The following is a 70,411-nucleotide window of genomic DNA, read 5'->3' on the forward strand; positions in this document are numbered from 1 at the left end:
AAATCGTGCTCTTTTACCTTTCCGATCATTTGAGTTGGAGGCCTGTCTGTTCCTTTCCTGTCCATAGTCTCAGATGATGCAGAGGCCTCTTCCTCCCCAGGAGTACTCCTTAAAGGAGACCTCTCCTCACCTTGGTGGTGGTGGAGTTGCTGGTGACAAGCTCACCACCACATATGACCTCGTGGAGCAGATGCAGTATCTCTATGTCCGGGTCGTGAAGGCTAAAGATCTGCCAGTCAAGGATGTAACTGGAAGTTGTGACCCTTATGTGGAGGTAAAGCTGGGGAACTACAAGGGCACAACCCGCTATTTTGAGAAGAAGACCAATCCTGAATGGAACCAAGTCTTTGCCTTCTCAAAGGAGCGGATCCAAGCTTCCTCTATGGAAGTCATTGTCAAAGATAAGGATTCTGTAAAGGATGATTTCATCGGTCGGGTCTTGTTTGATCTAAATGAGATTCCGAAGCGAGTTCCACCAGACAGCCCATTGGCTCCGCAATGGTATAGGTTGGAAGACCGGAAGGGGGATAAGGTGAAGGGAGAGCTGATGTTAGCAGTTTGGATGGGCACCCAAGCAGATGAAGCATTTCCGGAAGCTTGGCATTCAGATGCTGCAACCGTTCCTGGTGATGGCCTTGCGAGTATAAGGTCAAAGGTATATCTCACTCCTAAGCTTTGGTATGTTAGGGTTAATGTTATTGAAGCCCAGGACTTGCAGCCTAGTGATAAAAGTAGGTTCCCTGAAGTCTTTGTTAAAGTTATGCTTGGAAATCAAGTTCTCAGAACTAGAATATCACAGAGCAGGACCCTTAATCCTATGTGGAATGAGGATTTGATGTTTGTAGCAGCTGAACCTTTTGAGGAGCACTTGATTCTGAGTGTTGAAGATCGGGTGGCACCCAGCAAGGATGAGGTACTGGGGAGGACTATCATTCCCCTGCAGAATGTGGACAGGAGGCTGGACTACAAGCCTGTCAATAGTAGGTGGTATAATCTCGAGAAGCATGTGATTGTGGATGGAGAACAGAAGAAGAAGGAGGTGAAGTTCTCTAGTCGTATTCATCTGAGGATTTGTTTAGATGGTGGCTACCATGTTTTGGATGAGTCGACGCACTATAGCAGCGATCTTAGGCCAACGGCAAAACCGTTGTGGAAGCCAAGTATTGGAGTTTTGGAACTGGGCATCTTGAATGCTCAGGGGTTGTTGCCGATGAAGACTAAGGATGGGCGTGGGACAACTGATGCTTACTGTGTTGCTAAATATGGACAGAAATGGGTCCGTACAAGGACTATTATAGATAGCTTTACTCCAAAGTGGAATGAACAATACACATGGGAGGTATATGACCCATGTACAGTTATTACAATCGGTGTATTTGATAACTGTCACTTGCAGGGAGGGGAGAAGGCAGCTGGTACAAGGGACACCAGAATAGGGAAGGTGAGGATCCGTCTTTCTACACTTGAAACTGATCGGGTTTACACCCATTCTTACCCTCTTATAGTGTTGCTTCCTTCGGGGGTGAAGAAGATGGGAGAAGTTCAGCTTGCTGTCCGCTTCACATGCTCCTCTTTGATTAATATGTTGCACATGTATTCCCAGCCATTACTGCCAAAGATGCATTACCTCTACCCCTTGTCTGTTGTTCAGCTTGATAACCTGAGGCACCAGGCCACTCAGATAGTATCAATGAGGCTGAGCCGTGCGGAGCCACCATTGAGAAAGGAGGTTGTGGAGTATATGTTGGATGTGGATTCTCACATGTGGAGCATGCGGAAGAGCAAAGCTAACTTTTTCAGGATCATGGGTGTCTTGAGCCCTTTGATTGCAGTTGGAAAATGGTTTGATCAGATTTGCCATTGGAGGAACCCTTTGACTACAATACTTATTCACATTCTCTTCGTGATATTGGTTTTGTACCCAGAATTGATACTCCCGACAATTTTCCTGTACCTGTTTTTGATTGGTGTCTGGTACTTTCGTTGGAGGCCCAGGCATCCTCCTCACATGGACACTCGGCTCTCTCATGCAGAGTCTGCACATCCTGATGAGCTAGATGAAGAATTTGATACTTTTCCTACATCTCGCCCCCCTGATCTTGTGAGGATGAGGTATGACCGTTTAAGGAGTGTCGCGGGGAGGATACAGACTGTGGTTGGTGATCTGGCGACACAAGGGGAGAGGTTACAATCTCTGTTGAGCTGGAGAGACCCAAGAGCAACTGCCTTGTTTGTGACCTTCTGCTTGATTGCTGCCATTGTGCTCTATGTTACACCATTCCGTGTTGTGGCCCTGCTCACCGGTTTATATGTGCTGAGACATCCGAGGTTCCGCCATAAGCTTCCCTCAGTGCCACTTAACTTCTTTAGGAGGTTGCCTGCTAGAACAGATAGCATGTTATGAGAAGGCCTTTCTGTTTTTTTTTTTTTTCCTCCTGTACCAAACTGTTCCTGGTTGGATTCCAAGTTGCAGCAGAGTGGTCTGATGAAGACATTCAGTTGTTTCTTTTTCGATGGGCAGCCGTTGGTAGATGTCTGTGTTTCTGTAACCTTCACCTAGTATGTTGGTCTTGTTGAACTGTAGCTTTTCTCTTCATGTTACTCCTAGGTTTCACTTTTTGATGCATTACTTTCTTATATATTTCTCTGTTAATCCATGGTGCTCTTTTAATCTCTTAACCTATTAATTCTTATTAGTAGTTTTGTATCAGTTGCGAACACTGTTAAGTGTTATAGATACTATATGATCATGTACTGTAATTAGTTAAATTTTCTGTTATCATGTACTGCATCTGATTTGATATGGTTTTCCTTCCAACAGGGATGTGCGCGTGTGCATGTATGTATATATTTCTTTGCCCCATCTAATTCAAATTTTAATAGCTAGTGGCCAAGTATAGTGTGCAATATTCCCTAATTCTAAAATCTTTGGGGAGTGCTGATGTTTCGAATCTTCCCTTTCTGAGTTTAGCTACCTTTCTTTTGTCAGGCCATTTCGGAACTCTGCCTTTTTGACTATAACTTTTCTTGTTGCTGCTTATCCAGGATCTTGTCTTCTAGAGCACCTGGCATGTCATGAAATGAATTGCATGTAATGCAAGGTTTTTCTTTTAGTTTGTAACAAACTCTCCTGTGTTGGCTTTATGAGATGATGCAGGAAGTAGAACAGAAGCTTGCTGTCCTTTTTTTTTTCTTCCTCTCCTACTGGATTCCTCTTAATGGATATCACTGTGATATGTATACTTCACCTTGGTGCTGGTGTGTCGAAGAAATTCTGCTCTCTCTTCGAGTAAGTCTTGGATGTCACTTTCATAAACTGACTGCCGGATGGCAAGACTTTTACTGTCTCAATTCGTCACCATGTACTTAGCGGCAAATTTGGTAATTGACCAGATGAGGAGATATCTGATAATGCCTGTATTTTAAGTGAGATGACGTAGGTTGGCGATCATTGTTTCTTTTTGCCAGAAGGCCATCATTGTTTATTGCATCAGATTCAAGATGCTTTTACGCCAATTGTTCTCGGACGAAGATCTAATTCAGGCTTTTATATATGCATCTAGGTCTTGTGATTCTTGTTTAGCAACAGAAATTAGTGTTTTTCTTTTATTTTTCTTCCCAAACAGTGTGCAGGAGCAGATATATACAGAATGTGGCTACCGTTTTCATGTTAAATGAAGAGTTAGAGCTTATTTTGTTGTCAGAGCAGAGCAGCCCATTCTCCTGCTCTTAGCCTGTTTTATGTACTCACTTGACTACAAAAGTTGATCTTGTAAACCCCTCATGGTTGACATCAAGACATAAATTACAAAATGATGCCTTTGAACTCATGAATCATGCTGGTTTGGCTCTGTAAATGCTTGCTGTCATTCCCCCTTGTTCTATGGCTGTCTTTCTCCACACGAGTATGTAAAGGAGGTTAATGTTGCTGCTGTTCTTTATCCACCGTAGGTTGCTAAATCACCTTTTCTTCTAGTTTCTCCCATTCTTGCTAAGATCCTACCAGCCTGGCTGTTATTAGCTCGTGAATCCAATTCAATTGAAAGAGACATGACTGCTGGATGTTACTTCCTAACTTCTGTGAAGAAGATGCGAGGGGGACAATCCAATTCAATTTAAAGAGAGATATGAATGCGGGATGTTACTTCCTAACTTCTGCGAAGAAGATGCGATATGGCTGTGCCTGTGACATTGGTTACTTGTATGGCAATCCTAAGGAGTAATGACACATGCGGTACCCAAGAGACAAGCATGGATGCTGTACAAAAAGACAGCGTGGCACGGGACAAAGTTATGAGCAAATCTAGCCCACGAGCCATTACAGCGGACCCTGCAGGATATCATGAAAAAATTTTAAAAATTTATTTATTTGATTGTTGGTTATGACAGGACTTTCCTCCGACCGTTAAGTTAATAACCAAAATTGTATTTTTGCCTGTTTGTTACAATGTACAAGAGTAGCCTTTGTATAGACTAGGAGGCTTACGAAGTTTGGTAAGATCGACTTTAGCACAATCAATCAAAGTGAAGCTTAGTAAGACCGACTAAGTTTGACACAATCAATCAATCAATGAATTCTAATAAATCGAGAACAACAAAGCTTGATGCTATCCACCGTTGCACGACTTGATGCATGCAGAAATACTTGTAAGATGAGTTCGAGTCCGATAGCTTGATGATGGGATCATTTGGCATCGGAAAGCAACAACCTGGCGACTGTGACCCGGATAACATGAGCCATCACTGCAGCTTGTCAGAATTTTATCTTGAGAGAGCCCTGCAGGTAAATGGATGATCACGTTCGGTTTTGTTCAATAGAAAAGGGACCACAATACCACAAAACGGTAAATGGTGATACTGCTTCCCCACGTTGTTCTTGTTGCAAGAACTCACTTGCACTGGACTTCTGTTTTCCTTTTTTTTTTTTAACACAACATAAAGTATTGGCATCTCACATCTCATTTGGTCAGGGTGTACACTTTTTTTTCTTGAAACATCGACGGCAATTATCGAAAATATCACAAGAATGATATAGCATAGGCAATAATTTACTACAATTCATGGCCAAACAACTGAATGAACTATCATCAGTCGTAATATGGGTGCAATGAAGAGATGAGCTTGCTTTATTATGATATATGCAGCATATAGGATAAGCTTGCACTGGCCTATCTTTACCATACATGCAGTGAACAAATACTATAATAAAAGTTAGTTTATTTATTTATTTAATCATTTATTATGTCATACATAATGGTAGGGTTCATGTTTGCTGCTCATGATGCATATATATTTATTATATTGTGCATAATGATGGAGCTTATATTTGAAGCTCAAGATGCATGATGGCTGAGGTTGTCAGTGGGACCAGTCAAGGCTGTCAAGCCAAGGCTCGATGTCGGCCTGGTCCGGCTCTGCAACTTGTGGGAATCCAAATTGATTTGGGGAGGTGTGGGCCAACATTGAGCTTTCATGGGCTCGGGCCTGAAACTTTAGTCAGCAACGAGTTTTCTCAATGGGGCCAATCCGCCCGGGCAATAAATCCAAATATCCAATTTTCCGAGAGGTCAGTCTTATGATAAATTGAGGGCTTGGGTTGCTGTTGCTCTTTTCTTCCTTTTGTTTTTTTTTGGAACAAGGTTTTCTTCTTCTTACTGTTGCTATACATCGTAAGGGGAAGAAGAAATAAAAGAAAAGTAAGACAAGAACCTGAATTTTGTACGCACCTAGAGGTTCTGGATATAACAAATTGGCCCCTGGCAATTTGCCAAAAGACCCTAGAGAGACTTAATACAAATTATGAAAAGTGCCTGAGAGAACTTTTGTAGGCTATCCTTGTCAAGTCAGCTTCCCGGCTCCTGCGGGGGAGTGGGTGAGAGCTTAATATGATAATTTAGAAGACTAGTTTGTTTCGTTGGTTGTGTTTTTGATACACCTAATCCAATAATTTTCTCTCAATACCTGAAGAAACTTGTTTGTAGGCCACGCAACAAGGACGGGAGATTATCTTCTTTGTTTTCGCTTCCTAAACAACATTTTTAGTATAACCCCGGTGATGCTGACACATAGAATTGAATATGAGAGAGTTGAAATTGTGATGTTGTCTTGAGATTTCTTTTCTTATGTATATTGCATAAGAGTCAAATTCAGAAACACATGCATGAACGCAAAGCCTATGTCTTGATACGTTCTTCTATTTTTCTTTTGTGATGTTGAAAAATAAAAAGAGGTGAAAACTTTGACAAGAAAAAGAACCGGAAGGATAGAATACATTCTTATTCTTAATTAATATTGAAGTTATGGATTCATTTAATATGAATTTACATAACTTTACTTGTTCTAATTGTCTAATTATACTATCAAGTTCCCGCAGTATTTTCCCCCTCTGATTTCATTTTTGGCGTGTTGTGTTTTCAGTTTGTCGTATCGATCACTGCATACATACCAATTAATATCTCTTGATAGAACCTCATCTTTGTTTTCATTTGAAGTTTGTTTTTATTTACTAGAGTAGCTATCCATGTTTGAAGAAAACTAGATTTCTCCAAAATTGCAGTGCTGAAGTTCATCTATGGACATGTAAGATAATATAGTCTACCAGAGTTCCTTTTTTTTTTCTTTTTTTTGGCTGCTAAAATGGAAATATCATACATAACGTATATGGATACAACCAAAAAAGTCAAAAAACAAAATATCGCGGAGGTCATTGGGCAACTCCGCCTCTCCCACCTATAGATGGTCCCCTGAATGGTTGGCGACATAGGAAGCCACCCAATCCACAGCCCCATTTGCTTCTTTGAATACATGCTCCACCTGAATGACCATCCCATCACGCACCATAGCCCGAACATCTCTCACTAATGGGTGGTAATTGCCGACCCTGTCTGAGGTCTGTTGAAGCCATCCAATGACCATCTCAGAGTCGCCCTTCAGAAGAACAGCTCTAACCTACTAGAGTTTCTTAATTGGTTTATTAGTAAGATTAAAGTTACACCGGCAATACTAATACAACAATCATTAAAGAGGATCAGACGGACACATACGTACACTAGTATGCATGTTTTTACCTATATAAATACATGCATATGTATGGTGATTTTAATGATGACTACATGAAAATACAAAGGAGATATTAAAGAACTTTCCTAGCTATTGGTCATTAGGGTAGGTAAGGTTCAAAATGGACAATGTTGTTGATATGAACTTGTCAACTTTTCAGTGTCAACAGGCCGAGCTTCGCCTTCCTTCTCTCAAGATAAAGATTTTAGGCATCGGGCTCAACTGGAGCTTGGCTCTGTTTGCTTCCTGTTTGCTTGTAGACTTCAGAGCCATATTTCTAACTCTCAATTCAAAAGCTTAGAGCTTAAATGATAGCTTTGTGAAAGAGAGAAATGTCAATTTAAGGACTCAAAGAAGCAAGCTGAGTTTCCTTTGATTTTTATCATGACCCGTAACATGGAACAAATGAACTAGCAAATGCATGCAGCTGTTCCTCAACAATCCATCATTAGAAAGCCATCCGTTCTTCTTTTTTTTCAGTGCAAAAAAGCTATCCATTCTTCTACTCCTTTTTATTTAGGATTGCAATAGAGCAAGTCGGAAAGTTGAGATTGTTTTGTTCTTCGATCTTTGTGGATTTTTTTTTTGACTTTTCAATATAAAACCATACGACCACCTGATCATCAGATCTTCTATTATCGTGGGGAACCTTTATTTGACTTCTTCTTCCTTTGCCTTTCTTTTTGCTTTAATCCTTGCTCGTCTTAACTTAAAGCTTATTCCTGAATTGATATGGTATAAAAAACTAATATAGCCAAAACCACAAGGAGAAGAAGTGTGGAGACAAGGTGGCGGTAAGTAGCGACCCGCATCTTGTGGTGGTTGGAAGAGGAGCTGCTGGGGCCCGGTGGAGCCCACCTCCTAACGCCTATCCAGACCTTCAAATGAATGGTGGCCACGTGGCGTGGAGTCTCCGGGTCCCCTACGTCACGCATGTGTCAGTTTTCCGGCGGCGGTTAGGTATTATAGGCCGCCTTGCTTCGTAGTTTTGGGTCCAGGAAACGGCTATTGACCGAAATGTCCCACGGATTTATTTAAATCACTGGGAAGGACTGCCAATGCCATTTTCCATTCCCCCACCTGCTATCTCTTAATAATTTTAGAGATAAGCCTGCCTCTTAAACGAAAAAAATTGTTGAAATGATCAACATCATGAGAAGAAAAATTCCAGTATTTTGTTTACCTTATTGTACATTTTGACTGACTTTTGTAGAAAAATGTAACATCAAACTTTTAATCATGCAGCTTATCGAAAAAAAACTTTTAAGTCATGTAGATTTTAGAAGGAAAGCTACTTTGACTGTACTTGTTAAACATGGAATGAACTTCTAATAAAAGCTGTTCCATAACCTGTTTTAAATATATAGGAATGTCCATTTACTTTGCCGGCCCTGTTTTATGATAATCTACTTGTTAATCTATAATATCATGACATTAGTTTGTTATAATTGGTGATTTGCATGATCAAGGATTTGAAAACTGTTGGAAAATTATGTCGCAAGTAAGGACTAGATTATTATTATGATCAAATGTTAAGATGTAATGTCTATTAACGACAAAAACAAGTAAGAAGTATTTGAATTCTAGTCTCAGTATGTGTCCTTCAGAAAATTCAAAACTTTTATGTTATGTCCATGTTATTAAAGACTAACGAGTAAGACTAAAGATGAGTCATCTATATATGATCTAATTTTTATTGGGTCCAGCATTAGACACAATCATATTAGAACGGAGTAAGCTATATAGAGAGCCAAGAGCTTGTTTATATTATTATTCTTCTCATTTTATTCAAACAAGTATTCAGAGATTTCCATCTTTTAGAAGAAAATAGCGACTTTCTCCCAAGTGTGATTATGCATAAATAACATGTGTTGTGAGTCTTTCAGACATTAAGGGTATAATTTATTTTGAAATCCACCGCTCTGATACCATTGATGGAATAATTAATCTTAATAAATCATAAATCATACCTTCGCTCGCTAAATTCATCTTGAACTTTGAGATGCGTGCAATCTGATCCGCGCGATCCATCGAAAACAGCTCTGATCTGGACAAAGATTAGCGAGAGATCTTTTAAAGAGAGAGCTCTTAATACGTGTATTAGAGAAGAGGTCTTACAGGCTATTTATAGCCCTCTTCAGGGACCAAACGCTGCACGTGGTTACACCCGTGAAAAGTACCCCCCATCAAGGTAACTCTTCACTGCTGTAAAATTACCCTAATGCCCTTAAGATCATCAAAATTTACGAAATTCAAGGGACACTTGTCAAATGTGGGTTCTAATTAAATAGGATCAGGGTTTAATTAAATAGGATTAAACATGGATTACATCAGAAATGTATCAAAAAGTTTTATCAGTGCAAGGTCAATTAGGTAGGCATGAAACTTTTGCTGCAAATATCGTTTGCTAGCCCATCATGTCGGCATGCATATCTCATGATTAATATAAAGTTTGTAATGAAAAATTTAAAAGAACCAAGAAATAATGCGTCATATAAGAAATATAAGTCTTAATCTATATGAAATGCATAATCTTTTTATTGTTTAAAAAGTACAATAAAGATGTCATCAATCCATTAGTTTGGAAACCTAGAATTCTCCTAATTGAAGGGGATGCTAACCAAGGCTAGTTAGCAATGCATCACTTTCATGATAACTAAGTTTTACACTTAGAATGCTAACACGGCACCACTGTAGATAGTTGACCATGCACGATAATTCATATTTTGGTAAGGAAAAAAACAAATTTAAATTGAAAATTTGCTATCACCTTTGAATAGGTGACTCGAAGCTTGTATGTATCTTGGTGTACAATAAGTGGTAGCGTGACGATTTGCATCGTGCTATGGCTTTAAATGGCTCCCATGTGAGAAACAATCCACCCGCATGGTTGTCGATTAGCTATGTGATTTGCTACATGTGTGATTTTTACATGGCTCCCCGTGTGATGCATTGCGAAGATGCCTTAATCGTGCACCACCTAAAAATTGTCCGGCTCCATCTAATTGTCCGATGGTAGGGTTGCAATACCGCGCCGAAGGCTTTGCATGGTGGAGGGGGACACCTTCTGCTTTGTGATATTTGGGTGATGGTAAGAGATACAATAGTTTTTTAGGCTAAGCTAGTGTTCAAAGTGTTGGCTGTGTGTATTGTGAATTTGTAAAATAAATTGAATAATAAATAGATGAATAAATAAATCTGACCTCAAATGAAGATTCAACTATGTAAGATCAAGATTAGTGTTTGACACTATGTCCTTAAGACAGATTTCGCCCTCCACACAGGTGTTTTGGATCTCTTGAGCATTTGCCTCCTAGGATACAATGATCTTCACAAACAAAAAAAGCATACCAATTTGTTTGTACGGTGAACCAAAAACTGAGTTTTTGTACTCTCTTTGAATGAACTCACTAATACTCTCTAAGAACTCTAGAATAAGAGAACTAGATGAATTGAAAAAAATCGGTGTATAGAATGGTTGGAGGAAGACTCTATTTATAGAGTTCATGGTGACTTTGCAGAACAGACACCAAGTGAAGAGACATGTCTTTTCTATTCAAATGAATAAACACATCCCTATGAATAGTCATGTCTTTCATGCTAATAGTCATGTCTTTTAATGAAAAGATGCATCCATACAAAAATATAATAAAAAAATGCATCCATTCAAATAAATCGATGCATCTTTTTTGATGCAACTCTTTTGAAGAGACACACCTCTTCTAAGAAGCACCCTTTCAAGTGGGTCATTTTGCAACCTATTTTCTCATTTACCTATTGTAGTCTAAGACAGGGACCAACGAGGTCGTGGACTGGATGGCTTCTTATATGGCCCCTATAGACTAGAGAAAGAAAGTTGTTAATTTAGAGCATTTTGTGACTCGTTGTTTTTTGATTTTATTAAGAATATAAAATGTTCATTTTAGAGGGAAAAAAAAAAAAGAAAAAAACTTACGCACGGTGCCTCACGAAATGGAAACATGTGTGAGCGGTGCAGGGAGAGGGGGTATGCATACAGACACATGCACGGGGGCACGTAATCGAGGGCGTATTGGTCAAACAAACTGCATACGGCGGAACCCGCGGTCGGAAAACCGCCGTTGCCGGTCAGCTCACCTCCGTTGGCTGTTTTTTACTTTTAACCTCTCGCCGAACCGCTTTCTCATTGGTTTACGGCGACTTTTGTCCTCGTCCAAGGGATCGGTTGGGAGCCGGTAAACGTACCCCCCGCCCACACCACCTTATCTTGCAGCGGTTTCGCCGAAGTCTTTGGGTCAGAAGAGGAGGAAGAGACTTGGGAGACATCCGGAGGGAAGAAAAGAGGAGGATAAAGGTGGCTTTTTGATATATCGCTTTATTGCAGAGAGAGCTCGGATGGGAGATAACAGAAGTTTGTTTCACCATTAATGGGCTGCTCTGATCCTCTGGGAGGTGGTGAGAAAAGAACAAAAAGTTCCCTTTGGATTTCTGGAGGGTTTCACTGGGAGGAAAAGGAAGGTCCAAAGAGGGGCAGCAGCAAGAGCACCGGAGTTCCTTTGGGATGATCCGTGCCTCCTCCATGAGCTCCACCATGTATGGAAACTTCATGTAATAGCCAGGAAAATAGTACAAGTGTTAGTTGTAGAAAACAACTTTGGTCTTAGATTTGTCTATTTTATGCGATATACAAAGAGGTTATATGTTAGAAATATTCTATTGGATCGAGATAACCGTTTCTTCGGGACTGTCTCTGTGTTCTTTTTTCTTTCTTCTCTTAGAAATATTCTGATCATATAGTATGTAGGGTGGATGAGAAAGAGTTGAGAAAACCCATGTCTTAGAATTTACTTTAGTTTCGATGGATATCATGTACCCATCCATGTAGTCGTTTCTTTTTTCCCCCTCCTTTTGTTCCATGGAAGGAAGGTGGATATCATGTCTGCTTAATTTTATTTCTTTTCCTTACTTTTCTTTCCTTTCAACATCTAACTTTTAGTAAGAGAGATTGGAGACGGCCTGCAGAGATACCCATGTTTCAGAATCCTAGTTTTTGTAGAGCAAATCGGTGGATTTTATGTCGCAGTAGAGGAAGGATAGAGAAAGAGATAGCAAGGAGAGGAGAAGTCGGGTTATAATATGTTTTTCATAGGCAAAATAGGCTGATTTTAACGGTGCAAAACTGTTTTAGATATCTATTTCTTAAAATTGAAAAAAAGAAGATTTTCATTCTTGCCTGGCTATTTTTTCGATTGGACTGCAGGAGTAAGGACGTTGCACCGTATGACTTGGGAGAGTTGGATCCGGCCTTGTTTCTGTATCTAGATGCGCAAGATCACTCATCAGTTCAAGAGCAGCGACGTGAGTCTCCTTCTAGTTTTCCTAATTTTCCTTTTCTTTCTCATAATTTTGTGCCCCTGTTGGCTTTATTGATCTAATTTTTTGGACATCATATGATAAAAATCCATAGGGAAGTAGGTAAGAGAGGTGGGGAGAATAATAACGCTGCTGGGTTTCTTTCAGGGGTCATGAAGTGATCATGGCCACCAAACCTTGTACTGTATTTGACTGGATGCTCGAAGAAATACTTGGACATCTAGATTGTTGGAAAATGATTGAGAAAATTAGTTTTATATCTAATTTAACATTAATAGCATATTGCTTCTCAACTTTTTTTTGGGTGGTTAAATTATTATCTGTACCAAACTTTTTATCATCCATTTGTTATGTTCTTTCATTCTTTTTCCTTTTTTTTGGGAGAACAGATGGGGTAGAACCCCATCAACTTCTTTTGCAAATTCCTACAATCAAAAAGTTGCATATGGATTATTTTTCCCTCTATCTTCATCCTTTTTCTTCTCATTTTTTTCTCCATGGCGTTGAGATAAACATGCATGGACAGCTAAGAAGGCTGTGCTGTTCAGTCCGCATTCATCCATCCACCCCCCCGGGTGTCTCTCTTTCTTCTCGTTTCATTTTTCCTTTCTTTATATTTATGGAATGATCTGTCGATCTTTATATCTATCTTTAATGGTGATCGTGTCCAAGAAAAGAGAGGGCGATGCTTTGTTTCTTTAAGGAGTCAATTATCTGCTCAAACTCTTCATTTGGGATGTGGTGGATTGCACCTACGGGAAATCTAATGCTTGCAGGAATTCATGTATGCAGAGACTCTCAACATTTTCCCTTCTCAGCCCATGCACGTAGTACCAACCCCCAAGGTATGCTGGGCAACAAAACACGCCCTTCATCTCCAACTTCTCCTTTAATTTCTTTCCGTGTGTGCTTTTTGATAGGCTGCTGCACTCGTAATGTTTCAAAACGAGTCGCTTCGTGCTTAACAATCTTTAATACACGTATAGGGTGAAATGAGCTTACTCTCCCCGACAAGCAGTTCATCTAAGCAGTCCATAGATCTAGCGAACCCAATAAGTGATGATGTCGCAGCTCTACCTGAACCACAAACGGATGTCAAGGCCGCAGTGAAGGTAATGACCTGAATTTACGGTTAAATCTTTTTCCTTTCTCTTTCAAGTGTCTTGGATATATATAATTCTGCCATTTGATATTATTTGAGACGAATTAAACCCCTGATGGGTTTGGTAGTTTGATAAAAATATATAAGTTTGACCTCTGACGTCCTGGTTTGGGAGCAGAGGGAAGGGAATAGGAAGGGCACAGCAAGCTCAGATCAAGAAGGGCCCAGAACACCAGACGCAAAGGTAAGCTGCATTTTATCACCCAAAAGAGAGGTAGATACCTATAGCTTGAGCTCTTCCAAGCAGCGTACGTCACTGATCCATTTGCTGGCAGACATTGCGAAGGCTTGCTCAGAATAGGGAGGCAGCAAGAAAAAGCCGGCTCAGGAAGAAGGTCAGTGAGTCGGTCAACCTAAAGGAAAGTAAAAGCAAAGAACGAAGAAAAATGAACCAACTAAAATTCTAGACACGCCTCTTTCCTCTTCTTTCGCCGCTTATACCTCTTATTCCTGGTTTTAGTGTCTTATTTCACCTTTGCCTCTGTCTTTTCCTTCCACAGGCTTATATTCAACAACTAGAGACTAGTAAAATGAGGCTAAGTCAGCTAGAACAAGAGCTACAAAGGGCAAGAGCTCAGGTGCCGACCCCGATAATGTTGCACCACTACTGGACCATTTAATCTTTCCCTTTAGATTGTACTGATCATATCCAATGTTGATTAACTAGGGTTTACTTGTTGGTGGCGGAGGCGTTATCAGCGGGGATCAAGGCCTCGCCGGCGGCAATGGTGGGCTCAATACTGCAGGCATAATCTTCAGAAAAGAAAAACTTTGATGTATACATTTAGTTGTTCTTGTATGTATGCTCCATTACTAACATAAAGAACTTTGATTTTATTTTTTTTTTCAATTTTTACGCATTGTATAGCTGCCGCGATGTTCGACATGGAGTATGGGAGATGGCTTGAGGATCATCACCGGCTGATGTGCGACCTGAGGACTGCAGTGCAGGAGCACTCGCCAGACAACGAGCTGCGGATGCTTGTACAGAACTGTCTGGGACACTACGATGCCATGACGAGCCTCAAGAGCATAATCGCCCGGTGTGATGTCTTCCATCTCCTCTCCGGCATGTGGAAGACCCCCGCGGAACGCTGCTTCATGTGGATTGGTGGCTTCCGCCCCTCCGAGATCATCAAGGTACTTCGCACAACCATAAATCTTATCAAATCTTGCATGACCTTCCCCTTTCATCATCAAAAAAATAGAAAAAGAAAAGAAAAGAAAGAAAAGAACATGAGGAACTTGATCAGTAACAAATGGATGCAGGAAGCATTTTCCTTAGCTCGTCCTAATACGTAAACCACTACATTTAGCACTGAAGAAAAATCGATGGAAATCATTGTTAAGGGAATCGACGACATTAGGTTGCCACTGTAGATCTCCGAGTCTGTCCGTGAAGACATGCAAGCATGCAAGTCATTCGTTTTAGTGACAAACCACCAACTTATTGCGTCCAGTCTATATGGTTGAGAATCTATATCATACTGACAGTACGATCGTCGACGTTTCCGACAACTTAAGTTTATTTCTGCGTCCACCATCATGTTGAAATCTTCGCCATTGTAGACTCTGGTGGTTGGCTGTCGTTGCTCTGGGGATGGAGTGCTAGAACGGTAGCTATCGCAACCATTGGATAGCTAGCTTTGATATATCTGCAAGTTTGAGAGGCATCAGACATAATATTATTAGTGCCATACATTTTGGCGTGGAAAATGGGTGATGGATGAGCTAACGTGGTGGAAGGTCCCAATTGATGGAAGGGCCATTTTGCTCTTCAGATTAGTTCAAAGGAGGAAGGTGGGATTATTCTTTTGTGGAGACTTTGGCTTGTTCCTCTTGTCGTAAAGTATTGATGTCCATACTGGAGAGTAGGTGGTGGTGTGGACGTTAGGTAGATAGGGAGAAGGGCTTTCGAACAATTGTGTGTAGTCTTACAGTCATGTATTCTATATGATGCCACTGGGCTCTATATAGAATGGTAAAAATTAAAGAGTGAAACCTAAATTAAAGCAATCATAGATAGAACTATGCAAGCACTATTTTATAATCTTTATCTCCTCTTCTTTTATTTTCATGTCAATCTAAGAGATGATAATATATATAGGTCAGGAACAAGTTACATTTGGTGTAACTTTTTATAGAGTTATATATATTTTTTGAATTGTACGATGAGTCCCACAACAATAATTTGAATAATAAAATGTGATCTATCATCTCTAAACTGCTTATATATTAAAAATCATAAAATATAAAGATCCCTAACTTTTGCATTAAGCAATCAAAAAATATGTATTTTTTATGTTGTTTAAATTGTCTAATTTTTGATCACTTCATGAATAGATTAGGAATTTCTAAATTATATGATTTTTGGTATATGAGAATTTAGAGATAGTAGATTACATCTAACAACTCGGATCACCGATATAAAATTCTACATATATAGTTACACAAGATATATATCAAACTCTTATCATATTTAGTGTAAATCTTATAGAGCTATATCTAGTGTGACACTTATAGAGTTATACCTTTTTTGAATTGGCTGATTGAGAGTCACACATCGATGATCTGAGCTATTAAATATGATCTATTATCTGTAACCTATTTACGCACCAAAAATTATGCAATTTGGAGAACCCTATCTGATGTCAAGTGATTAGAAAGTTTAAATAACATGAAAAAATTGATTACTTGATGCATAGACTAAGGTCTCCAAATCATATAATTTTTGATATATAAATAGTTTAAACATACTAGATTATATCCCATAGCTCGGGTAATTGATATAGAACCTCCATCATCAAATTCAGAAAGATGTAGGCTTATAAAAGTTACATTATGTGTAACTTGATCCCACACACACACACACATATATAGTTTGCTTTTCTAATTTTCCTTTTGCTGCTAGTAAAAGAATATTATAACATTAATTCTAGGACCTCACCCAAAAAGGACCAGCTAGAAGGTTAAGATTACTATTTGATATGATGGAGGACTATCTAATAAGAAATCTAGATGCACTTCTATTAAGTACAAAAATATAGAAACAATTTTTCTATTTGGAAATAAGAAAAATTTATTTTTATATGGACTTTAGGACTAGAATTTTATGAGGATTTCAGTATTTTATTTTCATGAGACTCTTATTAGAATTTTGGGTTGTCGATATAAACCCATTGCTATATTCATTGAGAACACAATTTGCATTACTGAGATACGAAAATATAGAATATTGAGTTGCCTTCCCTCCCTCCCTCCCTGCCTCCCTGTCTTCTTCTCCTCCTTCATCTCTTCTCTTTCTTGCCCTTTTTTTTTCTCCTCTCTCCTTCTTCTGTTCTATGTCAATTTGGTATCAGAGCACCCTATTCTCCCTATTTCTTGAGCCAGCCTTGCATCATGATGTTTAAATATACTGCCACATTATTTTTTATCAAAATATAATAAAACTTATAATTCTGTATATGGAAAAGTGGGAAGTCTAGCACTATCTGCTTTCAAGAGTAGCCAGAAAAATAGAAAAGGCTGCATGTTTTAAGGTATTATTTGTTGGCGATCATGGCATTCCATATCATCTTTTCCTTCCATCTCAATATCCGTGAGGTTAAAGTTCATGGCTATCTTTTTATTTTATTTATTTTGATGTAACAGATGTGATATTTTCGTTTTGAAAAAAAAAAAAAATCATCTGGCTTGATGCTTATGAAGGATGCCTTCAGCCAAAGTTCATGATCATATCTGAGGGAAAATTATGCAAAATAAATCCTTGTTTTTCAAGTGTGTATTATTAAAACAATATTATCTTCCTTGATTAATATAAGATCAAAATTTTTAATACAATACGTTCTTTTTTGTATAGAATGGTGACTGCCTTGAGGATTGATTGTTGCCTTCTTTATTTGAGTATCAAATCAAACTCAAGAATGAGTTTTTTTTCTGCTAGTTTTTCTTATCCTTTTCTTGTTTGGTCGTTGGATTTGTGTTTAGATTGCCCTAAGACACACAGAGCCACTTACGGAGCAGCAGATACTGGGAGTCTGTGGCCTGCAACAGTCCGTCCATGAGACGGAGGAAGCCTTGAGCCAAGGCCTTGAAGCCCTTTATAGATCCCTTTCTGACACCGTCATCTCTGATGCCTTGAACTGTCCATCCAACATGGCCAACTACATGGGCCAGATGGCCGTAGCCGTTAACAAGCTCTCTGCTCTCGAAGGTTTCGTTAGACAGGTAAGAAACACCTCCCTCACTATCATCACCATTGCTACCTCTCTAGTTTTCAGTGACTAAATTATTGATCATATGCTATTTTAATTACTTACTATCGAATTTTAGCGGATAATTCGAGACGATTGCCGAGTAGATTTTATCATGTTAAGTGTATTCTATAGAGTCAGCTGGTGTTAATAAATTCTGTTGATGGATCGTAATCTCAATACAGTGTTCATCCCATTAGGTTGCAGATTCAACTCAATACAACAACGTTCGTTCCATCATAATAGGACTTATTTTACTATATATTTAGGGTTATTGGCATGTCCATTATAATAAGACTTGACTTTCTACCTGAATTTTATGAGCAGGCAGTTGGGTCAACTAATAATATTTGTGCCAATGATTTGGGCAGGGTTGACCGTTCTCTATAATTTTGGATAATTAGTTTGAATTAATACCTAATGTTTACATTATAGTTGTAGCATCTTTTGTTTCAAAAGCATATATATAAAGTTATTTTAAACTTCTTTTCTTCATGCATGTATAAAAAAACAAAGGCAAGTGTGATAACATATGTCAACTTGCGTGCTGTAATGACCATGACATCATGTTGCATGTGATGTATGGCAGCATCACATGCATGTAATTCTAGCATTCATATGCAATAGATAACTTATACAGAAGATATGTTCCCATTAGCCAACAGCACATTATCTTGTAGTACATTAAAGGAACCTTTACCTAACCTCTCGAAGCCTATTTTAACACCCCTTCCCTATTTTTCGACCCTAGGTTTTAGAATCAACCTTCATCCACCACACTTGTCAAACATTAGCTTAACCAAACCTTCCAATTTTCATACTTGACAATTCTGTTTTCTATACAGATGTAGTCGCCGAATAGCCACTTATTTTATATCTCAGAGACACTCCTCTCTATTTTTCTCCTCTACTGAAATTTTAGATTTAACCTTGTACTGCCATATTTTTAACAATGCGAAGGCAAATTATACCATACACTACATGCACCACGCCAATCAGCTCATCTACTTTCTGCTAGTTAATCATCGAGACGAGTGTACGATGAATGGAGCCTATGGAAATGAGATGAGATGATTGGTATGGTCCACGGCTATTATATATATATAAAGTGCATTATATATTTCTAATGAAGCAAATTAAAAATTATCTAAATTATATTTATATGAACAGATATTCAAATGCTGGCTTGTATGTATAACTGAATTTGGTTTTTTTTTTTTTTTTTTTAACTTACAGGCAGATAATCTGCGGCAGCAGACCCTCCACAGGCTTCACCAGATGCTAACCCCCAGTCAGGCAGCTCGGTGCTTCTTGGCGATGGCCGAGCATTTCCACCGCCTCCGCTCGCTGAGCTCGCTGTGGCTTGCTCGGCCAAGGCAGGAGTGATATTAGAAATCCTAAAGACACACATGCAGGGAAAGAGGCCAGATGACTCAATCAGGGAAATTATGAAACCAAAAAGAAAACATTACAGACAAGTTCCAACATTCTCACCTATTTCTTTTAATCACAAAGGATTCATAGAGATGTAGGAGGCCCAGGCCTTTCATCTTTTGTAGAGTTCTGTAGATGGGTATCCGCATAGAATGGATGCTTTACAAGGAATTAAGCATGGGGTAGGGTCTCCCATTCTCATCTTCTCTTTCTTAGCTTTCCTGTCTGTGAGAGGAAAACAAACTCGTGCTGAGGGGACCTCTTTGAGCAGCCTTTTCAGACTAAGAGGGCTAAGATCTTGGAAGAAGGAGGAGGAGGAGTTTTCTTTATTTTATTTTCTTTTTTCTTGTAATTAACTTCTTCAATAATGTCCTAGGGTCAGGTGCGTGGGTGCATGCCTTTGCCTCACAGGCTAGGTGGTAGAATGGAGAGGGATCGATGAGTGGGTAGCCTCTGAAACATCTGGTGAAGGTGGCAAAGAGAGGGCCGGCTTTCTACTGAACCTTGGCTGATGATATCATGATGATACTAGTGTAGCTTGTTCTTTTTCTTTTACTGCATGCCCCTGTTGCCATTTTCTAGGGTCTCCTCTAAAGATGGTTGTGCGAATGCAGGCTGTTGAATTTTTCGCTTTAAACTTAGGCAAATTTCTTAACAGTCGTTTGTACCCCACCAAGGCGATGCTTGATCAACAAAATAGTGGTTTACTGCTCCACTATGCCTACAAGTTACCAGAAAATTTGATTGCTTCCAAGCTCGCTAGTCTAATGCAGAAATTTTGCAATGCAAATTCTTACAGCAATATATATATGCTTCCAATCATCCGCGTTCCTAGCTATAAGAAATTCATAATGCAATTAACTTGGGCAAGTTTCAACTTGCATGACTTTCCAGCTTGGCTTTGTACATTGTATCTTTTGACTTGAATGCGCATTGGTTGCCAATTCCCCATCCTGATATGGATGGTTTTTATTTTTTATTTTATATTTTTTAAAAAAAGCTTGCTTGTGTTGATTGTCTTGGGATAATGTCACAGTGATAACTACATCTCATGCATCTCACTTTGTCCAAAATATCATCATTAGACATGTATTTGATAAAATTTACAAGTGATGGTAAATGGTTTACCTAATCTGCACCAACTCTTAATACTCTTAATACAAGCTCTGAAGGTCTCAATTATTAGGGAAATGCAGAGGAATCCAACCACGTATTCCTACAGCCTGCAGCACATTTTGCCAGATTTCAGACATTGTGCCTTTTCCGTTTTGACAATCTAGTGAGGCAGACTTTTATGTCCTTAAAAGTCTATCAAGGCACAACATTTTGCACCATTCAAGAGATTAATTTAGTTGTGGGAGTTTTCACTTAAATCTATCATATCTTTTTTTTTTTTTGGTAAATCGGATAAAATCGAACCAATATGGAATAAATATATTCATGAGATCAGAAAATAAAATATTCAAAAATTGAGGAAAAAAAAGGATCGGCTGTGGAATCCTATAATATAGTTTCGGTATAAGGTATCTATCATACCTTTTTCAAATTAAGTAGAGCTAGTCCCTTCACTAGAAGTAGATGGAATAGTGGTTAAGATGTGGGTTAGGTAACCGCATCTGGCATAAATATCCCATGCATATCCACTCATTAATCTTTAACATGAATGCCAAAACTCCCATGCATGCACATACTTTCTTGCATGTCTCATCTCATGTGTAAATCATGGCATGGCATTGAAAGTTATATCTCTGGTTTGGGACAGCACACCAAATAATACTCTTCTCCTTTGCATCGCCCACCTCTGCTTGGACTAAACTTTGTTTCATTGAGAGACATACTTGTGAGTCACATTAGCTATTGGATTGCGTTGCAAATAAGAAAGATGGAGCGGGGCAATTCACAAAACTGCAAGAGCTTTCATGGTGGGTGTCAAAAAGTCGGGTGCCTTTTCTTTCTCATTGGGTAGTTATCCGTATAATTAACTGTAACAAAGTCAACTCCGACAGTCCCACGCGTTACACCGATGGACACACATATTAAAACCTATTCATGCTTATTTAAATGTCGGGAATGAGTGCCCAAAGCGGACGCGTCCACTGTACTGACTTTGCCAATGAAATCTTTCAAAAAAAAATAAAAAAAAATTCTTGCCTTGTTTGTTGGAGGAGACTTTTTCCCGAGCTTTGATGGGAGGATAGAAGGCTTCTACCTAATTTTAGTACTAAGAACAAGTGCCAAAGTAGGGCATTGTTATTTATGTACTGAGAAAGGGGTTTTATTCTGAGGTTGGAAAGACATCTCTAGACTTGTTCACGGGCTGGATAGCCCACCGGCCTGCTCAAGCTCGACACATGTTAGACGGGCCTAAAATTGAATTATATATTCAGAGGGCCAGACCAGGCCTGAAATATGAGCCTACCTATAAAACAAACCAGACTCAGATTTTGGTCGGCCTGTCCTGAGCTCGGTCCTCCGTCCTCCTACTCCTTCCTCTTCTGCCCTCCTCCTCCCATCCTCCTCCTTTTTCTCCTTCTTCTCCTCCATTGATACCGCTTAGATCGATTTGCAATCCAATGGAAGTGGGAGAAAAGATAAGAAATATTTTTTTTGCAAATGAAGAAGGTAACTTTTATTTAAAGCTTGGATGTCTCCTCATTACAATTTATGACTATTTAGGGTATCCTTTCACCCTAAGTGCCCACCGTCCTCCTTTCACCCTACTCCTCGTCTATCCTCCCTCTCCGACCTCCTCCATCCCCCTTCTACCTCCTCCTCCTCCTGTCTCTTCCTTTTCTCCCTTCTTTCCTTCCACAATTTAGGGTATGTTTGGATATTCTTATAGGATTGGCTGATTAGGTTGGAAATCCATTGGATCCATGCATTGGGTTGTCCATTTAGGGCCTGTTTTACATGTGTTTAGAGAAGGCAATTAACTTGTAGATGAATCAGCTCGTATGATGTAGAATGCCCTCCATTTTCATGGTGATGCGCTTCTCCAGCATACTAAAACTTTGATTTTTGCTGATATAGTGGGAATTCAATGCCCACGCTACTAGTTGCTTTTCTAATTCCTTTTTTGTTTTTGGGGTTGCACTCCCCACCCCCCCCCAACTTGTACCAAAAAAAAAAAAAAAAAAAAGGATCATGACTCTACAACAATCAAACACTACCCACCCCAAATCTTATGGGGAGAAAAAAACCACGAGTCTTTTGTTTTTCTCCCTATAACTCAAAGACTAGAATCCAGGCTGAGTTTAAATAGACTCTTAGAAAATACAAGATAGATAAGACAACAGACCCGAGTTCTACAGAATTTTTAGCCCAATCTTGTAGAAATAGCCAAACATATCTTTATATTTTTTTAAATAAGAAAATAAGAAAGCTCGAGACCTAGCCTGAAGCCCGAGTAAGTATTAAGTTCGAGCCTAAGAAATAGGCCCAATGATCTATAAGGATCACCGGATTCGATGTGGATTACATTGGCCATTACGGAAAAGGCCGGACAAGATTTAGGAGTGAGATACATCACATCGCGAAGCCAAGTTACAAGCCAAACTACCGAAGGTCATAACTTGGCCATACAATCCTCAATTAAGATGATCTTTTATTTCGAAATCAAGTAGCTTTTTAAGATCTATAACTTAGCACCAGCTTCTTAAGAGGTTGAAACGTACTGAAATTCCATCGTTTGGACCTTGAAACATACCAGTCATACATGGGTTCATTTTTTTCTCCCAAAATAACTGTTTGGGGTTATATGCATGAGCAATTAAAAATGAGAATGAGCTATGTTTTGGGAAAAAATCCTATTTGGCCTCATGTAGAATTAGATTTGCCATTTCATTTTAGTGAAAGATCGGAATATTTTAATAATCCTTAAAAAATATTATTTATATATCATTCTATTGATTCTTTAAATTTGCATATTGATCTCTAGAAATCTATTTGTTCGGTCTCTTCCCATGGCCTGTATGGTTAAATTGACCTATATATTTTTGTTCAACTTTTTAGACTAGAGAGATATGAATAAGTTTTTCTACCAAGTTTAGGATTGTGATCTCTCTCTTACCAAATTGGTGAGATCTCTCTTACAGACTTGCAAGAATGTCGAAAATAACTCTGTTAAAACTAGTACAAACTGCACTATTACAATGCATGAATATTATGAGAACTCTCTCACAATCCTACAAGAATATATATTGCAAAGAAGTCTATCACAAACCTACACAAATTGCACTAGGTGATGCTCAAACTTTGTGAGAACTCTCTTACGGCCTTGCTAGGATATTGCAAGCATCACTATTACCAACCTGCACGAACTCCACCATTGCAACACTCTCACTTCTTTCTTGTCCTTTATGTTTTTAGAATACTTTTAAATGATTGTTCTTTAATCTCTATTGATAAACATTCTATAAAAGAAAGATGTGTGTTTGAATTGTTCTTCAAAGCATGTAAATGAAAAAAATTCCAATATAGAATTAAGTCAGTGGATGTATATGTGATGGGTTACATGTTTATAAGGACCAACGTGTAAATTTTAATGAGTTAAGGGATTAAGATTTAAGTTAAGAAGATTTTAGGAATTTATATGCAAGAGACTATTATATAATTTAAAGATAAAATGGTCTAAAAATGCACAGCTAGAAACTTAATACTTGTTAGAGGATGCTTGATGAATATTTGCTTTAAGTTAACGATTTGTGGCTAACTCGACCACGAAGACCTGCATGCAACAACTTTAGAGATTATAAAGCAAACTTATGGATCAAGGGACAAATGTATACATAAGGAAGATTTCAAGTACCATTACGGAAAAAACTCTCTAAACTATATTGAGAAATATAACGGAGACAATATCTTTATCTTCCTTATTTTAACATATCTATTATTTTTTTCAAACAAAAATTCGTAATTTTCATTAAAACTTTATTAATAGAGATTTATTTTTCACTGGACCCCAGAGAGAGAGAGAGAGAGAGAGAAAGGGAGGAGGAGGAGGAGGAGGAGGAGGAGGATGTAAACATTAATTTTCTACCGAACCAAATAAATGGAGAGCAAGAGCCTGTTTTGTATCGTTGTTGTTTTCATATTTTTATCTCTCTTCAAATTAGTGAAAAATTATATGGAGGTTAATGTTGAAATAGCATTTGCACAAAACTTCTACTATTCTTTACTTTTGTTTTCACACTTAGCGATAAATATTTATCATCAAAAGCTCTAAAAGTTTGTCCAGATCAATTTCAAAGATAAAAATGTTTCATCATACATATTTTCCAATTTAATTCATTTTTCTTAACATGCTTTGAAAATAAAGAAAATAAGATTGATACCAAACAAGTCCTAAACTTTAGGTTTTTTTTCTTGCACAAACAGCAATCATCCTAATTCCTAAGTAATTTATGAAGTGCAACAGAGAAGCAATTTTTGGCTTTAAAACTTTCTATCCGAAGTTCAAAAGGAAATACATAAGAGAATTGAACAAGACATCCAAATAATTTCTACCCAAAGTTACAAAGGAAATACATAAGAAAATTGAACAAGCCATTCAAGTCATCCTCTACATCCAAGAAGTCCAATTTGACTGGTGCCTGAAGCCCAGTTTGTATGAATCTGGCCCATTATTTGTGCCTAATCTGATACCAGGAGTATGAGAACATGCACTAGCCGGGACGACAAATCAAACAGCCCATAAGCCAAACGGACGGTCCAGATAAGATCTCCACTAGGGTTTCGTCCGCCTCCTCTCAATAAAAGCCATCACCTCGCATGGGTTTTGCTTCTTCGGCCTTCGTCCCTCCTCCATTTCTAGGGTTTGTTCCCCTCCCCTCTTTGCTCGCTTCTCCTCGCCATGGCGCCGAGGAAACCTAGGGCTTCGAGCCGGAATCCCGAGCTCATACGCGGGATCGGGAAGTACTCGCGGTCGAAGATGTACCACAAGCGCGGGGTCTGGGCGATCAAGGCCAAGCACGGCGGTGTCTTTCCCCGCCACGAGCCCAAGGCGGCGCCGCCCAAGCCCGCCGAGAAGCCCCCCAAATACTACCCCGCTGACGACGTCAAGCAACCCATCCCCAACCACCACAAGCACAAGCCCACCAAGCTCAGGTCCCGATCCCTTCCCGATTCCTGATCGCTTCTCTTTTCCGTTATTCTGCTCTTGATTTAGGGTTTGCGCTGTTTGTTTTGGCGATTAGGGCGAGTATTACTCCAGGGACGGTTCTCATCCTTCTCGCCGGGAGGTTCATGGGGAAGAGGGTCGTCTTCTTGAAGCAGCTCCCCTCGGGATTGCTTCTCGTTACTGGTGAGATTTTGTAGGCTTATTAGCGTATACGCCGTTACAAATTTCAATTTTTTTAACCGAATTTGTGAAGCATTTAAGCTCAAGATGGAAAATTGTTATGAATGGATGATCTGTTTTTGTTTTGCTGTTGTTTGGTTTTAGGGCTTAATTTGTAACGTTATATGTTTTTATTTTCTGCTCCTGAGGATGACTTATTCGGTGTTCACTGATCCTGTTGGAGAAAAGAAATGCAAATTGTCTAGTGTCATTATTGCAGTGGTTTTGATTTTTATTACTTCATATTAGATTCCGAGTTTTGCGTGTTTGTGTTTGTAATGTCAAGTGGAAAATAGATTTTGTTGCACTTCAGCTTGATTTGTAAGTTGGTTCCGTTTCTCTTCTTTAATGATTCCAAAGTAGAAAATTAATGCTTTCACTAGTACATACCTGTTAAAACTTGGAGATAATTGGAAATTTGAATTGCGTCATGCTTTGTTTTCGCTTGAGGAAATTAGGAATGAGAATCCTCACCCTCTACAATTCTTGGGCTGAGGTCAGGTGCCGAAGTTATTCCTGTGAACAAGAAATAGTTTTGTATAGTTAGGCTGGAAATAGGTTGAGTGAGAGTTCGTGGTCATGCTTCGTTCTTAATGAATATAACTTTTTCTCTGTAGTAAACCATTATGATATGATTTTTTCTGTTGTAAATGTATCATTTGCCCTTTAGGTTCCACATATTTAACAGTATGCATATATGATAGGTGGGTAAGGATAAGAAAGTGATGAAAAGTCAAAAAATGTATTGTATTTTAGTTTGTCAAGAACATGTCTTTCAAGATTATGAAAGTTGAATCTTGCTTTAAAGTGTTTTTGTTGCCAATCCAAAAGATGCCTCTTTTTGAATTCAAAAAATGCCAAGGTCTAGGAAACTCAGTAGACCCTGTTATGAATTAGAAGAATGATATTTGGTTCAACAAAATTAAAAGATGTTCTCTTGGTATTTCTCCTTAGTCTTAAAGGATGTCATCTTAAAAACTCCTATTAGACTTGTATTAGGATTTGTTGTCTATTACCTTTAATTATTGGTCAGTGGGAGGCATGGACCGGAAGACTGATGAGTATATGTGGCAAATTAATTTTTCAAATTTTTATTATTAGGATGTGTACCATGCAGCTCGGAAAACTTGCAGGTAAAATTGAAGGACTAAGCCGCATAATCTTACTAGCCATAACTTCGTGTATGTTTTGCCAAATGGGATTAGATAGAGGGTTTTGTCAAATAAGAATGTTCTAAAATTAAAAAAGACGTGTACTGTTGCTCCCGTCTTGTAATCTATCCGTAATAACTAATCAAAAACTTTTGTGTTTTTTGCACCTGAGTTTTTAAATTTACTAGTATTTTTAATCACAATAAAAAATCTCATAGGTAATTAGGGCTGCCAACAAGTCAATCCTTAAGATTTTAGATCCAGCAATTCTTTCGAGTTGGGTCGAGGCCATGTTTAACCTAGACGCAACTTGAAATGTTTGGGTTTGGGTCATGATCTTGTTAGGGTTGTGGTTCAAGTCAAGCATATAGCTATTCTTTTATAACTAAAAATATAATGATTGATAAATACAAATTCACTAAAAACTAAAAAGAATCAATTTACACTTGATTTTTTATTCAAAAAAATTAATTTCATCCAAATAATCGATCATTCTTAAGTTTACAAATTAGGTTATATTGATAATTCAATATTCTTGAGGGTATTATAAATAAGAATCCATCAAAACAAATAATAAATATATTTATTTAAATATAATTAAGTGAAAATAGATGAGAGATGTGGCTGATGAGATGGGAAAAAAGAATTAGTTTAAATGAGAGTTTATTCAATGAAGCGGGAAAGATATTTAGAGTGAATGAGAGAAGGTTTATATGATTGGGGTATTGGATTCGGCCAAATTGCATTCGGGGAGGGTCGGACTCATTTTTTGTTGACCCAAATTAGAACTGGATTATATATGGGCTGGTTAGGCTGGGTTGGATTACAAAATACTAGACCTGGACCTAATTTTAGATTGGGTCCAATTTTTGAACCTGACCCATTCCTTAGGTCTTCAAATACTGATTGGTTTGGACCTAATAGGATTGGAACTGGATTAAGTCACAGGCCAATCTTACCCATTTGTTGCTTTAGGTAACTTTTTGTTCTCAAGAGTGACTAGACCTTGTAAAGAACACTTCATATTTTTACTTTTGCTTTGCTCGGACCATCATATACAGGTTCCCTGCCAAATGTGGTATTGTACTTTTTAATTGTTTCGTCCTTTTCAGTATAATATTTTGCATGTACATCAAATGCTTATTGCATGTGTTGGGAACTTATATAGAAAGGACAATGTGAAAGATGTATGCCGAAACTTTTGGTCATTGACTACTATATCAGCGAGTTCTATTTAATGGTTTAAATCTTTGTGGCACAAAGAGAGGAGAAATACAAGAGGGAAATATTGCATCTTTTCTGATTAGTAGAATTTGCTCTGTTAGTTTGGTTGAGGTTTTAGATTTGTCATATCCTATATGTTGGTAGGGCCTTCTTTCAGAGGATTACAGCAGTACTGTTTGTTATAATGGTCAGTCAGCCTGAATTCATTTCATAATGAAAAAATGTTGTGTTCTTTCAAAATATTTCTTTGTTCCTTCTTTTTCTCCATTGGGTATTTAGTTTACTATTTTAGGCTGAGTGGAAAGTTCACTACTGTCTTGTAGAGCATATTAAGCTCTCTAAATAATCACTTATCGAGTAAACATTTTCTCTAGTTTATCAAATGGTGAGGCGTGAACCTGAATGCTTGCTCGTAACTGGAAAGTCTTCTCTATGTTTATGAGTGTAAACTCTTTTAGCTATTTCATGGTTCTTCCTTAAGTGGCAGAAAAGATTTGTATCTACATATCATTTGGTAGATGAAATTGTAAATATTGTTTTTAACCAAGTGATTGCAGTCTAATATGCGACCAGAAATAATTCTTTTTACCATTGCCTTTTTCTTTTTTTTTATTTCTTTCTTTTCTGGGTTCTGTTTCTCATTACCTTCGTGTTGTTGTAGGACCTTTCAAGATCAATGGGGTGCCTCTAAGACGGGTAAATCAAGCTTATGTCATTGCAACATCCACTAAGGTTGACATATCTGGAGTCAGTGCGGAGAAGTTTGACGACAAGTACTTCACGAAGGAAAAGAAGAAGAAGAACAATAAGGGGGAAAGTGAATTTTTTGAGACCGAGAAGGAGGTTTATCTTCACCTGTTTATGCTACTGATTTTTGGTTGTTATATATAGTTTCTTTCTCGTGCTTATTCTTTTTTCGTTTTTTTTATGTTGGTAAAAAATATAGGAAACAAAAGCACTCCCACAAGAGAAGAAGGATGATCAGAAGGGTGTGGATATTCCTTTGATAAAAGCCATTGATGCTGTTCCGGACTTGAAGACCTATCTAGGTGCCAGATTTTCACTTAGAGCAGGCATGAAACCCCATGAGCTTGTCTTCTAAAAGGAGAAGAAGACATTTATCTTAACCCTTTTCCCGCTAAAATTCTATATTTTAGATGCAGCCGAGATGGATGTACTTTTAATTTCGAATGGCAAGAAGGAACTTCGATTTTGTTACAGAATTAATCTTGTTAGTCAAGGGAAAAATTTTAATCAAATATTTGTTGTATGGTAGAATTGGCTGTTAAGTCCCATCTGAATCGCAAAGATTACTATGCTTCTGAATCGCAAAGATTACAGAATCAATCTTGTCATCAGCAGCAGATGGAGGAGGGGGGACTCAGTGATTGGGTTCTTCCAGTGGGAGGCCAAATCATTGTCGAGCGCGAGAACATGATCCTTCTTCATCGTGCTCCACACGCCCAGCTCCTTTCTTAGCGGTGGTACCTTAGGCTGCCCAACTGGCCCGCGCATACTTGGGCAGCAGTGAGTGGCCGTAGAGGCAGACCATGGACTTGCCACCCTCTCCTCGTAGTTATCTCTGCCCGCCATCTCCTTGTCCTTGACAGACACCCTTTCAATGCCTCAAGGTCATTTGCAAGCCTTTCAACGCCTCAATCTAGCATCCTATCTCCTTGATCTTCTGATCAAAGTTGGCTTCTTGCCATGATACATGTTCTCTCCGACGAGGAGACGAATCACCCGGAGTAAAATCCTTGTTAAAAGGGGAGCTCAGAGTATGTTGCTTTTCGTCCTGATGAGCACTTCTTCATCGGGTGTGCTGGCTCTGTCGAGATCGTTCAGGGCTTCGTGGAGGAGAATGGTGACTGGATAGATGCCCATGATGCATTTGTAGTTGGGAGTGGTGGCTTGGCTGAGCAGGTTCACTGGTTCAGGCAAGGTCAGTGTCTGCCATATTGTTGTCTGCTGCACGCCCTGAACCAATGCTGTCAAAGCTTTTTACGAGCATATTGAATTGCTCGATATTCATAGGTGTTGCCAGTTGTGATGGTGATGGTGCGTATGCCGGGCTCTATACAGAAACATGAGATGCAGGATCCCATCGCTACGAAGCATTGGATGCTCCTCGACTTCTCCGCGACTTTCTAGTGACGGATTGTTGAAAGATAGGTCAATCTCTCCCTTCCTCAGTGTGGGTTTGCTGCCCTACCTTTAGCACTAATCTGTTGCTACTAGATTCTGGGTTGAGGTCAGACTCCGCTTGCTGTGTGTTGAGGTCGGATGAGACCGAAGTAATCTGAGATCAATTGAAACTAAGATGGAGGGTGGTGTCGACCTGTAAAGAAATCTACTTGTCGGAAGGTTTCTGACGGAAGACCTTCCAATACTTAAGTAAGAGATTTAGAGTACCAATAAAAGAGAGAGTAGAATGTGTTGAGAGGAGTTTCGGAGTGCTTATCTGAGGATCTCTGGGTCATCCTTATATAGGGTAAGATAGATGTTCGTTACTTGATTTGGCGGAACATGCCATAACTGGATGAAAACGATTGATTGTACATTAACGATATGGTAACTACTTCGCGTGATTAGCACACGACAGCAATAGCACCAATTATGTGTTAACTACAATTTTGTGTAACTGTTAATTTTTACTACATCAAGTGGAATAGCACTTCGGTCCATACCAAAGTCATTCACTTCGGCCATAGCCGAAGTCAAAGAAGTTGGTTCAATCTGAGATTAAGATGTCCAATATTCTTTCCATTACTTACCCTCCTACTTCTGAGTAATATAATTTTAGTTCGAGGGATGGAAATTGTATCGTTATCTTGACTGAGGACAAATTATCTAGAAGGAAGTTTTAATGCGCCAATTAATCTTCTCAAAGTGTAACAACTTTGGGGTTGTTTCGAGGTTCTTTATTGTGACAATCTGGATGAGCTGCTCATCCGACCTCAGCGTACTTCAATTCCAACCGACCTCAACGAACAGCAAGCAGAGTGCCGATCCAAAATCTAGCAGCAATAGGAAGGTAATATGATTTCTGTCGTGGAGAAGCTGTGTTTTGAGGCACTTTCTTCCATAGAGCTTGAGATTTTAAGGGGTTTAGATTAAGGAGTTGAGCTATTCCTTCATACGAACAAAGCATCGAATCAAATGTCAGGAAAGCTCATGGGATGCTTCTCAGTCACCGACCGTACTTTTATCCATTACCAGCTTTCTCAGAGTAGAGAGGCAAAACAAGCGGCCGTCATAAGTATAATTCAAGCTATAGAAGCCAGATTAAGTCACAGGCATAGGTCTTTCTCATGCAGGAGAAAAAAATTAGTACAGGATTGGGATAAAAGAAAATACCTAACTACAAGTGACTCGCCTTGGAACGAAATGATTCATCCCAGCATTTTTTTTGTTTTTTTGCCATTGTCAACAGAACCATGTAAGATACCTGATTTATCTCCTTGGAGGAATCCAGGTATAATGCTCTGAAAATAAAATATATTAGACAGAAGTTCTAAGATGACTGCTCAAAATTCAAAACAAAGCACCCACAGAAAAGCACTGTCAACAAAACTACAAATGGCTTACAATTAGAGTGACACCAAATTTTTTTACCTGGATAAAAGGAGGAATAAATAATAAAACAATAGCAAACGAGCAGGGAACAAACACTCCATGTGTAACTAAACTCAAAACGTTTCCCTTTTCTTCTTTCATTAGTCCTTGATGCAAGTTGCCTGACCCTCGACTCTACCATGAACTTTCATTGCTACTCGTGCCTCTTTTTTAGATCAATCAGGAATTTCATTTTTTTGGATTTAATGGACGAAAAGATCCTTCATTCTGCAGCTATGCACAGTTGAAAATACTTATGAATGCTCTAAGTGTAGTTTCAAATATCAAAACCACACCTACAAGTGTGGCTTTACAAAATGAAGTTCAGATCAACGAAGCATTCGCTAATGCAATTTTTTATTGTCCCTGACCTTTCACCTCGCCTGCCTCCTCTCTCTCCCTCTCTCTTCCTCCATTTAACCAGCTGCCACTCTTTCGAAGAGATCAAAGGCTGCCCGAGAACCTAGATGTTTCTTCTTCATATGCGAGAAATCTAATGATGTAAAGGAACCAAGCAGTCTAAATTTAACTTAGAAATGTTATAATAGTGAAAACACTGAATTGTATAATGATTACCTTAAGGAATCATCAGATGAACCATATAAAGCCATTTCACCAGAATAACAATAAATAAACCACAGGTCACAGAAACTGATTCGCAATGTCAAACAATATAGCCCTTGAACAATCAATACATGTCGGTACTATAGCTAGAGCAATTGTGCTAAGGTTCACCATGCTGTACCGAATCGAAAGGTACGGAGCGTACTATACCATACCGATTTGATACCGATAAACGGTATGAAGGGCATATCAATACTTGGTACGCCAAACCAGCCTCATACCATACCGTACCAATATAGTGACAATATGGCATTAGTACGAGGCTCAATACTGAGACAACATATCTTGACCTGCGCAAATATTAGAATCAAATTAAAATTGTTTTCTCCTTAGTACACACCTGAGCAACCACCATAAGGCCTCTGTAATCAAAATAATTGCCATGGTGAGATTATAAATTCCAGGAACATCAGCTTCTTGGCAAGCTCCGGTTCCTTCCAAATCATTATTTCAGAAGCATACGTAGCCTGCTTACAGTAAGCAATCTGTGCCTCAGCAGTAGCAGATGAATTAATACAAACAGTACCTGCAGCATGAGAGCTCTCGGATGTATATGCAACACAGGAGACTATTTTATTCCAATGAACGAATTGAAGGACGACATTACTGAAGAATTTGGTATAGTGACTATTTCCTCACTACGTGCAGCATGTCTGGGAGCTTAAGTTGATACTAAATGTATGACCTTTGGGCATGTGTCCAAGGTCGGCATCCACAGCAAAACTAAAGATATATTATTATGCACATACCTATAAGCATTAGTTAGTAAAAAAATCACATGACTAATAAATATGAGAGAAATATTATATTATTATTATATGTTGAAAAGCAAGTACATTGTACATGCATGAAGACATTAAAAAATTGGAGAATAATAAGACATGGTAAAAATAGAATACCAAAAGCTAAGATGACAGCATGCTGTACTAAACTACATTGAGGCACTATCTTAAATAAAACAGAAAGCAAAACTCGGGCAGTCCTGAGTACTTCAAACATTTTTAGTTGCATATCAGATGTATTACAAGATAAATTATAAGTTAAGCTTACTTTAAAGTGTTACATATTGTCTATTAGAGATTAGAATCTAAGACATGCATACAGAACCATACACAATTCTTCATTATATAAGACCACATGAATAACTTGTTAAAGTTCAAATATTTCATCTAAGAAGGGCATAGAAAACATGGATAGAAAAGAGCAAGAATATGAAATATTAGCTTCTCCGAGAAGAAGTTGGCTCCAAGAATGTAAAATCCTGTAGTTTTCTGATCATTGATTGGTAATAAGCAGTCATCTGATTAAAGGGAGATAGATGAAACATGCATATGCACATCCTTCAGTGTACTCACATGTGGAAACACACTGGATTGGTTGGATTGATAGGAAGTGTACGCCTGCTGATGACTCCAATAGCGCCATTAGTTGCTGCTTCAACAAAATCACATGTTACTTCATAAAGAGCCCAGTCACCCAAGAGCCTGCAAAAATATGCCATGTAAGGGATGCATCTCATTGTCTTAATTGATTTCCACATTATGAATCACTTGAAACATATTTCTCCTTTAAGTACAAAAACTCATTTCTAAAAACAATTTCATCACCAATAGGAACTAAGATTTGAAAAGGGAAAAAAACATAAACAAAGCAAACTGATTGATTTATCCACCTTTCTTGAAGTTTCTTATGAGGTAATTCCCAACAGGACTGTAATTCCTCATTTAAGTCCCTCTGCATACCAATTGGCCTGCTTCCATATGAAGAACTAGCACATCTTCTGCTTTAGCTGCATCCTGTTTATGATCTACGAACATTGAAACCACGCCAATTTGTCAAGCATAGTAACGGTAGAATTAGACAAAAAAATCAATCCAGAAATAAATGGGCAATTAAAACTAAACTACAGAAATAGAACTCACTGAACAATCATATATGTTGAGCCCAATAAGCCAGACAGTCTAAAGTAATAACCATGGAACAAGGAAAAGCAAGGAAAGTATATCGTATAAATGCACAATTATGCACTACTTGGACACAATTAAAAAGAAAAAGTCAATGTAAAGTTTCTCAGATATTATTAGTTCACAGCCTTTTTTGTTTTTAGGTAACTTAAATATTTATATCCTTTTTAATAAGCAAACAACAAACTAGATAATAAGCCAGATCTTATCAATCTAGAGTCTGCTTCATAGGTAACATCTTCAAATAGGTTTCTATTCGTCAATTTTTTTTTTCAAAGTAGTCATGTTGTCCATCTCCATAAATCCACATGATTATGTCTGCACCTTCACTCCAACCATAAAACCTGAACTTGAGATCTTATCCTCATTAAAGATGTTTCTTAGCCACATTGCACATGTACAAAGTCTAAAATACTTTGCTCAATTTAAAATCATTGTTGTGCCTAGCTTGTTTTTGAAAGGGGGTGGCAAGTTTCTTTGGGGAGAGGGGTGCTCATATTTATATCCAAATTGATTTCAGATATAACTGCTAACCAAGAGCTGGGTCAACAGACAGACAATGTCCCAACCTACTATTCAATGCAAAACCAAAGATAACCTTAACTTTTTTCCCATCACAGGTGGCAGTTTTTTGTGACCCATCTAAAAGATCCAGTTGATTCAGGAAGAAAAAGGATTTACTTATCACAATAGCCTTCCATCCTAAACAAGTGGTGGCATTCTTTTCATGTCCTGATAAATCCCGATCATTTACACACACACTTAGTGCTACCTCAAATGTAGGTCCAGATCAATTATAGGCCTGACAGAAAACTGTTATTCAAGATTGTTCCCCAACCAGTGGGGGTGTCAAGGGACTGGATCAAACCTAGGGATGGATATAGCCAGCAGTTTATACCTCAAGCCGGCCTGGTCGGAACAAGCCTCGAGGATACCAGACTCAAGACCAACCCAAACCTGGGTCAGTTTTTGGGGCCAGCTCAGTCTCAAATAAGGGCCTTTCATTTTCAGCAGAGACTTTTAGCCCAACCAGGCCTAAACGAACTTGGGCTTCCTAGGTTTTGAGCCTAATCAGGTTTTAGGGCCTAAAATTTAATCTCTCTCTCTTTTTTTTCTTTTCTTTTCCTGGTCAGGACTTCAGACTGCTTAGACCTACTTGGTGCGTTGACAAAGCTACTAACCCTGAATCAACCTAACTTGGTCATTCTTGCTGACATTAAATGTCAGGTACTTTACGTTTTGCCAATGGTAGTTCACAGATTAACCATGATTAGAGCTAGGCTCCTTATTTATATAATACATTCATATGAGCTTAAGGATGTAAATACCAAAAAGAAATTGGGCATATCCCACAACCCAATGATTCTTAAAACATGGTGGTATGGAAAAGAAAGAAGTAATGTCTATCCTTAGTAAGGACTGGGAAGAGTTAGAATCCAAGCATGACCATTATTCTTCATTGTTTGGTACGTAACCTCCTAAAATCTTTCATGAAGCTTTAAATGCTTGGTGACTGAACATGAGAAAGCTCCTCATAGACCAACTATATCTGTAGTAACATATGAAGAAAGACACTTAGCGTTGTTTATCAACATGCTTATGATAAATCAAAAGGACATGCTCATATTGCTGAAAAGGTTGAGGATGAAAATAAGATCCTATTTTGTTTCTGCTGCCACCTTCATCTAAAATCTTTTCACTATGATCCCATATGATAAGAATATTACAAGGAAAATGTCAATGCGACAAACCAGCCCGAGGAGAAATTAGACGTTGGGTCAAGGCTAGATTGACATGTTTGCAGCAAGGTGGATGATTTTCAAAAAAATGAGAAGGGTGGAATATACTCAAATCCAAATAAAAAAGGCCATTCAGCACAATTTACAAGTACTGCTATGAGCAAGAGAACATAAACTAAGAGAAAAAGAGAGGAAATAATTATATATTTATTCAACTTTAAAACCACATACCTATTAAAAAGAAAAATAGTGACAGGTTGAGTGCAATGTTCGTATTTTTATATTCATTGATGGTGATCCAGACCTCAGAGACTCTGGCACTAGCTTGCTCTGATTTTGTGAGGAATTGAAGAATAGTAAATTTAAGCTTCTTAATAAAAATAAGGCTTGTGAGACAGTATGCTGTGAACTGCAAAGTAATGTCAAGTGAAATTATCCATGAAATATCATTTTATGGCATTACTTTTACCATTAAGCTGATACATCCCAGTAATGCTAAGATGTTGGATGCTAATAGAATAGAAAATAATTAAAGAACAAAAGCATTGAATCAGAAGGTAATTTAAAACTAGAGATAAAGAAAGTTGCACTAACCATGAGAAAATTAAATTCTAATTAGAAGGTATGCACCCAAGCATGCAAAGTAAACAGCATTCTAACAGGAGTCTGACAGCCTATGTACAATGTCCTTTTATCTACCTTGAATTGGATAAACCCCTGGCCATGAGTATGGCTGCAGAAGAGGTTGGATATTTTCAGAAGGATGGGTAAGCTTTCCTTTACAAGATCTCACGAAAACTTCCAAAAGTTCATGTGTTATATGAAGCAACTAAATAATTAAGCAACACCAGACCCTTGCAACAATTAACATGTCCATAAAGTTGTGCTACCTGTTATAAATTTGGAGGTAATCTTTTGCAGTAGTGTTGAAATCACCGCTTCTCCCAAAAGCTTAAACTGATAGGATGAGGTTAAAAAAAAACTCCATTTCTCTTTGTTTGTTATCTTTCTGATTTGATGTACAAGCCTTCTAATTTATAGAAGGAGTGATGTAACAAACTCTATGTGATGTGGCTAGAATTAGAAGATATTTCAACAGAATTCAGATTACTCAAGTAACAGCCCAGAGTCCTAGGATTTCGTCTTCTCAGCTGAAGACTTGGTCTCCTCTTGTTCTGGAGAGTCAATCTCCTTTGTGTGGACTGATTCAACATGCCCCCGCAATCGAGTGGGCAGCTCATGTACACGAAGATTGCTCCGAAGATGAGCGAACCGTTTGCCTGCTAACGGCTTTGTTAAGAGATCAGCTAACTGATCTTTGGATGAGATGAGACAGACCTTCAACTGTTTTCTGAGAACCTGATCGCGAACATGATGGAAGCTTATTTCAATATGCTTTGTTCACGCGTGAAACACCGGATTAGAGGAGAGGCAAGTGGCCCTGATGTTATCACACCAGAGGATCGCTGGTTGAGCTAAAGGCATGTGCAAATCGGTTAAAAGAGCTTGCAACCATTGAAGTTCAGCAGTAGACATGGTTTTGTATTCAGCTTCGGTGCTGCTTCTTGCAAGTGTATTTTGCTGCTTACAGCTCCAACTAATGAGGTTTTTGCCATAGAAAATGCAATAAGCACTGACAGAGCGGCGATCATCCTTATCGCCGGCTCAATCCGCATCTGAAAAACTTTGGAGATCATGTGAGGAATGAGCTGTGATATGTAAACCATGAGAAACTGAACTCTTGAGATAACGCAGAATGCGTTTTACAGCTTGCCAGTGGGGCTCCTTGGCTAAGTGCATGAACTTGCCGACCCGATGAACGACATAGGCTATATCTGGCCGTGTGAAAGATAAGTATTGTAATGCTCCGACGGTGCTGCGATAAAGCAGAGGGTCTTCAAAAGCTGCGCCTTCATATGCTGAAAGATCACTCAATGTTGCCATCGGGGTGAGGCAGGGCTTGGCTTGATCAAGGCCAATTTTCTTCAATAGGTCAACAATATATTTCCGCTGAGTTATAAAGAGGCCGTGAGGGGCAGCCAATGCTTCAACTCCAAGAAAATAGTTTAGTTTGCCGAGATCTTTGATGGGAAAATGCATACTTCAATGCTTCAGAATGCGATCAATGAACACATTATCTGATCCAGTGAGAAGAATGTTGTCTACGTAAATTAGAAAGTAGACGATAACTTGACTATTGTGTAGGACATACAGAGAGTTGTCAGCCTGTGAAGCTTGGAAACTAAGTGAAAGAAGCTGATCAGTAAGCTTAGAGAACCAAGCTCGAGGCGCCTTAGCGAAGACCACATAAACTTTTGTGAAGGCGAAGATATGGTTCGGATAGTCAGGATGAACAAAACTTTGTGGTTGGCACATAAAAACTACTTCTTCAAGAACACCGTGGAGGAACGCGTCCTGAATGTTAATTTGACGCAGTGGCCAATTCCTTCGGATTGATATAGATAGCACCAAATGTACTGTGGCAGGTTTTATTACTGGATAGAAAGTCTCATTGAAGTCAAGCCCTCTCTGCTGGTGGTAGCCTTTGGCCACCAATCTGGCCTCGAATCATTCAAGACGACCATCAGCATAGCGTTCGATCCGAAAGACCCATTTATTGCCAACTAAATTGATGTTGTCGTGGGGTGGAACCAATGTCCAAGTTCCATTTCGAAGCAGAGCATCAAATTCTTTGTTCATGTCTTCTCGCCATTGTGGACTTTTCATAGCTTCTGTGTAGCTCGAAGGTTCTACAAGAGAAGAATCTGAGGTAGCAACCAAAGCCTTTGGTAAGGGGTACTGTACCATACCAGCAAAGGGAGTTTTGGGCCAAAGAGAGTTTGTTTTAGATCTTGTAACCATCTGATGTCGAGGTGGGGCTATAATAGGCACACTAGAAGGTGGAGGAGGGTTGTCCACCATTGGATCAATGGAAATATCAGCATCCCTTGTAGGAACTGGCGTATCATTAGACGTTTGGGCATTGAGATGAGTACAAGGATCAAAGAGAGCAGGTGGTGGCGATTCAGGCGCAGCATGAGGAATAGTACCTGCAAGGTTTGTAGCTGAAATAGGAAAAATAGAGAAAGGTTGGATACTTGTGGGTAAGGTGACAGTGGGTGTGAGTGATGAGGGAGTGTCATTGGCTTTAGACTTGTAAGGGAATAAGGTCTCGTTGAAGACAACATGCCTAGAGATAAATACTTTCCTAGTTGTGACGTCAAGACACTTGTATCCCTGATGGCAAAGGCTGTAGCCAAGAAAAATGCATGTTTTTGATCTAAAATCAATTTTGTGTTTCTTGAATGATCTAAGATTTGGCCAACATGCACACCCAAACACACGTAAAAATATATAATCAGGCTTCCTATGATAAACCATTTCAAAAGGGGATTTACATTGAAGAATTTTTGTAGAAAGTCGATTTATGATATGAGCAGCAGTAAGAAAAGCGTCTTCCTAATAATTTTGAGAAAGGTGAGAATGTGCCAATAGGGCGAGGCCCATTTCGACAACCTGACGGTGACGCCTTTCAACTGAACCTATTTATTCATGGGTGTGAGGATAGGCAATACGATGTTGTATTCCTGTATTTTTGAAGTACGTATTTAAGCGTCTATACTCACCACCCCAATCAGTTTGAATTGATTTAATTGTAGTGTTGAAGTGGCGCTCAACATACTGCTGGAATTGCAAAAAGACAGATTCAACATCAGACTTGAGTTTGACAGAAAATAGCTAGATAAATTTAGTATGATCATCAACGAAACTTACATAATATCTGAACCCATAAGTAGACAGACGTTGGTCCCCAGACATCAGAGAAAAGTAAATCAAAAGGTTTTGGGGACGTTAAAGGAGAAACATGGAAAAGTAAGTTATGGCTTTTAGCCATTTGACATTCAGAACACACTATTGGTCTTTTATTATCAACAACTGAAACTTTATTTGCAGCTAGAACACGTTGCACAACTGGAAATGCAGCATGACCTAAACGGCGATGCCAATCCGAAACAAAAAGCTTGATACCAACGAAAGCTGAAGCTAATTTTTGCAAGGGTTGAGAAAGCAATATAGGCCGTCATTGAGATAACCTTTATGCAGGATGCTCCCCAGGTAGTCCTTAATCACAAAAAAGAAATCGTGAAATCCAAAATAAACATGGTTGTCTTGAGCAAATTTATGTACGGAAAGGAGTTTTTTTTTTATTTCAGGGACAACAAGAACCTGATTAAGAATAAAGGAACGTGAAGGGGTTATAAGTTTGGTACTACCACAGTGAGAAATATTCAAACCTGCACCGTTGCCCACTTGGATTTGGTCTGATCCATTGTACTCATCAGCACACAGATTGAGTTGATTGAAGTCGGAGGTCATATGATGCATTGATCCTGTGTCGGGGTGCCAATTGGCATCTGTTTTCTGCTGGTTGGAAGCAACCATTGCTTGGGCATTTTGGTTGGTGGGCTGAAGGTAGGTAATATCAAAACGGTGATAGCACCTGTGCACCGTATGACCAGGCTTTTCACAGAGTTGCACCACAGGGTATTGCCATTGTTACCATGAATAGAATTGGAATTGTTACCTCAACCATAATTACCACTGCGGCCATTGTTGTAAGAGTTGCGCCCCCTGCCTCTGAAATTGGTAGAATGTCCGTGGCCACGTCCACGGAAGGTGACATCTTGGCAAGCAGAGAGGGTGGCTACCAGGGAGTCATATTCTTGGCCAAGTCCTGCAAGAACATAGGTGAGGATGTCATCATTGTGTATGGCTTGTCCTGCGATAGCTAACTCATCAGTTAGCCTCTTGATGCCCATGAAATACTCCATGGCAGATTGACTGCCTTTGCATGCAGTTGCGAGTTGGGATCAAATCTGTACAACTCGTGCACGAGACTGAGCAGCAAAACACTGCTCTAGTGCAAACCAGATTTCACGAGAGGAGGTGCAGTGGAAGACATGTGCAAGAACTTCATCTATCAAAGAAGAGTTAATGGCACTCAAGATGAGATTATCCTGTCTATCCCAAATTGCATAGTCAGGATTGGGAAGTTTGATAGTGGGGTCATCAGAGGATGAGATTTCCATGGGGGGCATTTTTAGGGTGCCATCAATATAGCCAAAAACATTTTGGCCCTTGAGGTAGGGAAGCATTTGTGCTTTCCAAATTGGTTAATTTGTACGGGTAAGTTAGGTGATGTGGACTGTGGAATTGGGGTTGAACAGAGGTAGCTGGGAGGTCATGGTTTCAGATGAGGTAGAGGAGACTAGAGAAGACATTTTGGGACGTATGTCTGAGAGGGGCTCTGATACCGTATGGAAATTTAAATAGAGGTTACAAAAAAACTCTATTTCTCTTTTTTTGTTATCGTTTTGATTTGATGTACAAGCCTTCTAATTTATAGGAGTGATGTAACAAACTCTACGTGATATGTGACTAGATTTACAAGATATTTCAACAGAATTCAGATTACTCAAGTAACAGCCCAGAGTCCTAGGATTTCGTCTTCTCAGCTGAAGACTTGGTCTCCTCTTGTTCTGGAGAGTCAATCTCCTTTGTGTGGACTGATTCAACAACCAACAAGTGTTCTCGCCTCATTAGCAGGCTTTGCCGGTTTCAGATCTAGTACATTTCCGGTGCTCAAGTTCACATAAAAACCTTTTGTGTCCCGGTGATGTAGAAGGCATTTCCTTCTAAGGTTACCACATCCATAAGATCAAATCTCCAAGTAGCCTGAAGAAAGCCCAACAACTGGTAAGTTGTGCACTTCCCCATCCATCAAAAAAGAAAAAAGAAAGAAAAAGGAGACGAGCACCATGCAGATTGGTTGAAGGATCTCCAAGTACAGATCAGGTATAGAATAATGTCCTGTGATTTCACTCAGAGGTGCCAGGTTTAAGGCATCATAAAGGTAGCAAACAGCAAGACCTTTTCTTCACACCCCCTCCCTCCGCTTTTCTCTTGTTAACACCAATTACATAACGAAGTAGGTTATAAAAGAGGGCAACAGGCAAAAATATCAATTACATAAATTCTATGAGAAAATTTCAGTCTTCAACAAATTAGAATGCCAAAAAAGGCTAAAGTAGATTTTGCAAAACAACACATTACTGTAATCATTTCTATGGCTAAGTTCCACAAAATTGTAATGTCAAAAAGGCTTCCAGTTGTTTCAAGAGTCTCAAGACACAGAAATTATAAGTCCTTTATATGATGGGTAAGTTCTAAATGTATACAGGGGTATCAAAATAGCAGACCTCTGAAATCCAGTATATAGAGCAGAAATCTGCATGCTTATCTACTCACAGTGAAATCCAATTAAAGGCAAGAAAAAAAGGGAGAAGAGCAACGTACCTACCATAGCTGGGAGGAGGCTAAAAGAAAAAAACGTAATGCTTTCCACACATTAGATCTCTTGAGGTGATGAAGTCACCATATTGCAGACGGAACCAGTAATATCTTCCATGAAGCCCAAGCTGTTCTTCTATTTTCACCATTTCTGCTTTCCAAATGAAATCATGAGAGAGAACCACACCCATTTGCAATCATGCATACAAAACACATAATATATACATAGATTGCAATAAGCAAGAACGAAAGAAACAACATTGCATGCATTGATCTTTCGGTTCAGAAGAATTAAGAATTGTAAAGAAAAGCTTCACATGCATTTTTTTTTTCTTTTTTGTTGGGGTGGGTGGGATATACAAAAACATATAAGGACCTGTAGTTTCATGTTCTGTAGACTCATGCTGCAAGGCTAGTGATGTTGATAATGATAGATGATGATTGGAAAGAGATAGCAAATCTCGGGCTCAACAGATATGAGACTTATGGATCTGTCACCATGGTGCTGGAGTGTGGATTGAACATAATTATTACTGCATAGTACATATAGGACTAAAGAAAATCAAGGGAGTAAGATAAAGGGAGACGGTTGAACTACCAGGAACCATATATTGAGGAGAAATCGCCAATAGTAATTCTGCAAATTCAGAAATTTCCCTATGATCATCTATGCAATGAATTGAACCATCTTTAGCATGCAGAATCAAATCATAGCAGGTAGAAAAACAAGTCTCAGAAGCCTCAAGAAGGAACTGTTCAACACCATCATGGAGTCTCCTGCACTTAGCTGTATATCAAGACCAAAGTCAATGTTTTGACAAATCAGAGCAGTTATTCAGAAAAGAAAATAGTTTTCTAATGACATGGAACTCAAAACAGTGTTGTCCAAAGCTACACAGGCAGAAACAACATGGGAGGACAATAAAAACAGTATTAGGCAATTCCTTTGTCCACCAACATTCCCTAACTCCTAAATAGCGAGTTACTTCATAGCCAAGTGACAGGAAGTGCCGTAAATAAACACTTCATAGCCAAGTATATGGTGATCAAGTTCTCTACCACAAATTTCTATGCTCTGAGCAGAATGTGTACATTAAATGCCAGCTTTGGAAGTTCATTTAATGGAAACCATAGGCATGCCCTTTTTCGAAAGATCACATCGAGATTCATGTTATGTAAAATGGAAAAACGAAGCTCCTAATACCATCGACAAGGTTTTAAAAACCACTGGAACGGGACAGTATAAGCAGTATCACATCATCCCTAGAAAACTGGCACTGATACATGGTGTGTCAGTAATGGAAACAGTCCAATGTCATGCGTCGGTATACCTGGTACCATACTGGTTTTTCAGAAAATCAGTATTGCCCTCCATTACCGGTTCTTAAAACCTTGACCATCAGTATTTTCAGTATAGGTATAGATATTCGAGCATGTGTACATTCTAAGATTCCAACAAAGTTTGCTGATATCAGTATAACTACATTATTGATAATAACATTCCTTAAAGAAGACACTTGCATTTCCTTATATTGCCCTAAAAGTGCCCGTTCAATTTGTTTTCCTATGTTAATTGCCTGCTAATCACAAAAAAAAAATTAATAAGAGAGAAACCACAGCAGTAACATTATATATGAAATCAAATGACCTGCAATTATATCGCCTCCATATTGTGCCTTGACACATACAGGATAAAGATGAAGCTCACCTGTCCTCCAACAGAATTGCAATGAATTTTAAATTCCTAGATTTGATCTCTATAACTATAAGATTTTCTATAAAGCAGCTCCGCATAAGAATCTGTTCTAAAGCTGAAAGATGGAAGAGAAGGTAACTTATGCAATAACAAAGATTGTTTTCATTAATCGGGATTTCTAAGTCAAGTCTTATGGTGCATGAAGGAAAATAGGTCTGGCAGTAATTCACACAGCATTTGACACAGAACCATTCGATGTATCAATCTGTGACAGCAACTATAGGTTTTCATGAATATATACCATCATCCAATTCAACTGAATTTAAGCGTGCATTTGTGTGCAGGGAATATAACCCATTGTAGTTAGAATGCATATGACGCCTTTTGAGTTCAACTATCTAAAAATGGAAATCATAGACAGGCCCATGTATACAATTAAACCTAAGAGTAAAACTTTCTTTCGATGTGCAAGAAGGAGAATGGTTTCTAGTTTCTAGAACCTGGAAGTTGCAACCCTACAATGGGCCATAACCAAAAGAACAATTACCTTAACACTAAAGGGGGAAAGATGTAAACAATTCTCTAGCGACAGAACATGAAATGCCTACCAGATTTTTCACCCGAAGATTGGAGGGATGTCTTTTCTGTAGCATCTGCAGTCTCTGCCTCGTTATCAACTATCTGTTAACTGTAATAGCCATACCTTCGGAGTCTCCAACTCCATTGGCGCCTCCAGTAACGGAATCCAGGACACCAGCACTACCAAGAGGCCTTTTATCTGTGGTTCTGAAGAATCGAAGAGTTGAAATCAATGGTTCTTCGTCCCCCTGTTCATTTTTTCTAGCCATTTTGAACCTTAAACTTTGTGCAGAAACCAATCTATATTCAGCAGAAAGTAAATGAAATAAAATTCCATCCACATGATTCGACCAGAAATCTTGTTAAGATTCCTCCTCTATCTAGCTCCGAAAAAAAAGGGGTTCTCTGTTACCTGAGATATTGCCACACGCGCAGCATTATCTTTCGAGTTGACGAACCCAAGGATCATCTAAAAGATAAACGTAAGAAATAAAACAAATTGGCTCAAAGTACCAAAAACAACGGAACAAACACCATCACTATGAGGCTGGTTACTTTTCTTGGAAAAAAAAAATAAAAATAAAATTCATTATTAAAAACAAGAAGGTAATAATATGTCTAAAACATCTCTTTATCAGTCCTACAAAATTTTCCAAAGCATAAGTGACAGTAAAATATTTACTGCCGATTCTTTTTGAAGCCAAGAACCGGGTTTTCAACTCGAAATCACCTTAGGAAAATGATCAAATGAACGTCAGTGGAAGAATAGCATCAAAATTACGAAGCAGCAATATCCCATTACTTCAAGAACAAATATTCTCGTAAAACCAGTTCATCTTTTTTTTAAATTAGCATCTGGAAAAAAGGGAAATCAAGATAAGGCAGTCTTCTCTTCTCCATACATCAAGAATCGGGATAAGTGGACGCAAAGAGATCGTCAAACCACATTCGCGTAGAAGACCAACAATTTAAAGAACACGAGCAAACTTTGAAGAAAACAAGAAAAATTTAAAGAAACCAAGAAATTTTAGTTAAGAACACGCTCCTCCATCGATCCCAAGAAGCAGCATTAGAAGCTAAGTGATGCCAAGGAGTAGGGTCAAAAATAGCAGAGATGGAAGAGAACCTGAGAGAGAGAGAGAGAGAGAGAGAGAGAGAGAGAGAGAGAGAGGATGGATGTTGAGGAGGAGGAGGAGAGGCGGCGCTTGGTGGGGATGATCGGAGGACCCCGCCTCGTGGAGATAAAGATCAAGAAGCGGCCTCTTCCTAATGCCCAAGAATTATATAGGAGAACAAACATGTTTTTAATTATTCTTAACATGTCTTTATAATATTCTAACGCTGAACTATTTAATTACAATTATTATTATATTTTCTTTGTGTAAAAGTTTCCCCACCGGACAGCCGCAACGGTAGGGAGAGAGGTGGACCGACACGGGTTGTTTTCTAGCCTGGGGCTGCGTGTTTTTTTTTTTTTTTTTTGGTACACGGGCACCTTACCCTACTTCAGTGTAGGACATGCAAACAGGATCAAAAACTAGAACCTGACTCAAAAGCGAGGGAGGCCCCTCCCGATGTAGCCAAAATATCTCTCCAGAGTGCTGCGCAACGTAATATACAACCCAGTCTGCAGCCATATTCGCTTTCCGGTACACGTGCACTACTTGAAAGGCGCTGCAATCTCTCAGCATCAATCTGATGTCGCATAGCAGGAGACTGTCATCTCCCTTCATCCCTCCTCCTGTATCCAATCGATTACTGTGGCTGAGTCACCCTCCAAGATAATGTGCTCGGCTCCTAACCTCCGTCTCGCATAAAAGACCCCCTCCCATGTAGAGCTGTTAACGAGCCGAGCCGAGCCCGAGCCTTCGCAGGCTCGGCTTGGCTCATTTCACAAATTCCTCGATTCGATGCCGAGCCCTGTATTGGGCTCGGGCTCAGGCGGCACAGCCTGGCTCAGGCTCGGGCTCGTAAAGCTCGTTTGCCTGAGCCTGAGCCCGAGCGGCGAGCCCGAGCCCGAGCGGCGAGCCCAAGCCCGCCCCGTCCCCATCCCCATCCCCGTCCCCGTCCCCGTCCCGTCTCTGTCGAAGAGAAGAACGAGCAACCGAGCTCAGTTCCGACGGTTCGTCGATGGAGAGAAGAATGAAGGAAAGAAAGAAAGAAAAGAAAAAGAAGAGAAGATAGAAGGAACAAAAGAAAGAAAAAAGAAATAAAAAAGAGAGAAGAATGGACTCACCTCGTCGCGTAAGACGGCCGTCGGCTTCGACCGCGAGCACCGCTGGCACGGGCATCAGCCGCAGGCACAGCCGAGGACGCCACGGGCGCCGCGGGCGCCGTCGGCCGTGGCCCGACTCTCCCGTGCGAGGTACTCCCCTCCTCTGTTACAGTCTCGCCCGTGGAGGAGTCGGCAAAGAGAGAAAAAGGGAGGGGGAGAAACGGAGAAGAAAGAGGGGGAGGGGCCTCGGCAGAGGAGGAAGGTGAGAGGGGAGGGGAGAGACACCCAGTGCGCCGGTGCGGGAAGCTTCTGGAGAAATCGAGAAGATACTAGAAAGGAGAAGAAAACAAAAAGAAAGAGGAGGTGGTGGGAAGGGTTAACGGATTGGGTTTGGGTTAACAGGCTGAGTCCGAACCCGAACCAATCCAATTCGATTTAAAGAAATTAAATGGATTAGGGTTAGCTCGGGTTGGGTCTGATTTAAATCCAACTAAGTTCAATCAGATTGGGATTTAAATTGATTAAGCCAAATAAAATTTAATTAGGTTGAGTCCAAATTTAATTGGAACCCAATTAAATTGTTAATTGGACTGAGCCCTCTTTTGGGTTCGTTTGGGCTTGCGAGCTGCTCGGGCTCGGGCTCGGATTTAAACAGGCCTCATTTTGGGCTCGGGCTCGTTTGACTAACAAGTCGAGCTCAAGCCGGGCTACCAAGGCGGGCCCGAGCCAAGCTCGAGCAACTCGGCCCGTTGACAGCCCTACTCCCATGCCGCCCTTAGCTCCATCCCTGTAGCTGAAAGCCTATCAATCTGTCGCCCACCAGCAGCAATCAGCTGTGAGTCGTGGCATCTGATCAGCAATCAACAATCAACTGGGGCTGGGGTTCAACGTATCGTTTTGCCGAAGGAACAGCTTGGATTGGGAGCCTATTATTTTTTGCGATTTATTTGATTCCCCCTTCTCCCGCCATTATATATATATATATATTACTAAAATTCATTTAAAAAAATTAATATTTAGATATATGATGCATGAAAAATAATTTTTACATATTTAATTGATGATACGAAAGTCTTTAAAGACTTTTATTTTTTTAAAAAAAAAGTTATATAAAATATATATTATATTTTTTTAAAAAATTATTATATTTTACATAAAAGGTTAAAAGTATTTTTGGCAAAAAAAAATCCCTCAATCAACACGAATACAATAAGAAACTAAGAAAGGGCCAGTTTATTAATTTCAATCAAAATGGTACATGAAGGGAGGTTTGGACCTTGGTCTGACCTCTAGATTCTAGAATACAATAAGAAAGGGCCAGCTACAGTGACGGGCCGTGCCTGGCACGGCCCCTTTGATAGGGCCGTGCTGGGCTAGCGAATCCTGGCCAGCGGGCCGTGCCAGGCACGGCCCGCTTCGGGCCTGGGCCGGCACGGCCCGGTCTAGGCACGCGGGCCAAGCACGGCACGGCCCGCGTGCCAGCACGGCACGGCCCATAAGGGCCTGGGCCGGGCTGGCACGCGGGCCTGGCACGGTCCGGGCCTGGGCCCGGCTCGGCCCGATAAAATTTTTTTAATACATTAATAAATTATGAACACTAAGAAATCTTGATTTATGAATATAAAGCCACCTTAATGGTGGGGGGTTTGGCATAGACCCCTACCAGTTTATTAATTTCAATCAAAATGGTACATGAAGGGAGGTTTGGACCTTGGTCTGACCTCTAGATTCTAGAATACAATAAGAAACTAAGAAAGGGCCGAGGTTTGGACCTTGGTCTGACCTCCAGAATACAATAAAAATGTACAATTATAAAAAATTAAGAAATCTTACTAATCATCAGTGATTCAGTGAATCAGTATTCACTCTTCAGTCTTCAGTCTTCAGTCTTCAGTCTTCAGTAGTGTTTGTATCATCATCATCAGAGGATGTTGTATTATGTCCACCTTTATCTTGAAGTCTTGCCTCAGCATCCAGCCAATCCTTGAAGCAGAGAAGCATCTCCACCGTTTCTCCCGTCATCCTACTTCTCTTTTCGTCAAGAACACGCCGACCTGCACTAAAAGCGGATTCCGATGCTACCGTGGACATCGGCACAGCTAAAATATCGCGTGCAATTGCAGACATAACAGGATATTGATTTCTAACACTCTTCCACCAAGATAATACATCTAGATTCTCTATTTGATTTTCATCATATGCAGACTGAAGATCATTTCGTAAATAAAATTCTAGTTCACTACTTAAAGATGAAGAAGATGAAGAGGAACTTGAAGCATGTGTGTGTCTTCTCTGTGCAATGAATGAAAAAATAGATGACGAACGAGAACTACTAGAAGGAGGAATAGAGGTTTGTATTTGTGTTCTAGATCCACGAATTTTTTCATCATATATAGCATAAATATCATAAAGAAGTTGTCTTACCTCATCTTTAGCAGATTCAGCATCTTGATTCATATTTTCAGCGTATGCATCAAGTAAAATTAGCACGCCATTTAATTTAACTCTAGGATCAAATACAGCAGCTAAGTTATGCATAGGACATATCCTGTCCCAATACTCATTCCATTTAGATTCCATTAGGTGAATAATAGGCATTAAAACATCATCATATCTATGTTCTGCAAATTTTTGACTAATTATATATGCTTGTTGTAAAAATGAACATGAAGTAGGGTAATAAATACCAGAAAGAACATTGGTAGCATTATAAAAACTAAGCAAAAAATCTTCCAAAATTTTTCCTTTATTCCAATCAGTTTCAGTCAATGTAAATCCTAATCCACGATCATTAATATATGCACTTAATAAATTTTTATATGGGTATGCATCATGTATCATGCTATATGTGGAGTTCCAACGAGTAATTACATCAAGTTTAAATTTTTTAAAACGTTTACCATGATTTATGCATAATTCCTTAAATTCTTGAAGTCTTGATCTAGAAGCATGAATAAAAGAAACTGCATTTCTAATTTTTGAAATCACATCTTGAATCATGCCCATGCCAGCTTGAACAGAAAGATTTAAGATATGACATGCACATCTAATATGCAGTAAATTTCCATCTAATATGGGATGCAATGAGTCTCTTAATAATACAACAGCAGAATTATTATTAGATGCATTATCAAAAGTAATAGACATAATTTTATCATTAATATTATATGAACATGCAGTTTGATAAATTATATTTGAAATTTGTTGCCCAGAATGTGGAAAATCAAAAGCACGAAAAGCAAGAATACGTTTATTTAATTGCCAATCATTATCAATATAATGAGCAGTAATGGCAATAAAAGAATTACTACCTACAGATGCTGACCAAATATCAGAAGTTAATGAAATTTTTACATTTAAAGTAGAAAGTGTTTCAATTAAATTTTGTTTCATTGCTAAAAAATTGGTCATAGCTACTCTTCTAAATGTACGCCTACTAGTTCTTTTGTAAGCAGGTTGTAGGTTTAATTGAACATATTCTTCAAAATTAAAAGATTCACATAAACTAAAAGGTAATTCATCCTTAACTATCCATTTTACAAGTGCTTTTCTTTGATTTTCATGATTATATGCAAAATTACCTACAAGTAATCCCCCTTGTATATTAAGGCTACTTTGAGTTTGAGCATGAGAATCATGCATCCTATGACTCTCTTGATGTCTTTTTAAATGCCCTGTTCCCCCACTACTACTACAACTATAAAGTTTGGCACATTTTTTACATTTAGCTTTCCAGACTCCCTCAACCATAACTCTATCAAATTCATTCCATACAGTACTAGTCCTCTTACGAGAAGAGGTTTGACCTTCACTCGGTTCACCAGTTCTAGAGGAACTAGGAACAGGGGGTTGGGGATTAGTTTCTTCCTCCTCAGAAACAGGAATGCCAAACTGACTTTCCTCAAAAGATGACATATCTATGATTAATTCAAAAAATAAAAACTAACCGCAAGGAGGAATTGAGTAGAGGGTCGGAGGGCAGAGGCAGCGCCGAGATTCCGAGCTTCCTCTTGTGCTCTCAACAGAAGCGACCTTCTCTTCTCAACAGGAACCTCCTCTTGTGTAGCACTTGAACAAACTAAAAATTAAATTGCTAGAAGAGCACTTTAGAAGAGAGAAATAATAGCAGTAGAGAAGGAGAGAATGAGAGGTTTGGTGTGGTGAGAATGAGGGAGGAATGGGCTATTTATAGAAGCCCAAAAATTTTTTTTCCCAAAATACCCCTCAATTCAGCCGTTATAGGACTGTTGGGAGGGGCAAAACCGTCTTTTTCCCGAAAATAGCCGTTGGAAACGGCTATTTTCTTCCCCCCTCTCCAGACGGGCCGTGCCAGGCACGGCCCGTCTGGAGCCGTTACGGGCCGTGCCAGGCACGGCCCGTTTAGAGACGTTGCGGGCCGTGCCTGGCACGGCCCGTTACCGCCCGTTACGGGCCGTGCCTGGCACGGCCCGTGCCGTGCCGTGCCCGGCCCGGCCCACCAATAGAGGGGCCGGGGGCCGGGCCGGGCTTGCCTTCCGTGCCTCACGGGCCGTGCCAGGCACGGCCCGCTTCATAAGCGGGCCGTGCCAGGCACAGCCCGTTTAGAGTTTTGGCCCGGGAGGCCTGGGCCGGGCCGGCCCGGCACGGCCCGTTGCCCAACTCTAGGAATGCCGACGTAAAATTAGCTATTTGCTTTATAAACGTTTTATTCCGTGCAGCGTTGCATGTAACACAATTATTATGGCCAAAAAAGGAAAAAAAAACTAATTTCTAAAATTTTTTTTTTTGATATATCGACTATTTACACTGGTCTCGCACGAGCACAGCCAGCGACATCACTATTAAGAACACTATATAAACCAGAAGAAATAGAGGACCGTTGGGTCCAAAAAAAATCTTCAGAAAAAAGTTCTACCATTCTACCTTCGGGGTCTACCCATTATCGTTCTTCAAAGTCCATGTGTCAATCACCACCGATTTCTAGATCACTCGTCTAATTGGAAGTGATGCGTCATGTCCCAAGGTAACCAATCTCTTAAATTCCAGGCAATCCTTACCTTAAACTGCTAATAGTTTTTTCCATTCACCGAGCACAAAAAACAGAATAGCAGAAACAAAAAGAAAGAAAAAGAGAAGTTAACGTTCAAATATTTCAAAAATTTAAATTTATTATAAACGGGCGAACAATTTTGAGATCAAAGGCATATCCCGCAGCTCAACACTCGCTATAACTGTTAGTTTAGCATGATGAGAACATGAGAAGAAATGCATAATGCTTGGAAATGCTCACAGTTTTTACCTACGAAGGAAGAAAACAATAAAAGATATAGTTGATCACTTCTAAAGATTATTTGTGCCGTCAACTGGTCATGATATATTTTAAGTTCATGTACATCATTCCCTTTGAATCAAGGGAAAGTGCCTTTGAATTAAACTAGGCAAGCAAGCAATTGAGCCATTCAGCTCCAGTTCCCCTATTCTTCTCCCACCTTTTCAAGGGAGCTAGGATGTCAGCCATTGTGAATGTTGAAGTTACATCTCATCGCAACACATCAATTCCTAAAGAAGAATAATGAGCCAGGGCCACTTGGAACAACTGGTTATAGTTACAATTCTCTCCATTCTAACATGTTGAGAGCATCAACAATTGCCTTGCGAAATGCATCATTGTGGAGAAGAAAAGATGAGACGTGCCCACCGGTCACCCACCTTACTTCTGAGCCTGGCCATGCCCTCTGAAGCTCCAGGACAGAATGTTTCGGAATGTAGCCATCATCCTAAGGTCAAGAGAATTATGTCAGGCTAAATAAAAAGAGGTAGTTTGTAAGCCATGCGAAGGAGTACAGGATCAATCAGAGATGACTAAGAAGCATAAGTTACAGAGAGAACTTTGCCTTTCATTCTTAGAAAGTTGTAAAAATTTGAAAGAACTTGATAAAAATTAGCAGAATTTTAAATCTGTATTACAACTTTTCTAAGAAGAATACATAGGATAAGTTGACTGAAGACAGTGCACCAGACGATGAAAAGAATGGGTATAGCATATCACACCGTAATAGTTGAACGTGCAACCGCCGAAGAGACATCAGCAACAAATAACAGGAAGCATGCATCCCTATGCTCATACATTTGAGAGGTAAGAGTACAGCTTTTTGACACTCTAACCAATTATTATCTGCTGAAAGTTCAATAAATCACCACCAAGAGACTCAAGATTACCACAGAGACATTGCCCGACCTACACATACATACATATGTATGTATATATGTATGTAAATGTAGGTACATACACATGTACTGATGTACATGTATGTTATATGCCTATGTGTGTGTGTGCGTGTGTGTAGCAGTGGCTATGATAAATACATTCTGATGACAAAAGGTGCTCCAAAATTTCAACAAAGGCAGGTGAAATAATACGTGGATCAAGATTGCGAGGTATGAATATGGAACATATGATGGCAGGAACAAATAATATAATGGCATGAAGAAGAGATGGACTTACCGTAGCAGCAACAAATATGACTGCCTGAGGATTTTTGGGGATTGGGAAGCGAGTAACATCTGTCAGGGACAAAACTGACCGCAACCGCTCTCTAACTTGCTCTAGTGTCATTCCAGTCTTTTGCGCTGCATCTTCTCTTAGTGCCTCCCAGGCAGTGGCATACTTGAAGACTCCTTCACAGAAAGCCACTACTGCAGAATGTGGAGCAAGAAATGGTAGTGTGGCAATTGGTGTAGGATGCAGAGATCCGACCATTGCAGCATGTACACCTCCTGCAATTATCAACACATCTATTGCAGAAGTTCTGGAAATTTCCCATATTACCAACAAAAACATGAGGCTAGTGCTAAGTAAAAAAGAGACAAAATTAAACAAGTTTAAAAACAAGAAAACATTTGTTTAGCAAAATAAAGAAATAAAACTTTCATGATTAGTAAAAATACCAAAGAATATTTAAACTTTTGAAAATTGGTTGTACTACAATACTTGAGAACTAGGAGTCTAGGACCAATCTGTCAACAACAGGAGGCATAAGCAGGCTCTGTTCACAGCACTAAACAATTCCACTTGCCCAAGGAGTGATAGTAGATAATTTTTTTCATTACCCATGCTAAGCCCGCATATGCCTGTCTTGCCAAAACCAGCCTCAACCTCTAGCCAGTGCAGGAGGCTCCGGGCTTCATCAATAGTAGCTCTTCCCAACAGTAGCAAGTCACTCACACATAGAAGCTTTGCACCACACTGCAGTCTAGGACGCCGGTGTCCATAGAATGGGCTGTAGCACAGGTAGCGAAGATTAAAATCTTTTTTTTTTTAAAAAAAAAAAGGAAAAGCACAGTTTATGCATTTCAAGGACATCTAAATTTGTAAACAGTAGACATGCAAGACTGCTCACCTTTCAAGCACCATAGTTGCAATGTTTTGCTTCAATAATGGACCACCAAGTCGCAACCGTCGCTCAAAAGTATGATCCCCAGTGCCTAAAATATTCCAAATAGGTCATCTCAGTTCATGAAAAATGAATGCTGCAAGCTCCAAAGATGTGGAACAAAAGCACAGCAAGAAATATACTTAAAAACATTGTTCATGTACTAAATGAATTAGTGAGGGGAAAAGCTTTTGTGCCTCTTCCTGCACCCTAGTTATCAGATTATGGAAAAGTTGCTCCCAAAACAGCTAATGGTTCAGATGGGTTACCTCGTATTCCTTTGGTTCACCTTCACTCCTGGCAATTTCATAGGTCATGCCCTAATGTCTTGTGTGGACTGTTTCTTGGAAATGTTTAGGCACTAGGGAATCTTAAAATGAAGATCATGCTGAACAGAGAACAATCAACTCCTCAAACTGATATTTCTCCATGTGCATATCAAACAACCCAAAGGATTTCAAAATTTCATGCAACTTTGCATTGTTATACTGAACAGAGAACAATCAACTCCTCAAACTGATATTTCTCCATGCCCATATCAAACAGCTCAAAGGTTTTCAAAATTTCATGCAACTTTGCATTATTATATGAGTAAAAGAGTAACATGCCTACCAAGCATGTTATGAATGGCAAAGTGCCGGTGATGCACTGCATACATTTTCTGATGAAAGACTTTATTTCATTTAGAAATTGACAGCTGAGGACAGCATTTAGGATCATATGGTGAAGAGTTCAGTAGCAGAAAGACAAGCGACGGAGAGATTTCTGGTTAGTTAGTGGCAGAATGACTCGTGCCAAATCTGACTTACAAACTTATCCATATATTTTAGGTAGGGAATGGCTGAGAAGCTCTAAGAAATGGAGAAAAGGCAGAAGCAGGTTGACATTTGGGCTGGATTACATCTTCCCAAGAGCGATTAATTGTGTAAAGTTAGAAGTCAGAGAGATCCTACAATTAACAAGCATATGGTGATGATTGACATTGTCTTAATGGTAGAGTTTGTATAGTATGAAAAGAGATGGGACAGCAATTCTACAAAGAGAGGCCATAGAAGCCAGATTTCATTAAGGTATAATGCTGGATAAGGGGAGAAGCAAAAACAGAGTTAGATTTTGAATGGATGAGCAATTGCAGTACTCCCCTAGATGTTACTTAACTCTTTTTCCATGTGCTACCACGTTGGAAGTGTCAGTAAAAGATTCTTTTCAAATTAAGCACAGATGACATATCTTACATATGGGAAACTTAATGAATTTGTCCTTAAAACCCTTCCAAAGTTGAGCGGCCAAAACTAATTTTGCTACAAAAACTTTGTATGCCTCATCAAAGGCAGGCACTGATTTCTATCTTAGAAGGTGATGATGTGTAATTCAACATTTCTGTGGAAAATTCAGGTACCTGCCTGTACAATAATACCGAGATAGACTTTTACCTAAAATAATATTCAAGATGTGATGGAAGTTTGCCTATCTGGTATATAGAAAAGGAGCAAATCTCATCTTATCTTTATCAGTTTAAAGGGCTATATGGGAGAGGTCTGTGCTCATATGTGGAATGCCTTGAAGTGCTCCAAGTTCCATTTGCACATTCCTCAACAATTTGAATGGTGTTTGGGTTGAAGAGGAGGGCAGCAAAATGGAATCTTGCAGCCTTTGCAAACTGCAACTTAGCAGGAGGATTGTGAAACAAATACATCAGTTTATTGACAGTTAATAAAAGGAGCTGATTTATAAAAGGGTTATTTAATTGGTATATCTTTCAGGTAGAAGACTGCCTCTTCTAGTTGCTGCTGTTTCTAGAATCTGTTGTATTTGTGAAGTTTCCACTGTCATGTGTCATCGTAAAAAGTCGAGCCCCAGCAATGGTAGACATCTTGAAATCTAAATGCTTCTTATATTTTCTTCAGAACTGCAAATCGGTTTTGTATATGTTTCCAACAAGAAGCAGTCAGTTTCCAATATCAGTATGCTATTAAGGTTTGAACAAAGGGCCGATATGAAAATCCTTTCCAGTCAAGATTTACATGAATCAGTCCTTATCCCTATTTGCATTATCATGATACAACAATTTTTTTTTGTTCCTTAACCAGTAAATTTGAAATTTAAAGATAAATTACATGATAAATGAATTGCAAAAAGGACAGTCACATACTGAGGCAGTAAAACTGAATTGTTTGGGGTATTCTGTTGGTAATCGAAGATTAAGTCAACAGTACAGAACAGTTGAGATTAAAATTGACAAGCATCAATATGTTTATGTCCAAGTATAAGTCAAGGTAACAATGACTTTATAAGTGACATATGTTTCCTAGTCAGGCAGCAGATTCTTGTGATGGATTGCAGCAGTGAAAGGATTTTGTCTAGTTAAGAACAAGGGTGGGCCATGTTTCATGGAATAGTCCAAAAAAAACTTGTTGGCTACTGTAGTCAGCTAAGAGAGATGCGATGATCTCAAATGGTTGAAATTGGAGCAAGAATGCTAATACTAAACACAATGACCTGCAAGCAAGAGGGCAATTTCAATGCCTTGCCATTTCTAAGTACTATGGTATACACTGTGCTACCTGGTTATATGCTTGAGAGAAATTGATAATAAAATATTTCTGCTGAGCCATTAGGAAAACTTCACATCTTGATAAAACAGCACAAGCGGATGATAGAGATAAAGAAATGCAACAGAACAAAAAATACAAAAATAAAAATTGCTTCTTGCAAAAACTTAATTTTAAAATATCATGCCTGCCTCAAGCGCATGCCAATGATCAAATGAAACAACTAGCTATCTACCCTGCTATATAAACACTTTTCTTCATGGGCTAAACTATTTTTCTTTACAGCTAAGAGAGATGCGATGATTGTGAAAGCATAGATGAGCTCAAATGGATGAAATTGGAGCAAGAATGCTAATACTGAACACATTTACCCGCATGCAAGAGGGCAATTTCAATGCCTTGCCCTTTTTAAGTACTATGGTATACTCTGTTCTACCTGGTTATGTGCTTGAGAGAAATTGAAAATAAAAAAATGCTGCTGAGCCATAAGAAAAATTTCACATCTTGATAAAACAGCACAAGCAGATGATAGAGATAAAGGAATGCAACACAATAAAAAATACAAAAATAAAAATTGTTTCTTGCAAAAACTTATTTTTAAAATATCATGCCTGCCTCAAGCACATTCTCATGATCAGATGACACAGCTAACATCTACCCTGCTATAGAAACACTTTTCTTCATGAGCTAAACTATTTCACTTTACCGAACACAATAATTACATCAAAAGAACTTCCACCTATTCCTTTTAATATACAATCACACTAAAGTGTTAGGTTTGTGAAAACAGCTTTTAAATAAGAGAATTGGATGTTCCCAAGTGAATTGCACATCAAAACTTCAACAGCAGCATAATCAATGGAACCCGGAACTATCTGACCAAAGGAAACACTTCAGGACTGAAATCTAGCTGAGATAGGATGACTGAAGGAAACGCCAACAGAAACATTGGAAGCTGTGTGATTTATAGGTTTTACAAACATGTGCTAAATGTTCTGTAAATATATAGTGATAACATAAGCCAGATTCTCTCTACTTCCTTAGAAAAAAAAGGCCAGATTCTCAGAGCTGTATTATGCAAATGAATATTGCTAAAACATTCCTACTAGGAAACAACAATGCCTAACAGACCTAAAGATTAGTGGATGATATTTAAACAACTAACATAAGAAGATACTTATCAGAAAAATCGGCTACTTTGACAACAAAAAAATGAAGTGAAGTACTGAAATCTGCAGCATATATATATATATACGTACATACATACATACATACATAAGTATGTACTCACAAATGTATGTATATTTGACAGAATGTACTATGTATTGGTAAAAAAACAATTGTAAAATAAATCAATGACTGAGATTCAAGCAGAAAATATGCCTCAGGATGTAAATGATTCAAACCAACTTAAAATCTCTGCCATTTTAGTTCCACATTATTATTCCAGCAAAGCACAGAACTGTAACGACATAATCACATGGTCATAGACACATTCTGAAACCAACAAAAAGGCATTAGATTACCTGCTAGGTGAACCACACAAGCCATTTTCTGAGGTGGAACAAACTTTGGTGCAAGGAAAGCAACCCTTGCATTGTGACTCTCTGGAGGCAATGCATTGATTAGTTCCTCATCACATGGAGTCCTGAAAATACCCTCCCTCAGGCAAGCATCTTTTGTCTCCCACACTGTTTTCCAGATAGGCTGCACCAGATTGGGTGGCCAGCTCTGGGCAGCAGCCTGTGGAAACAGCTGCTTTGCCATTCTCTCCAACAGATCAAGTTTGCTCCCTCCCCATCCCCTCGAGAAAAATGGTGTACTTAACTTTGTCCGGTGGAGAAAAGCTGCATAGATGTGGTCCAGCACATAATGGAAAACACCTAGATTTGCAGATACCATCTCTAGAGAACGTCATGCAACTTCAAATGCACAATCTTACAATAAAAAAATGCTATCCATCATCCAATCCACCACAGAACCCTTAATTTAGTCATAGCACCAGCAAAGGGAAGATAACCTACAAATTCAAAGTCAAAATAATTTTAGTCCTCCTTAAAGCAAGAAACATATAAGAGCGACAGAAATAGTTGCCCCTAAGTTAAAATTCCCTTCCAAAATAAAAAGGAAACAAAAATGGAAACAAATTGCGGACCATGAAAGCATGTGAACAGAAACATATGAATCAAATAAAAGACCAGTAATGTCATATATGCTAGAACTAACAGGAACAGTATGGTTTTCTGCTGAAGCAATCCCTGGATACTCATGCATGGCTGTGTAATGGTACATTATAGGTCAGATTACTCGGGAAAAGGAGAAATAAAATACAAATTTAAGGGCCAGAAAAATATAGAGTTCCACCCATAAATCTGATTGGAACAATCATGATCTACAATGTTAAGAACAGCTGAAGCATGACAGCAATATTGATAAAAATCCCAACTAAATATTTGGGAGTATGAAGCACATGCATCATCCAAATGGAGAGACACTCCTCATTTGGGAAAGAAGAGGACTAGATACCCTTCTTAAAACACTTTTGCAGCACAGAGACACACTGAAGGTGACCAATCAAACATACTAATTCAATGATATCTACAAACTTTCAAAAAGAAAGGGTTCAAATATTAAGAATTTGAATCATCGAATCAATCTCAAAATGGAATTCCCGTTCGCACCAATGCTGTCATAGATATTGCATCGCTAAAATGGAGCTAGCATGCCTGAAGTAGCATTATAATTTCTTTCAATATCTGAATTAAGTAACAAATAAGATTGCACCCAATAAGATCTATAAATTGTGCAAAAAGCCAAACTTGAAAACAATCCCTAACATCTTATCAACAACAAAAACAGATTTATCACAATGCAATTATAACACCTGAACTCACAAATCAATAATCCTCTACAGCCAATACTCGCTCCCAGATCACCTAAAGCGTGGAATGTGGCGAATTAATCATATAATACTAAAGGATAAATTTGCAACACTATATCCGAACAGAACTAATGGAGAGCAATCCCAAACAGCCATTCAAACATCGTTCTAGAAAAAGGGGAAAAAAACTTCTATAAAACCTCAAATACAATCCGAATTTGCATAATTTTATTTGAAACTGCTCCAAAATCCTAATCAAATCAAACAGGATCTCATAATAATCAAGTACCGAAAACACCAAACTATTACCAAAAATTAGGTAAATCTGAAAGACTCCAATACAATGCGTTGCGAATCGAGTACCTGAGGATTCTTACCAACATCCAAAAGGCGATCTTTCCGGCTATAAATCGCGGAAAAATTCGAGACTTGCTCAAGAAATATATCGTAAACGCGAACAAAATCGAAGAAACCGGCGACTGGGAACGGAAGAAAGAGAGTTAGCGGGGGATCCGAGGGGCGTTGAAAGGCGAAAGAGAAGCACGATCCAGCATCAAATCCAGCGGGCTCCCGAGAAAACCTGGGTCTCGGAGCGGGAAGTGGGATCAATCCAGCGGCGAGGGCGGATCGAACGGGAGCCGTACGATGGCGGACCTGTCGTGGGTCCCGCGGCAGCGCCAGGCGGACGGGTGGTTCTATATACACCCCCCCTATTGCTCAGGACACCCCCCAAAAATTTAAAAAAAATTAAATACTCTCTACACCCCCCCATTTGCTAAGGACACCCCTAAAAAATTAAAAATTCCTAAATTACCCCCCACCCTCCCTACCCCCTCACCTAAATTGCTCTCTACACCCCCCAAACCCCCCCACCCCGCTCTTCCCCTCCAAAACACCCGCCGGCTTCTCCCTTCCGCCCAAAAAACCTCGCCTCAAGCACCTCGCCGGCGGCCAAACCCCCTCCGTCTCCCCCTTCTCCCTCTCGTCGCCGGTCGGTGCAGTGCACCTCGCCAACGCCCAAAACCCCCCCGTTCCTCCTTCTCCCTCTCGTCGCCGGCATTCTCCCGATCTCCGACCACCTCGCCGGCTTCTCCCGGAACCACCTCCCCGGCCATCTCCCGAGCAACGAGCACCTCGCCGGCGCCTCCACGACCACCTCGAGGTAGCTCCCCCCCCCCCCCCCCCCGCCTCCCCAAATCGTTCTGCACTGGATCGCCGAACAAAAGGCTTCTGTTCGGCTGAACAGTGCCGAACAGAAGCCTTCTGTTCGGCACTGTGCAGCCGAACAGAAGGCTTCTGGTGCCAAATCGCGTGCCGTGCTGAATTTTGTGCCGAACAGATCCTCTGATTCATTAATTCTTGGTGATAAATTATTTTATATGTAGGGCTATGCTACAACCGAATCGTATACTTTTATTGAGTTATATCTTGAGTTTACGAGTCGTATACTTTTGAATTATCATTTATGTATGCAATTGAAGTAACATTGAATTATTTATCACAAAACCCAATCATGTAGATTCCAAGAAGTAACTTGTTTCTTTTTTGGCTTGTTTTATCATTTATCATTTATGTATGCAATTGAATTATTTTCTTTGATATAGCCTAACATTGAATTTCTATATTTTCAGACATGGATCCCGGTCCCGCCAGAGTTAGACCTACGGCGTCAGCTAGGAGACGTCGTGCTAGGATTGCTTCTCCCGAGCCTGCTCATATGCCATCGCCCTCTCCTGAGTCAGAGCATGATGATATGCCCGCTAGGGGCGAAGACGATAAGTCCGTTGGACCATGTCCAGGAGGTCCAGAGGATGAGTCCGTCCTGATCAGTTTCAGGACGCATATAGCAGCTTCCATCTGGAGGCAACAGGTATTGTTTATTTGTTATAGCATTATATTTTGTTTATTGATGTTTTATAAAGTAGTAGTAATTATACATTTATATTACAGGAACGGGCTCCACTAAAGTGCATGAACCATACTGCCAAGGTTGGTGAATGGAAGTGGTGGTCTTCAAACCAACCAAATACCAGGTTCAAAGCACTATTGAGGCAGTCGGGCCTCATAGAGTTAGTACAGTGCTCTTATCGATTCATCGATAAGATTCTGATTTCGGGCTTCGTAGAGAGATGGCAGCCCGAGACGAACACCTTCCATATACCATTTGGCGAGATCACTATCACGTTGGATGATGTATCCGCCATTTTAGGGATTCCTGTCGCAGGTGCCTCAGTAGCAGTTTCTCCTGAGAGGATGAGTGATCGGGATGCTGAGGAGCTACTTGTGGAGTTGTTGGGGGTGTCAGCTGGAGACGCGCGTCAGGAGGTACTGTCATCGCGCGGTCAGTCTGTGAGGATGGAGTGGCTGAGGACTCAGTTTCACTCTGTATCTGATAGAGACAGCCAGCAGAGGATAGAGTGTGCAGCACGAGCCTATTTGTTATTTTTGTTAGGCTGCACACTCTTTGCTGATAAGAGTGGGACCAGGGTGCCTATAGCGTATCTGTGTTTACTGCGGGATCTGGATAGGGTGAGCACATATGCCTGGGGTACAGCTGCCTTAGCATATTTGTATCGGCAGTTGGGGATTGCGTCGAGGTCATCAGTGAGACAGATCAGTGGTTATATGACGCTTCTGCAGGCATGGATTTATGAGCATTTTCCAGCACTCAGTCCTCACCCGTCGCTTGAGTATACTGATGCCAGTCCCCGCGTGCACCGCTGGATGCCCGGTACTCCATCCCGTACCACGATGGACCATTTAGTGGTTCTACGTGAGTCATTGGACCTTTTGAGCATCGATGAGGTACGTATCATATTACCATTTGCTTGTGTTTGTCAGTACTTTTAATATGCGATATAGTATAAAACTGAAATGGACTTTTTGTTTTGCAGGTTATTTGGGATCCCCATCATCGGCTTCGGGGAGATCGCCCATATGTTGATATCGCATTTTTTAGTAGCTCCATCAAGTGCCTTGATATCGTAGAACCCTATCATCCAGAAAGGGTTCTTAGACAGTTTGGTCGTATTCAGACCATCCCTCGAGCGCCACTAGCCCCTACGCGAGCCAACAGAGGTTCCACAGCAGGCTCGTACCGGATACATTACTCCTATATGGATCAGCTTTGGGAGCGGTGGGAGGACCACGTGCTGAGCCAGGCGAGCAGGAGCCACCCAGTTACCCGGCCATCAGACAGCGTACCGGGATACATGGAGTGGTATCTCCGTATCACGCACGTTGCAGTTCAGCCTCCTCATCTGCGCTCGAGTACTCATTCTGGAGCTAGGGGAGGTCATGATGATGCTGACATGCACCGGCGGCGTATTGCAGATGCACTCGGTATCAGTACCGACATTGTACGGATGGGTCCCTCCGAGGCAACGTCACTAGGTGCCGGGCACCTATTTCATGCTATTTGTCAGATGCATCAGTTACTTCTGGGTGATGAGCCTGGCCCGAGTACAGCACCCTCTCATTCGGATCCAGCACCCTCTCATTCGGACGTACAGCAGTACACGCGTCGACGACGGCATCATAGGGATTGATGATGGAGCCTTTGTAATCTTTGTAAAGCCTTTGATATTAATGAAAAATATATATTTTTGGTACATTTACGTGTAATCTTTGTAAAGCCTGGCCCGTTCTATTTTACACAAATATAACAGTGCACATAACAATCAATCTAACAATGCGAAGACAAATATTTTTTGATTTATATTGATGATGGAGTTTCACAGTACATGACTCTAAGAGCCCAAAAAAATTTACAACTTTCAAAAATTGTACATATATAAACAATCAATCTAACTCTACTGTCTCGCTAATTATAACATTAGGTGAGATGCTCTCTTTGAACTGTTGAATCCGGGCTTCATATGAATTTTCCCATCCGGTAGCACAAGGAAGATGATATTTTCGCCAGTTGGTCGCTACTGGCGGAACGGGATGTCCCGGCAACAAGAACACCTTCAAAATTAGAAATAAGAAAATATTAATAGCTACAAAATTATAAATAAGCAAAATTAAATAAGCAAAATTAAATATTCGCAAGTGTTGTGAACGTAGTACCTCAACAAAATGATTTCCATTTACGAATCCGATAGCGATATCTTTGCGGGATAGAAGAGGTACTGGCACAGAACGGAGAGGTAGGAAGGTCAGACATTGTTGCAACGAGAGATGGTATAGGACAACATTATAGCAGGATGCTATAAGATGACCCATGTCCGGCATAGTCATCCATCTGTCATATGGTGGACAATCATCATAATATGATAATGCATGAGTGATCTCAGCAATCGTCCCTTCCACACCACATAATGTGCGATAGTGGTCCGAATGACATTGCAACTCTTGCAATAAATCCTTCCTAACACGCACCCAGTCATCTTCTCCAAATCCCAGTAAGTCAGCTATTGCCCTAAATCCGCAATTCCCATCAGCTTTTACATCCTTGATATGCTGGATGTATGGTCTCAAGGCAGAAGGAATAGCATCAATATAGATAATGGGCGTATGTGACTGGGCTCTAGTACGAAAAACCTGCAAATAATATCAAATGATAGAAAATATGTAACAATGGCAGAAATATCCAAATAGTTATCCGTCTCAACACATCCCGTACCGGCACGGCACGGCACGTCCCGACATGTCCCGTATCGGCACATCTCGGCACGGCACGTACCGACATGTCCCGTATCGGCACATCTCGGCACGGCACATCCCGTATCGGCACATCTCGGCACGGCACATCCCGTATCGGCACATCTCGGCGCGGCACGTCCCGACATGTCTCGTATCGGCACATCTCGGCACGGCACGTCCCGACATGTCCCGTATCGGCACATCTCGGCACGGCACGTCCCGACATGTCCCGTATCGGCACATCACATACCGGCACGGCACGGACCGTCCCGTAGACGTTGTGATACCTATTGTAAGGAAATAAATATTTGGTACTTACCTTTTGCTTGGGCCGCCTCTTTTGAATCTGAGTAGATGGATTGCGGATGGTAACTTTCTCAACACCAGGTGAATAACTATCCTGTCCAGATAGAACCAACTCAAACGCAGACGGGTCACGTCGAGTAGACGTATCAACCTTCATTGAAGCGCGCCCACGTGAACCGGTCTTCCGTTTTGCAGGCTCTAAAAGAGGTGTACTATCTGGACTTGCAATCTCTCGTAACTTCTTGATCATCTACAATTGAGAAGCCCCATCTAACTTCTTGAATCGTAGCGCAATCAAATCTAACTCTGCATCACAACTCAACTAAATTGGCTGCACGGGGGGGGTAGGCACAATATCAAGTTTCCTCCAATGAGGATCTATGCAGTCGAGAGGAATGGGCCGACCTTCCACCCTGTACCGCGCAATCTGGTGAGCACATGGTATACCATGTGTGCGTCGAATAGCGCACCCACAATTTGAATCATCAAACCCAACTGAATTGGCTCGTTTCGATTGGGCGAGGACATGATTTAACGCACTTATAGATATGAAACCTCGCAACTCTTTGAATTCAGCTGGCTTGAAGTTGTGCTGCACTACCAATAAACTCTTCTCCAATGAGGCTTTAACGGAGCTGTGCTGCAACTCAATCAATCCATGTATTCTAGTCCAAGATGACTCGAAACTTCCTTGGCTTGATCCAAGCTGCTTTTTGAGCTTTGCATGTGCACTCTCGACCCTAGTAAACAAATGAAAGTTAGATATAACAATTGAGGCAAATTAAAATTAAATGAGTCTTTATTTGTGATACCTATTTGTCGTCACATTTCCGTAGTGCCTGCATGTATCCGTCCACGCCGCAACAAATCTTTCCTTGTATTTGTTCAGCCAAGTATCTGACACATACTGTAGTGCATCTGGATAGGTACCGAACTCTCTCTGCAGTGCACTCCAGCGATCATTATACTCGTCTTCCGTGGAGGACAGCACTAGTACATTCCAACTCATAATAAATTTATCCCATTTCTCCTTCAATTCGAAAAATTTTTTGCACTTGGCCAAAACATTCCTACTAATATGCCATCTACATAATAAATGTCTAGCAGTAGGAAATACTCTATGAATTGCATTCATCAAAGCCAAGTCTCTATCTGTAACAATCAACTCAGGCAAAACATCATCAGCTATGACACTGCGCAATCTCTCTAATGCCCAAGTATAGCTTTCTTCCCGCTCAGAATTTAAGTATACAAAAGCAATTGAAAATGTCATGTCAGTAGATGTCACCCCCACAATCTCTAAGAGCGGAAGACGATACCTATTCGTCTTGTACGTGCAATCCATTATCAACACACGGGGAAATGCACAGAACAAATCAATGCTGCCAGGGTGTGCCCAAAATAAGTCATGCACAACATCCGTATTAGTACAATTCCTATGCCACTCAATATATTTAGCCTCTGATAATTTACCTAATTGATGTTGCATTTCAGACCTCCCGGCTTTCTCTACAACCTTAAACCGTTGACGTACATTGTAGATAGTCTTGATAGTCGTAACATTGAGGGCATCTCTTTCCTTCAATGTGGATAATATGTCCTTTGGACGAACCAAACTCTTCGACATATCCACTAACAATTCCGTCTCCTGCTCAGATAATCTCCCTGCATATGAGTGCCCCTCCAGATTCTCTGCAGCGGGATGATTGTGCACTCCACATACGACCAGTAATATCCAATCATCCGCAGTATCCAATTTCTTTCCTCTTAATGCAAAAGGGCATCCACACTTCTTTGTCCCACAGGCAGTCTTTATTCGCTTTTCTTTTTTGGTTCGGTACGTCCCACCCCTCTCACAACCTAACGTAATTCTGGGTTTCTTAGAAATGGTACCTGCATCGGATGATTTGATTACAACAACAAAACCATTTCGCCTCCCAGCTTCACGACACCAATTACACAAGTCCTCTCTACTCTTGAAGATCTATACATTAAACAATTTATGTAAGTATACAGTTGTAAAAATAGCTCGCTAAACTAATACAAAATTGCACAATACATTATAATACCTCGTAAGTTGTAAATTCGCTTGTGTAATCCAGTACAAATTCTGATCCAATTATACTCGATTCGGTTGTAACATAGCCCTACATATAAAATAATTTATCACCAAGAATTAATGAATCAGAGGATCTGTTCGGCACAAAATTCAGCACGGCACGCGATTTGGCACCAGAAGCCTTCTGTTCGGCTGCACAGTGCCGAACAGAAGGCTTCTGTTTGGCTGTACAGAGCCGGACAGAACCCTTCTGTTCGGCTGTACAGTGCCGGACAGAAGCCTTCTGTTCGGCACTGTGCAGCCGAACAGTAGGCTTCTGCTCGGTTGAGGGTTGCCGAACAGAAGGCTTCTGTTCGGCACTGTTCAGCCGAACCGAAGCCTTTTGTTCGGCGATCCAGTACCGAACGGAGCACGAACCGTGAAAAAAAAAAAATTCGAAACAAGGTGGAACACGTACCTTTGCGGCCGATTCTTCGTCCCAAATCATTAGTTGCTTGTCCATGCTTCGAATGGGGCTTAAATCTCCTTCAAAGATCGCCTAAACGATGTAAATGGATCGAGGGGTTTAAGGGGGGTTTGAGGGGTGTTTTTTTTTTTCTTTTCAAAACGAAACAGAGGAGGAGGAAGGGGGGTGTATGAGAAAATTTCAAGGGCAATATGGTAATTACACTAAAGGTTAGTTTGGGTATTTTTTTTTTGGTTTTTGGGGGGTGTCCTTAGCAATAGGGGGGGTGTATATAGAACCACCCCAGGCGGACGGCATTCCGCTGTGTCCGATGTGGCGTGAGCCGCCAGATTGGGATAAGACGGCGACGTTTCCGTACCTTCAGCCCAAATTATACCTATTTTTAGTCGAGTTGTGGACTAAATATAATTAAAATTTGAAATCTTCTGCGCCCAAACTCGACTCATGATTTGAGACTCGACACCTATCCTTTTGAAGTAATTTAAAGAGACCGAGAATTAAATTCCTGGATAGAGCTTTTCTTTGCATTACAGTTCATCGTAATCAAGCGCAAAAAATATTTAGAATATATATACATATATATTAGTGATCATTAACCCAAACATTAATTGAACAAAAAATTGAGAGGAGAGAATACATAAATTTTTTCTAGTCCAAACTAAAAAAATTATTATATAATAAAAAATCTACAATATTGATCATGATCTTTATTAATAAAATTTATAGAAATAAAATATTCTATATTTTTAGTGGTCTTTAATCTATGCCATAAAAATGAGTGTTTTTTATTATACTACTATTGCTAAAATACATGATAAAGTTTTTAAAGATTGACATGAGTAGATATTCTCTTGTTGAGAAAAATAATATTTATCTATCTATCTATTTATCTATTTAGAAAGAGATAGATTTAACTACATTCGAATAGATCTTTACTAAGATACAGTCAGATTTGGATTGGACGATAAGAGTTTTAATTGATAATTTGTTAGATGTAGTCTATTATATTTAAACTGCTTATACATCAAAAATCATATGATTTGAGACTCCTAACCAATGCATCAAGTGGTCAAAAAAAATTGGACAGTCTAAATATTATCAAATTATATATGTTTTGATCGCTTGATGCATAAACTATGGATTTCTAAATTATATAATTTTTTTATGTAAATAATTTAGAGATTGTACATTATATCCAATAACTTAGATCGTCAATATAGAGCTCTCATTATTCAATCTAAAGTTGACTGGATATCAGTGGAGACCTACTTAAGTTAGCCAAGTCCAGCTCTCTTTTGTATGTACGTATGTATGATGCATGTATGAATATATGTACATATTTGTGTATTTATATATATACATACATACATATTATTGAGAGAGTCGGGTCAATCCTCACCCCACTATTTTATTTCTACCCTATTTGTGAAGATGAAAGCAGTGGACAACACTATCTTAAATGGAACCCTCCTTCCTACCTAAGAGGCAAGGGATGAGACCTTCCAAAGCAAAACCTTAGTAGTTTTTTTTTGGCATATATTAATTGATACATGACACTGACCACCATATAATCACATTATCAAATCATGAAAATTATGCAACAAGTGCCAAACCAACCGGCCTCTCCATCTTATCAAAAGAGAGCATTGTATAATTATGATAATAATATCATAAAAAAAAGAGATTACGTCTAATGTGTACCGTTCAACTTTTATATATTTTTTGAGCAATACTGATGGTTAGTTCTTTGCGCGTTGATTGATGCATGATCAATGGCCAACATGGAATCAAAATATGAAGCCATTAGAGGTCCCCGGCGATCCTGCCCAGTATCATCAAAGATTCAAAATAGAGCATTAATCTATGATGATGAACATGATATCAATTTAAATCTAGCTTTCTTGAAGAGCAAGCCTTGGAAGTAAGATGCCAACCAAATATACTAAAAAATTGTTGACATATCTGGCTTTTACGTGGATGTCATACATTTGATAACATGCTTTTCAATCTTATTATGTCATGTTACTCAATTTCAACCACCTTATTTCAACTTCTTTTTCATGCATGGGTAAGTATATATTCAACCTGCCCTTTGATGCTTTACATGATTTATCATTCTGATAACGTACAATATTCCTCACTTTCATTTGGAAATTAAGAACGGGAATATGAAGTCACACAGCGGCAATATATATCTCACTGTAACCCTTCAAAAAAAGATTAACAAAAAACATGAAAAGGTTCGGTCGCCACGGGGATCAAACTGCAGAAAGGCACGAAGGTGCAACTTCCGCCTTTATTTACTTAGCAATGACAACATCTCGTTCTATTTCTATAAACATATCAGGTCTCACAGTATCCACCCTACTCCATCGAATTTTTTGATGTAAATGGGAGGTCGTAGATCACCAGAAGGATTTTATTATCAAAATGGAATGGGTGAAAATTTAGTTACAACAACCCTACTCCATCAAGTAAGTCTTTTTTTGATGGAAACTCCATCAAATTATAATATTAGTCACTCATATCTAGACGTCGCATGGTATGAACCAAATTATTCTTTGGATATGTGAGGATGAGGTGCAGCAATGCCAACGTAAGAATGCTCACCATTAGATGTGTGAGGAGAAGTAGAGCGTCCTGAACATATGTATTAACGGGATCATCATGATGAGATGATGAGGTGCAGCGTGAGGCGTAGCCAATTCTTGGAAACGTTAGAATAGATCTGTAGGTGAATTATTAGGTGAAAGCAATGCTAAGTGAACTACTAAAATCCCTGGTAAATTCCCATTGTTGGGTGGTCGAACCGTAACATGATGCCACGCTCTCGCCCCGTAGGCTGGGAACTGAGGAGAGTGTCACGGCATTAGTTCAACTTTAGAACTGGCAGAAACTTCCTGCTCGGCCTATTCATCCATTGGTAAACTTTCCATGCAAGCAGCCATTTATGATTTGCTCGAATGGTCCCATTCCGGATAGAAGTCGCAGAACTAATTAGTTAGGGAGTTGAATTGACGAAATATAGAGTAGAAAGCTCCATTAAGTGATCCAAACTCACAGACATTCAGTACATAGTCATAGTTTTTATGATAACCTACTCTCGACTTATGGCTCCCAGCTCCTTAACATATATAGCAGATACGATTAAGGAAATAAGGTGGTTTTCCGCTCCCAGCTAACTTATTATCAAAGGAATATAACGCCAAACTCCTTTGCTCAGACCCTGGAAGTACCTGCACATACCACAAGGAAACCACCAAATCAGTAAAGCGAATCTATCAACCGAAGGAATAATATTGGGCAGCAAACAATATGGGAAGTGAGGAAATT

At 39.6% G+C, this 70,411-nt stretch overlaps 6 protein-coding genes across 33 annotated transcripts in view; 3 read left to right on the forward strand and 3 right to left on the reverse strand.

The window, feature by feature from the left end:
- The window catches only part of LOC103705378 (FT-interacting protein 7), a 3,724-nt gene extending 1,045 nt beyond the window's left edge, over positions 1 to 2,679 (forward strand). The window contains exon 2 of the mRNA XM_008789069.5: positions 1 to 2,679. This exon is cut by the window's left edge and continues 353 nt beyond it. Within this exon, the coding sequence (XP_008787291.1) occupies positions 74 to 2,404 (2,331 nt within the window). The 5' untranslated portion in view covers positions 1 to 73 and the 3' untranslated portion in view covers positions 2,405 to 2,679.
- Positions 2,680 to 11,102: 8,423 nt separating this feature from the next.
- On the forward strand, positions 11,103 to 19,999 carry LOC103705377 (bZIP transcription factor TGA10-like). Of its 9 annotated transcripts, none has more exons than XM_088716316.2 (11): positions 11,103 to 11,631; positions 12,299 to 12,396; positions 13,204 to 13,256; positions 13,398 to 13,523; positions 13,692 to 13,757; positions 13,849 to 13,908; positions 14,074 to 14,151; positions 14,241 to 14,301; positions 14,442 to 14,713; positions 17,561 to 17,800; positions 19,063 to 19,999. In XM_088716316.2, exons 1-11 carry the CDS (start codon positions 11,600 to 11,602, stop codon positions 19,210 to 19,212), a joined length of 1,236 nt encoding a protein of 411 aa, XP_088572442.2. In that variant the 5' UTR covers positions 11,103 to 11,599; the 3' UTR covers positions 19,213 to 19,999. The 9 variants fall into 9 exon arrangements, with proteins under 9 accessions (XP_088572442.2, XP_017697821.4, XP_088572444.2 ...); XM_017842332.5 differs by having other exon boundaries at positions 11,237 to 11,631; positions 14,241 to 14,319; XM_088716318.2 differs by having other exon boundaries at positions 11,308 to 11,646; positions 13,188 to 13,256; positions 14,241 to 14,319.
- A 5,026-nt stretch (positions 20,000 to 25,025) lies between these two features.
- LOC103705376 (large ribosomal subunit protein eL6-like) lies at positions 25,026 to 29,231 on the forward strand. The gene is made up of 4 exons (XM_008789067.6): positions 25,026 to 25,365; positions 25,455 to 25,561; positions 28,634 to 28,815; positions 28,919 to 29,231. Exons 1-4 carry the CDS (start codon positions 25,112 to 25,114, stop codon positions 29,072 to 29,074), a joined length of 699 nt encoding a protein of 232 aa, XP_008787289.1. The 5' UTR covers positions 25,026 to 25,111; the 3' UTR covers positions 29,075 to 29,231.
- A 677-nt stretch (positions 29,232 to 29,908) lies between these two features.
- LOC149768307 (uncharacterized) lies at positions 29,909 to 45,960 on the reverse strand. Of its 19 annotated transcripts, XM_089928969.1 has the most exons (7): positions 44,953 to 45,960; positions 44,665 to 44,840; positions 42,864 to 43,052; positions 42,272 to 42,416; positions 36,146 to 36,244; positions 33,884 to 34,018; positions 32,198 to 33,695 (listed from the first exon to the last, which is right to left on the reverse strand). In XM_089928969.1, exons 1-4 carry the CDS (start codon positions 44,976 to 44,978, stop codon positions 42,292 to 42,294), a joined length of 516 nt encoding a protein of 171 aa, XP_089785095.1. In that variant the 5' UTR covers positions 44,979 to 45,960; the 3' UTR covers positions 32,198 to 33,695; positions 33,884 to 34,018; positions 36,146 to 36,244; positions 42,272 to 42,291. The 19 variants fall into 19 exon arrangements, 3 of the variants coding, with proteins under 3 accessions (XP_089785095.1, XP_089785096.1, XP_089785094.1); XM_089928970.1 differs by having other exon boundaries at positions 33,884 to 42,416; positions 44,665 to 44,788; XM_089928968.1 differs by having other exon boundaries at positions 33,884 to 42,416.
- A 6,092-nt stretch (positions 45,961 to 52,052) lies between these two features.
- Positions 52,053 to 60,268, reverse strand: LOC103705375 (uncharacterized). 2 transcript variants are annotated; one of them, XM_008789064.6, is made up of 6 exons: positions 59,978 to 60,268; positions 58,246 to 58,739; positions 54,135 to 54,219; positions 53,845 to 54,014; positions 53,240 to 53,511; positions 52,053 to 52,511 (listed from the first exon to the last, which is right to left on the reverse strand). In XM_008789064.6, exons 2-6 carry the CDS (start codon positions 58,619 to 58,621, stop codon positions 52,341 to 52,343), a joined length of 1,074 nt encoding a protein of 357 aa, XP_008787286.4. In that variant the 5' UTR covers positions 58,622 to 58,739; positions 59,978 to 60,268; the 3' UTR covers positions 52,053 to 52,340. The 2 variants fall into 2 exon arrangements, with proteins under 2 accessions (XP_008787286.4, XP_008787285.4); XM_008789063.6 differs by having other exon boundaries at positions 59,964 to 60,182.
- A 3,045-nt stretch (positions 60,269 to 63,313) lies between these two features.
- On the reverse strand, positions 63,314 to 64,799 carry LOC149768308 (uncharacterized). The gene is made up of 3 exons (XM_089928971.1): positions 64,567 to 64,799; positions 63,672 to 64,145; positions 63,314 to 63,569 (listed from the first exon to the last, which is right to left on the reverse strand). Exons 1-3 carry the CDS (start codon positions 64,708 to 64,710, stop codon positions 63,402 to 63,404), a joined length of 786 nt encoding a protein of 261 aa, XP_089785097.1. The 5' UTR covers positions 64,711 to 64,799; the 3' UTR covers positions 63,314 to 63,401.
- Positions 64,800 to 70,411: the final 5,612 nt, after the last annotated feature.

This window comes from Phoenix dactylifera, chromosome 2 (assembly GCF_051530095.1).
Source record: "Phoenix dactylifera cultivar Ajwa chromosome 2, Ajwa_hap1_PhDact_Kaust_v1.1, whole genome shotgun sequence".
Taxonomy (NCBI): Eukaryota; Viridiplantae; Streptophyta; class Magnoliopsida; order Arecales; family Arecaceae; genus Phoenix; species Phoenix dactylifera.

What these genes read in the sequence shown, in the direction of transcription:
- LOC103705377 (XM_017842331.5), top strand. Translation starts at nt 11,600, where the DNA reads ATGATCCGTGCCTCCTCCATGAGCTCCACCATGTATGGAAACTTCAT. An exon ending in ACGTAGTACCAACCCCCAAG is followed by an intron (nt 13,257 to 13,397) that starts GTATGCTGGGCA and finishes ATACACGTATAG; the next exon opens with GGTGAAATGAGCTTACTCTC. An exon ending in ATGTCAAGGCCGCAGTGAAG is followed by an intron (nt 13,524 to 13,691) that starts GTAATGACCTGA and finishes GTTTGGGAGCAG; the next exon opens with AGGGAAGGGAATAGGAAGGG.
- LOC103705376 (XM_008789067.6), top strand. Translation starts at nt 25,112, where the DNA reads ATGGCGCCGAGGAAACCTAGGGCTTCGAGCCGGAATCCCGAGCTCATA. An exon ending in CACAAGCCCACCAAGCTCAG is followed by an intron (nt 25,366 to 25,454) that starts GTCCCGATCCCT and finishes TTTGGCGATTAG; the next exon opens with GGCGAGTATTACTCCAGGGA. An exon ending in GGGATTGCTTCTCGTTACTG is followed by an intron (nt 25,562 to 28,633) that starts GTGAGATTTTGT and finishes GTGTTGTTGTAG; the next exon opens with GACCTTTCAAGATCAATGGG.
- LOC149768307 (XM_089928969.1), bottom strand. Translation starts at nt 44,978, where the DNA reads ATGCTGCGCGTGTGGCAATATCTCAG. An exon ending in TGGAGTTGGAGACTCCGAAG is followed by an intron (nt 43,053 to 44,664) that starts GTATGGCTATTA and finishes CTTGATATACAG; the next exon opens with CTAAGTGCAGGAGACTCCAT. An exon ending in TCCTCAATATATGGTTCCTG is followed by an intron (nt 42,417 to 42,863) that starts GTAGTTCAACCG and finishes TTTGGAAAGCAG; the next exon opens with AAATGGTGAAAATAGAAGAA.
- LOC103705375 (XM_008789064.6), bottom strand. Translation starts at nt 58,621, where the DNA reads ATGGTATCTGCAAATCTAGGTGTTTTCCATTATGTGCTGGACCACATC. An exon ending in TTGTGTGGTTCACCTAGCAG is followed by an intron (nt 54,220 to 58,245) that starts GTAATCTAATGC and finishes GGAATATTTTAG; the next exon opens with GCACTGGGGATCATACTTTT. An exon ending in TCATATTTGTTGCTGCTACG is followed by an intron (nt 52,512 to 53,239) that starts GTAAGTCCATCT and finishes TCTTGACCTTAG; the next exon opens with GATGATGGCTACATTCCGAA.
- LOC149768308 (XM_089928971.1), bottom strand. Translation starts at nt 64,710, where the DNA reads ATGAAGGTTGATACGTCTACTCGACGTGACCCGTCTGCGTTTGAGTTG. An exon ending in AGAGGCGGCCCAAGCAAAAG is followed by an intron (nt 64,146 to 64,566) that starts GTAAGTACCAAA and finishes TATTATTTGCAG; the next exon opens with GTTTTTCGTACTAGAGCCCA. An exon ending in ATGGAAATCATTTTGTTGAG is followed by an intron (nt 63,570 to 63,671) that starts GTACTACGTTCA and finishes CTAATTTTGAAG; the next exon opens with GTGTTCTTGTTGCCGGGACA.